This window comes from Ranitomeya variabilis, chromosome 7 (genome assembly GCF_051348905.1).
Source record: "Ranitomeya variabilis isolate aRanVar5 chromosome 7, aRanVar5.hap1, whole genome shotgun sequence".
Classification (NCBI taxonomy): Eukaryota; Metazoa; Chordata; class Amphibia; order Anura; family Dendrobatidae; genus Ranitomeya; species Ranitomeya variabilis.
Window position 1 is genome coordinate 132,450,020 of NC_135238.1, and position 72,089 is coordinate 132,522,108.

The 72,089-nt window shown below is 45.3% G+C and overlaps 1 long non-coding RNA gene across 1 annotated transcript; it reads right to left on the bottom strand.

The window, feature by feature from the left end:
* Positions 1-7,832: 7,832 nt before the first annotated feature.
* On the bottom strand, positions 7,833-16,134 carry LOC143786384 (uncharacterized). Its single transcript, XR_013218280.1, has 2 exons — positions 15,249-16,134; positions 7,833-10,027 (listed from the first exon to the last, which is right to left on the bottom strand). It is a non-coding gene; the product is annotated as an uncharacterized LOC143786384 (long non-coding RNA).
* Between the last annotated feature and the right edge of the window lie 55,955 nt (positions 16,135-72,089).

Below are 72,089 nucleotides of genomic sequence, written 5' to 3' on the forward strand. Positions count from 1 at the left end.
CTGACTGAGCGCCGGCCCGAACAGCAGAGCGGTGACGTCACCGCTGTGCTGTGCTTTCACTTTACGGCCGGCAGTCAGTCATTGCGGGAAGCAGACGGCTAGGGACCTGACGGACACCGGAATGTGAGTATGTACTGTTTGATTTTTTTTACATTTACGATGGTAACCAGGGTAAACATCGGGTTACTAAGCGCGGCCCTGCGCTTAGTAACCCGATGTTTACCCTGGTTACCAGTGAAGACATCGCTGAATCCGTGTCACACACACCGATTCAGCGATGTCAGCGGGACCTCAGCGATCAAAAAAAGGTCCAGGCCATTCCGTCACGACCAGCGATCTCACAGCAGGGGCCTGGTCGCTGCTACGTGTCAAACATAGCGAGATCGCTACTGAGGTCGCTGTTGCGTAACAAAACTTGTGACTCAGCAGCGATCTCGCTAGCGACCTCGCTTAGTGTGACGGGGGCTTAAAGGGAAATATGCAAATGCTTGTAGAAAAGCCGCGGAGACACCATCACGTGTTTCTCAATGCAAGCAATGAATAGCCAGCTCTTTCACCGGGAAGGAACAACCATGGGAAGGACAGCATCCAATAAATGAGAACCACCTATGCCAAAACATGGTATCCATCCACAGACAGCTTTTTTTTTTCCCTCAGATGGGAAGTTCCACAGTCAGGTAACCAAAACCATAAGGAACTCATCTCCCAAATCAGCGTGCCACATACTAAGTGCAACCACTATTCCCATCATCATTGGAAAACACAAGAAAATGTTTTATTAACAACTAGTGTTGAGCGATACCGTCCGATACTTGAAAGTATCGGTATCGGAAAGTATCGGCCGATACCGGCAAAGTATCGGATCCAATCCGATACCGATACCCGATACCAATACAAGTCAATGGGACTCAAGTATCGGACGGTATTCCTGATGGTTCCCAGGGTCTGAAGGAGAGGAAACTCTCCTTCAGGCCCTGGGAACCATATTAATGTGTAAAAGAAAGAATTAAAATAAAAAATATTGCTATACTCACCTCTCCGACGCACCCTGGACCTCACCGAGGGAACCGGCAGCGTTGTTTGCTTAAAATTCGCGCTTTTCCTTCCTTACGTGAAGTCCCGGCTTGTGATTGGTCGCGTGCCGCCCATGTGGCCGCGACGCGACCAATCACAGCAAGCCGTGATGTAATTTTAGGTCCTTCAGGATTTTAAAATTACGTTCTGGCTTGTGAATCACAAGCCGTGACGTCACGGGAGGCTGGACACGCACGCATTTTAAAATTCTTAGGAACGGAGGCTGCCGGTTACATCGGTAAGGTTCAGGGGCCGCCGGAGGGGTGAGCATATCCATATTTTTATTTTAATTCTTTATTTTTTACATGAATATGGATCCCAGGGCCTGAAGGAGAGTTTCCTCTCCTTCAGACCCTGGGAACCATCCAGGATACCTTCCGATACTTGTGACCCATTGACTTGTATTGGTATCGGGTATCGGCGATATCCGATATTTTTCGGATATCGGCCGATGCTATCCGATACCGATACTTTCAAGTATCGGAAGGTATCGCTCAACACTACTCAAGATACATTAACAAAATGTTTCCACTTTTTAGTCTTCCAAATTCCCTCTGCATGCACCTCCCGTCTCCTCCTCTGATCACACACAAAGCAAAAATACAATTTTCCCAAAATAATTTTTATACAGTTTTTAACCTCAATATCCTTCCTTTTAAACACATACACATTCCTCACATCCCACAAAACCTCTTTTATACATGTCACCATCAACCACAATACTCTCTCCTTTTCCCCACACATACCCAATCCAAACATAAAAAGCTCAAAAGACAACAAATTCACCTCACACAACTCCTTACACAAACGACCCAGACCTGCAGTCACACTTCTAGCATACTGACAATTCCAAAACAAATGCACCACACTCTCACTCCCACCACATCCACTCCTCGGACACCTCTCACTCCTCACTAAACCCCGATTTTTCAGAAACTCCCTCACCGGCAACACCTCATGCAATGACTGCCATACAATCTCACTCTGCCTATTTGTCATACCATTCACACGTACCTTCTTCCATACTTTCTGCACATCATCCCCTCTTACCATTTTCAAATCTGGCAAGGACAGCCTATGGGCTCGTCCTACAATAATGTCACATTCCATCTCTCTACACTCAATCATCTTATATACAGTTTTCTTCTTTTTTATCAATCTCACATCCACATCACACAGTTCATACTTCACTAAAATTTGTAAACCCCCACATACCACACAGGAACCTCAAAAGCCACTGGGCTCCTAAGATCTCTTTCACGCCATTTCAAACGAAACAAGAAATTTCCAAACAAAAACCTGCACATACATGCATACTTCCCATCCATCCTAATCACACCTAATACAAACACCATAATATTCACGCCAAAAAAAACATTCAAATTTGGGAAATCCAGTCTCCCTTTATCCAAACTCTTCATAACAATCTCTCTCCTCCCACGCTCCATACATGAACCCCAAAAAAAGACAAACAAAACCCTATTTAATCTTCTAATACACATGTAGCTTGGTGGAAAAACCATCGCAACATACAAAAAAATAGGTAACACAATGTTAGGGCTAGCAGAACGCACCTAATGAATATATAGATTTTATTATGACAGATGCGTTCGCAGCCCGGCGTCCACCGTGCAGGAGAACCTGCTGCTAGCAAATAGCGGAACTAAATGCTGGTGTTAGCTAACTCTGTTACTTCACAGAGCAGCCGTGAACTCAAAGCACTGCGCCCTGTTAGACTCCACAGAGGCGCAGTCTAACTGCCTAAACAAGAGCAGTCATTGGTCATGCATGCACACAAAACTCCTCGCCGGAGGTGCCAGCATTCTAAGGGCTTATTTCGGCCAGATCCCTGAATACCCAAGCATACAAACTCCTCGCCGGAGGTGCCAGCATTCTAGGGGCTTATTTCAGCCGGGTCCCTGAACACACTCATACAAGACCACACTGGTGCAAAGTACATAAATAAAGAGCAATACTAGCGCATAGCCGTGCGGCCATGCGAGCCTTAAATAGCTGCAGCACGTACAGGACCTTTCTGGAAGGACCAATGAGAGGCTGCCACAGAGCGTGAGCACCTGTTGTGAATTAGACTTTTTTGGCTCCCTCTTGTGGTCACTGGTGATATGACTCTGGGATTGTCTTTCTCAGTTTGGCACCCACCTGGGTCGTTAGTCCAGGGGTGTTGCTATATAAGCTTCCTGGATTCTCAGTCCAGTGCCTGGCATCGTTGTAATCAGATCCTTTCTGTTTGCTCCTGTCTGCTGGTCCTGGTTCTTGCAAAATTAAGCTAAGTCGTGCTTCCTTGTTTTTTGGTTATTTGTATGGCTCTTATTTTCTGTCCAGCTTGTACTAAATGTGATTCCTGATATTGCTGGAAGCTCTAGGGGGCTGGTATTCTCCCCCCGGGCCGTTAGACGGTTCGGGGGTTCTTGAATATCCAGCGTGGAAATTTTGATAGGGTTTTTGCTGACCGTATAAGTCATCTTACTATATTCTGCTATTAGTCAGTGGGCCTCTCTTTGCTAAATATCTAGTTCATTCTTACGTTTGTCTTTTCTCCTTACCTCACCGTTATTATTTGTGGGGGGCTTGTATCCAACTTTTGGGGTCTTTTCTCTGGAGGCAAGAAAGGTCTATCTTTTCCCTTCTAGGGTTAGTTAGTTCTCCGGCTGGCGCGAGACGTCTAGAACCAACGTAGGCACGTTCCCCGGCTGCTGCTATTTGTGGTGCTAGGATTAGATATACGGTTAGCCCAGTTACCACTGCCCTATGAGCTGGTTTTTTATGTTTGCAGACTTGGTATGTACTTTTGAGACCCTCTGCCATTGGGGTCATAACAGTATGCCAGGCCAAAGTTGAATGTTTAATGCATTGCAGAAGTGGGATAATAAGAAAGGAAATTCTGAGGTTTTTTTTTTTCTCCTCTCTTTGTTCCTCCCCTTTACCTCTGAGTGGCTTGTGCTTGCTGCAGACATGAATGTCCAGACCTTGATTACAAGTGTGGATCAGCTTGCTGCTCGTGTGCAGGGCATACAAGATTTTGTTACCAGTAGTCCAATGTCTGAACCTAAAATACCTATTCCTGAACTGTTCTCTGGAGACCGATTCAAGTTTAGGAATTTCAGGAATAATTGTAAATTGTTTCTATCTCTGAGACCCCGTTCATCTGGAGACTCAGCTCAGCAAGTTAAAATTGTTATCTCTTTCTTACGGGGCGACCCTCAGGATTGGGCCTTCTCGCTAGCGCCAGGAGATCCGGCATTGGCAAATATTGATGCGTTTTTTCTGGCGCTCGGATTGCTTTACGAGGAACCCAATCTTGAAATTCAGGCAGAAAAAGCCTTGCTGGCTATTTCTCAGGGCCAGGATGAAGCTGAAGTGTATTGCCAAAAATTTCGGAAATGGTCCGTGCTTACTCAGTGGAATGAGTGTGCTCTGGCCGCAAATTTCAGAAATGGCCTTTCTGAAGCCATTAAGAATGTGATGGTGGGTTTCTCCATTCCTACAAGTCTGAATGATTCCATGGCGCTGGCTATTCAAATTGACCGGCGTTTGTGGGAGCGCAAAACTGCTAATCCTCTGGTGGTGTTGTCTGAACAAACACCTGATTTAATACAATGTGATAGAATTCAGACTAGAAATGAACGGAAAAATCATAGACGTCAGAATGGGTTGTGTTTTTACTGTGGTGATTCTACACATGTTATATCAGCATGCTCTAAACGCCTAACAAGGGTTGTTAGCCCTGTCGCCATTGGTAATTTGCAACCTAAATTTATTTTGTCTGTGACTTTAATTTGCTCATTGTCTTCCTACCCTGTTATGGCGTTTGTGGATTCAGGTGCTGCCCTGAGTCTTATGGATCTGTCATTTGCCAAGCGCTGTGGTTTTGTTCTTGAGCCTTTGGTAAATCCTATCCCTCTTAGAGGTATTGATGCTATGCCATTGGCGGAAAATAAACCGCAGTTTTGGACACAGGTAACCATGTGCATGACTCCTGAACATCGGGAGGTGATTCGTTTTCTTGTTCTGCATAAAATGCATGATTTGGTCGTTTTGGGTCTGCCATGGTTACAGACCCATAATCCAGTCTTGGATTGGAAGGCAATGTCTGTGTCAAGTTGGGGCTGTCAGGGAATTCATGGTGATTCTCCGCCGGTGTCTATTGCTTCCTCTACTCCTTCGGAAGTTCCTGAGTATTTGTCTGATTATCAGGATGTATTCAGCGAGTCCAGGTCCAGTGCTCTGCCTCCTCATAGGGACTGTGACTGTGCCATAGATTTGATTCCAGGTAGTAAATTTCCTAAGGGAAGACTATTTAATCTGTCTGTACCTGAGCATACCGCAATGCGTTCGTATATCAAGGAGTCTCTGGAGAAGGGGTATATCCGTCCATCCTCTTCCCCTCTTGGTGCAGGATTCTTTTTTGTGGCCAAGAAGGACGGATCTTTGAGACCTTGTATTGACTATCGGCTTCTGAATAAAATCACTGTTAAATTTCAGTATCCTTTGCCTCTGTTGTCGGACTTGTTTGCCCGGATTAAAGGTGCCAAGTGGTTCACCAAGATAGATCTTCGTGGTGCGTACAACCTTGTGTGCATTAAGCAGGGAGATGAATGGAAAACTGCATTTAATACGCCCGAAGGTCATTTTGAGTACTTGGTGATGCCTTTTGGGCTCTCTAATGCTCCTTCAGTGTTTCAGTCCTTTATGCATGATATTTTCCGGAAGTATCTGGATAAATTTATGATTGTTTATCTGGATGATATTCTGTTTTTTTCTGATGATTGGGACTCGCATGTAGAGCAGGTCAGGATGGTATTTCAGGTTTTGCGTGAGCATGCTTTGTTTGTTAAGGGCTTAAAGTGTCTCTTTGGAGTACAGAAGGTTCCCTTTTTGAGGTATATTTTTTCCCCTTCTGCGGTGGAGATGGACCCAGTCAAGGTCCGAGCTATTCATGATTGGACTCAGCCCACGTCAGTTAAAAGTCTTCAGAAGTTCTTGGGTTTTGCTAACTTCTACCGTCGTTTTATCGCTAATTTTTCTAGCGTTGTTAAACCTTTGACGGATATGACCAAGAAAGGTTCTGATGTTGCTAACTGGGCTCCTGCAGCCATGGAAGCTTTCCAAGAGTTGAAGCGCCGGTTTACTTCGGCGCCTGTTTTGTGCCAGCCTGATGTCTCACTGCCCTTTCAGGTTGAAGTGGATGCTTCTGAGATTGGGGCAGGGGCTGTTTTGTCGCAAAGAGGCCCTGGTTGCTCTGTAATGAGACCATGTGCCTTTTTCTCTAGGAAGTTTTCGCCTGCTGAGCGGAATTATGATGTTGGCAATCGGGAGTTGTTGGCCATGAAGTGGGCATTTGAGGAGTGGCGTCATTGGCTCGAGGGTGCTAAGCATCGTGTGGTGGTCTTGACTGATCACAACAATCTGATGTATCTCGAGTCTGCTAAACGCCTGAATCCTAGACAGGCCCGCTGGTCATTGTTTTTCTCCCGTTTTGACTTTGTGGTCTCGTATTTACCAGGTTCAAAGAATGTGAAGGCTGATGCTCTTTCAAGGAGCTTTGTGCCTGACTCTCCTGGAGTCGTAGAACCAGTTGGTATTCTTAAAGAGGGAGTTATCTTGTCAGCCATTTCTCCGGATTTGCGACGTGTGTTGCAGAGATTTCAGGCTGGTAGACCTGACTCTTGTCCACCTGACAGACTGTTTGTTCCTGATAAGTGGACCAGCAGAGTCATTTCCGAGGTTCATTCCTCGGTGTTGGCAGGGCATCCGGGAATTTTTGGCACCAGAGATCTGGTGGCTAGGTCCTTTTGGTGGCCTTCCTTGTCACGGGATGTGCGGTCATTTGTGCAGTCCTGTGGGACTTGTGCTCGAGCTAAGCCTTGCTGTTCTCGTGCCAGCGGGTTGCTCTTGCCCTTGCCTGTCCCGAAGAGGCCTTGGACACACATTTCCATGGATTTCATTTCAGATCTTCCGGTGTCTCAGGGCATGTCTGTCATCTGGGTGGTATGTGATCGCTTTTCCAAGATGGTCCATTTGGTATCTTTGCCTAAGCTGCGTTCCTCTTCCGATCTGGTTCCTTTGTTCTTTCAGAATGTGGTTCGTTTACACGGCATTCCTGAGAATATTGTGTCTGACAGAGGATCCCAGTTTGTTTCCAGGTTCTGGCGATCCTTTTGTGCTAAGATGGGCATTGATTTGTCGTTTTCGTCTGCCTTTCATCCTCAGACTAATGGACAAACGGAGCGAACTAATAAGACTCTGGAGGCTTATTTGAGGTGTTTTGTTTCTGCAGATCAGGATGATTGGGTGACTGTTAGAAAAAATGTATCTTAGTGAGGATTGAGAAGAAAAGCAAAAATAGAATTGTTTGGATAAAACAGAACTCATTTAATGTCCATTCAAAAAGAGTGATTACAAAAATGAAGAAAAAGTAAATTATAAGTTCATTGCACACAAATTCAAGTATTAGGTTAAAAAGAAAATGAAAACAAGCATTGATCTTACATATGGTCTTGTGTGATGATGTGTTCGTCCATGTAGAGAGGCTCAAGGTATGAGGACTCCACCACATGCTGAGAAGAGACGGTTTATATACAAATCCGTCCCATAGGCTTTCATGGGTTTCTATTTTCTCCTACATAATATCCATATAAGGTAACCCAGTTCCATGCCAATGGTCTATACCATAAAAGTAGATTCCAGAATATTCCTTATCTTAGTTACACTTGTTTACCGGCTAGAAATAACGCTAGACATCCAAATATAGGTTGGGCTTCACAAACACCCTCTAGCTTTTGACATGCAGAGGACAGATGGTCAATGACAAGACCTTCAGAAACTGTATCATACACTTTCCCTATACCCTTGGTTCTTTATTTGATTTCATGTAATTATCCATATGTAAGTGATTATATATATTATTATTGGATTTTACATTCCCCCCTGATTATGATTTGAGAATATCATAATTAACCCTAAAATCTTTCTCTCACCATTCGTATCACATTCATTCTTTATTCTGAAAACCTTGTATTAACATGTCTCGAATGTCACCTGAGTTTTGAAAACTAAAATTAGATTAGAGAATTATATTTTTCTTTTCAGCATTTCTCTTAAAATGTCATCTTCCTTTTTCATTTCTGTCTTTATCTTTTTATAAATGTTCTTAATTTTACACATAATAACTATTTGATATATTATACACAGCAAAACTATAATAAATATAATAACAATTGGATTAGATAATACATTTCCTACTGCCATCTTCGTTGAAGACTGTGACCAACTAGTTACTGATTTTCCTAAATTTTTCCACCAAGATGAGCCTGACATACTTGTCCATTCATGTTCAATATCATTTAAATTCCCTTGCTCATGTCTGAATACAATTTCAGCTTCTTTTAATTGTTTTGTTAACAAATGTAACAAACCCTTGTCTTTCTTTATCTCATTTGTCCACATATTCCAAGGAAAATTATTTATTTGGGACAAATTGAACTGTATTGGAAGGATTTTTAGGTTTCTTGAACCTATTAATGTAATATTAATACTTACTTCCTTCTTTGAGAGAGTTTTCACATTTCCCTCGATACAATATAAACCTATTGTCAGATTTTCAGCATGTACACAAGATGGAAAGTATGCAGAAACAACTTCTTTCTCTGACATAACTTGGAAACAAATCTTATTAGCGCTTACTGGTGTCACCAAGTCATGGATCGTGTGTACATTCTCAACTCTGGCATGACATGAGGTATGATTATTGAAACATGAATGATAAATGACTTTATCCTGTCCAGGTAAACACATTACCTTAGAAACAAAATTTAAACATGAAGAAATGTCTAATTGTTCAGTGTTTGTTCCGTCAAATGCAAAATCTGTGTACTGTAATTGATAATATAGCAATTGTGTGTGACTAACAGGAATTCCCAGAACAGTTATAGGAACTAGGGTTTCTTCTCTTCCCGACACTGGAATCAGTGATGTTCCTACACAAATATCCTGGTCACATCCTAACCACTTATTTACCCACAAATCTGTATGATTTAATGCAAAACTATATTCTGTAGGCAAATTTCTCATTAGTCCTAAAGGAGTAATTCCACTTTGTAAGGCTTGTGCAATCATTTTTAGATTGGTGGAATATTCAATCTGAATTTCTAGACATGTTTTGGCCACTTGAGATTCCTGTTCACTTTCTATTAATGCTAAAGTAGCATCTTGTAGATGTGAGACAGAAGACCCCAATACAGAAGCAGTAGTCAAAACCATTTTCTCAAGAACTTGATTCAAACTTTTCTGAATCTTTACTCCTTTACCTCCGATATACCCAATATTTTCCAAATCTGATTTAAGTGTATGTATGTCCATAGTGTTAATTAGACTTCCTACTGTACCTAATCCCCCCAAAATTCCTTCCAACACTCCCCTCTTACTTCTAACTTGTGTTGGAGTTCTTTTCCCAAACCATTGTTCTATTCCCATTTCCATATTAATGAGATGTGATTGACATTGAATCTCCTTGTAACTGTATAAACCCAGTCTTAGGTCCTGTAGTAGCATGTAATATTATGTCAGTGTCGTGTATGAAGTGTAGCTCAATACAGCATTTCACCCCATAACCCATGCAGATGTTTCCAGTAATATCTACTGAATTGTCCGGTATGTCTTCATCTTTAAGGTTTTGTAAACTTGATCCTCTTGGTTTCCTCGAATGTAGAGTTCTTCTGAAAGGTTCATTCACTTCACTAGTGTCTGTTTCACGATGTAAGATGTCTTCTGCGTAGATCACAGTTGAAATAGTACATAGCAGCAGAAATGCGATTCCCATCAGATAGTAACTTTTCCTGGGAACTGTCGTCTTTTCTCGAAGGATTGGTGTTGAATCCCTTCCATCAAGGTCATGGTGTTCCGTATTCCAGCTCTTATTGGAATTAATTTCTTCCTAAAAGAAATGCAGTATCATTATTTTGCAATATACAATTTGCATTGATCAACATGTACCCACACTCTTTGTTGCCTGCGGGTATTTTTAACCACGTTTGATGCTCGTTGCACAAGAATCATAACTTGTCCCATGGTTTCAATGATATCAAAGGGACCTTCCCAGTTACTTTCCCAAGGTCCATTCTTCCTGAAAGTTTTGATCATCACCTGAGCCCCTTTTTTGAATTTAGACTCATATGGTGGCTCCATTCTCTGCATTCTTGATGCAGCATGAGGAAGAATTGTTTTCAAATTTTCCTGCAACAATTGCAACCATTTGGACCTTGCAACAGCATCTTTTTGAGATGTAGACAAAAATGGTTCATGTGGAAAAATCAATGGCATTTTTCTTCCTGTCATTAGTTCAAAAGGAGTGAACTGAGTTGTGGAAGAAGTTGTTCCTCTCACACTCAACAATACAAAAGGTACGGCATCAACCCAAGTATTGCCTTTGTCCAATAGCATCTTGGCAATTCTGGATTTTATTGTCCTATTCATCCTTTCCACAATACCAGCAGACTGTGGATGGTAAGGTACATGGAACTGTTGTTGTACCCCTAGAATAGTACAAACGGCTTGCATGATTTTTCCTGTAAAGTGACTTCCTCGATCAGAGGAGATCATTCTTGGGATCCCCCAAGTACAAAAGACATGATTAACTAATGCTCTAGCTGTAGACAAAGCATCATCTTTTCTGACAGGTAAAATTTCAACCCATTTGGAAAAAACATCTACCACAACCAATGCATACCTGAGACCATTTTTACCTGATGGTAACGGACCAATGTAGTCGATTTGTAGTGTAGACCATGGACCATCTGCAGGTGCGGTTCGGAGTAGTGGCGGTTTCTGTCCTTTTGGTCTTGGATTAATTTGGGCAAAAATGAGACATGATTGGACAATACTTTGTACTGTCTCTTCCATCTTTTCCCAGTAAAATTTCTCTCTGAGAATGTCTAACAATTTCTGTTGGCCCAAATGACCCAAACTTTCATGATTATATTTTGTGAACTCAGCCTGTAGATGTTTTGGTACAACAGGACGCAACTCCCCGTTTAAGTCATGACACAAAACCCCGTTTTCACAAACAAAGGGAGGTTTTGGATCAACCCGGGAAGCAACAAGAGATGTGTCTTTCTCCTGTTCTTCCGCAAAAGAAGGGATATGCGTGTCCGTTCTTTGAACTGCTAAAAGCTCAATAGTCTCTGGTTGAAACACTTCTTCTCCTGACAGGGCTGCCTCTTTGGCTAACCTATCTGCTGTAGCATTTCCTACAGATAATTCATCATCAGTTTTTTTATGGGCTGGTACTTTGACAATAGCAAAACCATTAGGGGTTTTTGATGCTATTTTGAAAATTGTTTTCAGTGTGTCACTATGTACAAGAGTCTTATTTGAAGAATCTACATAGCCTCTTTTTTCCCAAACTGGCAAATAATCTGTCAGTGATCTAACAACATAGGAGCTATCACTGTAGATTACAATGGGACACTGATCATCAGCTTCGTTCAGCTGTAGCACCATTTTCACTGCTTCTAGCTCTGCCCTTTGAGCTGAAAAATGACTTGGTAATTTGTGTTTTACTACCTGTTCTCTTTTAGGATAAAAAATGGAATATCCTGCATAGTAATGTCCATCTGCATAAAATCTGGAACCATCAACAAAAATTGGTTCATCTGTTGCCTCTGCCTTCCGTCTGAAAAGCGATGGACATGGATCCTGAAAAGACTGCAAACAATCATGAGTTTGTCCTTCATATTGCATCAACTGAGGAAGAACATATTTGGCTTTGTAATCTACCTCAATTTGTTTGGGAGACAATGACAATAACCAATGAGCAAATCTCTGATGTGACACACCTGGGATATTATTCTCAAAGAGAAGTTTTAGTGTAGAATGAGGAGTTTGCAAAGTAATTTTGTTGAACCCAACAATGTGTTCAGTTGCTTTGACTGCAAAGTACACACCTACCAGGTGTCTTGCACATGTCTCAAACCCTCTTTCAACAGGTGAGAGAAGCTTAGAAAAATAGCCCAAAATTCTCCACTCTTCTTCTTGCAACTGCAGCAGCACAGCAGACACAGAAGTCTCTGATGTGTGCACTTGCAAAGCAAATGGAGCCGTAGGATCTACTGTGGACAAAGCAGGTGCAGTTTGTAAATTCATTTTCAATTGTTCAAATGAGGTTTGTTGTTCATCACCCCAAGGACCAAAATACTCACTATTTTCAAATTTTAAAAGATCATACAAAGGCCTGGCTTTGTCTGCAAAATTCTCAATGAACTCCCTTGAAAAATTTATAAGACCCAAGAAATGTCGTACTGCCTTGTGTGATGTTGGAACTGGCAAAGAAGCAATTGCATCGATCCGTTCCTGCAATGGTTGTCTTTTACCTGGGCTCAACAATACCCCTAAGAATCTGACCTCAGTCTGCAGCAATTTGACCTTTTTTGTGTTCAATTTCAACCCTGCATCATGCAGCAGCTCAAACAACTCTTTCAGAAGTGAAACATGTGACTCCTTATCTTCTGTGGATAGCAAAATATCATCCACATACTGTAAAATACAGTCAGGCCTTGAAAATTTAGACAATACCTTTGCCAATGCCTGATGAAAGATGCTCGGTGACAAATGAGCTCCCTGAGGTAACCTGCAAAACAGGTATTGCTCATCCAAGAAAGTAAAAGCAAACTTGTATTGACAACTCTTTTCAAGAGGTATACTGAAAAAACCATTACTGATGTCTAGTACAGAAAAGTATTTTGCCTTTGCATTCAACCTTGCCATCATGTCATGAGTATCTGCAACAATGGGTGCTACATTGGGAGTATGTTTATTAAACATCCGCAGATCCAATATCATCCGATAAGAACCATCAGATTTCAAAACACACCACAAAGGATTGTTACTTACAGAATTGGCCTTTCTGATGACACCTTGTTTTAACAATTCCTGTATGATCTTTGACATAGACTCAATTGATTCTGGAGGCAATTTATACTGACGCTGAGGTGGGGGATCACGCCCCTCGACATTTACAATTACATCTTTCATGGTCCCTACTTCATTCCTGAACTGAGCCCAAAGAGAAGGAAAAAGCTGTACAATTTCTGTCAATACTTCGTCACCACCAGTTTCAGGCCACAGATGATCTGTTGACACAACATCATTTAAGCAAATACTTCCAACATGGCTATAATCACTAGGATCAATGACTACAGGTTTACAACCATTAGAATCCTTCCAGATCACCTGATTTCCTAGATCAACAACCCATCCAAATTTCTGCATAAAATCCGTGCCAAGTATATTTTCAGAGTCACAACAATACCAAATGTCAATTCCTGCTTTGAAAGAACTAGGTATTTCCAATATCACATCAGTAACTAAGGTTGCTCTAGTTCCACCTTTTCCACTAAAACCAACAATTGTACAAACTGGTGAATCTGGTTGTAGCTTCAGATCAAGATTTGTGACGCTTAACTGAGCTCCTGTATCAATGAGAAATACAACATTCTGTCCTGCTAGATTTACCTTGACAAATGGTCTTCCACATTCATCTAATGTAACTTGAGTCACAAATTCCAGTGGATGAGGTGTTGGAATTGTCTGTGATTGTCAGAAAGATGAAGGAGAAGGGAGAAGTCCAGTGTCCTTCTTGAAAGCACTTGGCATTCTATTTCTGGACTCAGTCTCCTTAACTGTCATCTCTCGGATCTGTCTGATTAATGGTGCATATGGAGACTGCGTTTGTCTGTTGTCAGTGTGAGTGGGGGCATTAGACTGTAATGGAGGTGCAGAAGGTCTGGTGGATAATTTTGGCATGAGACCGTTTTCCCTTCCAAGATTACCTGTCCCTTGTGTACCTGTCTCTGATTCTGCTCTCAAGAATTTTCTGCATTGCCACTTTAAGTGTCCAGGTATACCACAGAAATAACAATGGATATTGTTTCTTTGTGTAGTATTTTTACCTCTTTGTTCTACGTAATCTCTGCTCTTGAATGTTACTGTGGGTCTAGGTTTCAGCTGACTATCCTCTTTTTCATGAATTACTGCTATTTTAGCCTTCACCTGATTTTGCTTCATGGATCTCCTTACTCTGTCGATAAAAACTGTTGCTTCTTGCAATGATGGCTGAGTACTAGCCATTTGTTCTGAGGCAGGATCCAAATATTTGAACTTTTTCACAAAAAATCTGATCATGGATGTTGGTTCCTGATTAGGCCCAATTTCCATCACCATTCTATAGGCCTGCTCAAATTTTACCAAAAATACAAATGGATCCTCATTAATATTAGTTTTTAATTGTTCCAAAATTTCAGCATTCGGAGTGGCCTCTCCCGTGATGTAAGAATTTAATTGCCTAAGTCTGTCTTCTCTTGTACTATGTGTCAATTCATGATTCTCATTTAATCTGGGTGTGGTCTGTAACCTTCTTCCCATATGTGAGGGTAACCATACTTTGAATATCTTGTTTTTCTGTTCATCATTAAGATTGTATTTGTCTGTGTTTGATTCAAAAATGTCTGCATTGTAAAAGGCATCCATCTTGTCATTGAATTTTGGAATGTCTTTTGCAATTTTCATTAACTGATCGTGTATTTTTAGATTAATGCGTGCAGCTCTGTCATGGAATTTTTTCCGTTGTAATTCTTCTGCATGTAAATCTACTGATTCATCTAATTCTTGTGTGTCAGGTATAAATGATGCAGAAGCAGCATTGTCTTCTTGGTCTTTTGATCGTGTAACAACAGAAGCTTTTTTAATATCTTGTCTCAATTTGGACAATAATTCTGTTCTGGTATCAATTTGATCTTCCAATTGTTCAATATGTTCAGACAATATCAAACAATTTGGACAGTCAAAGTAATCTCCATCAGCTTCTTGTGTGACACCTTGTATGTCAGTATGATCAATGTCTTGTGTAATAGTACATATTTGTGTCTGTGTTTCAGTTTTATCAAAAACTAAATTATTGTACACTCGGACCATGTGCATTACATTCTGCAGCTTCCTTTGCAACTTTTTTACAGAAAAAAACTTCTTATCAATTTTAAGATTCTCTGCTTCACATTGGTTATACAGACTAGACCATAATTGTGCATTTGTATGGCTATGAACAAACTGAAACTGTATATTACTCTTCTTAGAAAATTCATGGATAAACTCCATTCTCTTACCTATGGAATTTCTTTTCCTCCTGGATTGGTCCAATAGTCAATGGAAGATCCTCTGTCTTTATGGATCCTTCAGAGCTCCGTATATGGGACTTGCATCACGTATCCTCACTTCTGTGTGTAGGTTCAGTCTGACTTTTGTAACACGATATAGTAGAATTTCTGTGCCTTTTAACAACTCAAAACAGGTGTTTTAGCAACCTCCCCCCTGAAAAGGCTGAAATTCCTCACGGAAAAGACAAAAAATCAGATCTGGCTATGGCTCGCCAAAATGTTAGAAAAAATGTATCTTAGTGAGGATTGAGAAGAAAAGCAAAAATAGAATTGTTTGGATAAAACAGAATTCATTTAATGTCCATTCAAAAAGAGTGATTACAAAAATGAAGAAAAAGTAAATTATAAGTTCATTGCACACAAATTCAAGTATTAGGTTAAAAAGAAAATGAAAACAAGCATTGATCTTACATATGGTCTTGTGTGATGATGTGTTCGTCCATGTAGAGAGGCTCAAGGTATGAGGACTCCACCACATGCTGAGAAGAGACGGTTTATATACAAATCCGTCCCATAGGCTTTCATGGGTTTCTATTTTCTCCTACATAATATCCATATAAGGTAACCCAGTTCCATGCCAATGGTCTATACCATAAAAGTAGATTCCAGAATATTCCTTATCTTAGTTACACTTGTTTACCGGCTAGAAATAACGCTAGACATCCAAATATAGGTTGGGCTTCACAAACACCCTCTAGCTTTTGACATGCAGAGGACAGATGGTCAATGACAAGACCTTCAGAAACTGTATCATACACTTTCCCTATACCCTTGGTTCTTTATTTGATTTCATGTAATTATCCATATGTAAGTGATTATATATATTATTATTGGATTTTACAGTGACATTCTTGCCGTTGGCTGAGTTTGCCCTTAATAATCGGGCTAGTTCCGCTACTTTGGTTTCGCCTTTTTTTTGCAACTCTGGTTTCCATCCCTGTTTTTCCTCGGGACATGTGGAGCCTTCTGACTGTCCTGGGGTAGATTCCGTGGTGGATAGGTTGCAGCAGATCTGGAATCATGTGGTGGACAACTTGAAGTTGTCACAGGAGAAGGCTCAGCGTTTTGCCAACCGCCGCCGCGGTGTGGGTCCCCGACTTCGTGTTGGGGATTTGGTATGGCTGTCTTCTCGATTTGTTCCTATGAAGGTCTCCTCTCCTAAATTTAAGCCTCGCTTCATCGGTCCTTACAAGATATTGGAAATCCTTAATCCTGTGTCCTTTCGCTTGGATCTTCAAGTGTCGTTTGCCATTCACAACGTGTTCCATAGGTCTTTGTTGCGGCGGTACGTTGTACCTGTGGTTCCTTCTGTTGAGCCTCCTGCTCCGGTCTTGGTTGAGGGCGAGTTGGAGTACGTGGTGGAGAAGATCTTGGATTCTCGTCTCTCCAGGCGGAGGCTTCAGTATCTGGTCAAGTGGAAGGGCTATGGTCAGTAGGATAATTCCTGGGTGGTTGCCTCTGATGTGCATGCGGCCGACTTAGTTCGTGCCTTTCACGCTGCTCATCCTGATCGCCCTGGTGGTCTTGGTGAGGGTTCGGTGACCCCTCCTTAAAGGGGGGTACTGTTGTGAATTAGACTTTTTTGGCTCCCTCTTGTGGTCACTGGTGATATGACTCTGGGATTGTCTTTCTCAGTTTGGCACCCACCTGGGTCGTTAATCCAGGGGTGTTGCTATATAAGCTTCCTGGATTCTCAGTCCAGTGCCTGGCATCGTTGTAATCAGATCCTTTCTGTTTGCTCCTGTCTGCTGGTCCTGGTTCTTGCAAAATTAAGCTAAGTCGTGCTTCCTTGTTTTTTGGTTATTTGTATGGCTCTTATTTTCTGTCCAGCTTGTACTAAATGTGATTCCTGATATTGCTGGAAGCTCTAGGGGGCTGGTATTCTCCCCCCGGGCCGTTAGACGGTTCGGGGATTCTTGAATATCCAGCGTGGAAATTTTGATAGGGTTTTTGCTGACCGTATAAGTCATCTTACTATATTCTGCTATTAGTCAGTGGGCCTCTCTTTGCTAAATATCTAGTTCATTCTTACGTTTGTCTTTTCTCCTTACCTCACCGTTATTATTTGTGGGGGGCTTGTATACAACTTTTGGGGTCTTTTCTCTGGAGGCAAGAAAGGTCTATCTTTTCCCTTCTAGGGTTAGTTAGTTCTCCGGCTGGCGCGAGACGTCTAGAACCAACGTAGGCACGTTCCCCGGCTGCTGCTATTTGTGGTGCTAGGATTAGATATACAGTTAGCCCAGTTACCACTGCCCTATGAGCTGTTTTTTTATGTTTGCAGACTTGGTATGTACTTTTGAGACCCTCTGCCATTGGGGTCATAACAAGCACCTACAGGACCTTAGCTGCAGTGTCTGATCATTTGACCCTCAATCTCCACTGAGAGATCTTACTCTGGGCATGCTCAGAACGAGAAAAGCAGGACTTGGTCCCAGAAGCGTCTGCTCGCCGCTGTCCAGCACTGACTTCAATGGCAGAAGCAGGAAAAGCAGCAGCAACTCTCTGTACAGAGTCAGACTGAGCGAGACGCTGGGACCGACGTCTCCGCTGAGCAGACTCCACTGCGGCAGGAGAAGAATGGGAAACCGCAGCGGAGATGGCCCAAGATTCCCCCTGTGCAGAGACGGGAACTCGACCCCTAACACACAAAACTCTTAATAACTAAAATTTTACCAAAAAACGTAAGATCCCTCAAACTCCAAAAATGTAACTTACGCTCCACTCTCTCTCTCACATCCACCCAGCTTTCCTCTCCATCCAATTTCTCTGAAAATTTCACACCCAAAACCTTTATCGATCCACTCACCACATTCACTCCAGCATCATCGCTCAGACTCCTCCCCCCAAAATTCTTACACTCACTCTTCTCCCAATTCACTTTAAAAGCAGATGCTCCACAAAAAATAGAAACCAAAAACTTCACACGCCGTACCGAACACTCTGAATCACACAGCACACACACATCATCCATATAACCACTCATCTTCCACTCTCTCCCTCCACCCCCGGGTACTTGCACACCCCAAATCACCTTATCTTTTCTTAACAGACATAACAAGGGCTCAATAGCGCAAATAAAAATGATAGGGGACAAAGGACACCCCTGCCGTACACTCGAAAATACATTTACTCTCCTCCCCACATTTCCATTCAAGAACACACAACTATAAATATTCTTATACAAACTTCTCACTCTCTCAACAAACTCAGAAGGAAACCCCATCTTCACCAACACACATTAAAGAAAAAAACCATGCGCCAATCTATCATACGCCTTCTCAAAATCCAAACTCAACACATACACCCCTTTCTTATGATTCATGCAGTCCCACAAACAATCTCTCAACATACACAAACTTCCATGTATTCGTCTTCCAGGCACCGCACAACATTGCTCCTCACCCACCACAGTCCCAACCACGCCACGCATCCTGTTAGCCAAAAGTTTTGCATAAATCTTATAATCGCAATTTAGCAATGTGATCGGCCTCCAATTTTTTAGATTTTTCAAATCACCTTTTTTTGGCAATAACACAACCACCCCTGCACGCATACCATTTGCCACCTCTGCATTCACCCACATATACTTTCATACATCCACAAAATCCTTCCCCATCACATCCCACATCACACGATAAAATTCCACCTGTAGACCATCCTCCCCGGCGTTTTATTCAACGCCATGCTACACACCACCTTCCATACTTCTTCACCCGTCACATCACCCATCAAACTTTCCCTTTCTATCCTATTCAAACTATTTTCCAAAACACTCAACACTAGGGTTGAGCGAAACGGGTCGACCATTTTCAGAAGTCGCCGACTTTTGGCAAAGTCGGGTTTCATGAAACCCGACCCGACCCCTGTGTGGGGTCGGCCATGAGGTCGGCGATCTTCTGAATCTGGTATCGGAATTCCGATACCGAGTTCCGATATGTTTGCAATATCGGAAATCGGTATCGGAATCCACATTTAAGTGTAAAATAAAGAATTAAAATAAAAAATATTGATATACTCACCTCTCCGACGAGCCCTGGTAGTAATCGGCATCTTCCGTTCCTAAGAATGAGCGCGTTCAGGGCCTTAGAAGACGTCACGGCTTTGTAATTGGTCGCGGCGGCCCACGTGACCGCTCAGCGACCAATCACAAGCCGTGACGTAATTCTCTCAGGTCCTAAATTCCTCATTCTAGGAATTTAGGCCATGAGAATTACGTCACGGCTTGTGATTGGTCGCTGAGCGGTCACGTGGGCGGCCGCGACCAATCACAAAGCCGTGACGTCATCTAAGGCCCAGAACGTGCTCATTCTTAAGAAGAACGGAAGATGCCGATTACTACCAGGGCTCGTCAGAGGGTGAGTATATCAATATTTTTTATTTTAATTCTTTATTTTACACTTAAATATGGATCCCAGGGCCTGAAGGAGAGTTTCCTCTCCTTCAGACCCTGGGAACCATAGTATCCCATTGCACTGCATTGGGTTTCGCGTTTCGGCCGACCCCGACCTCGACTTTTTTATAGGATCGGACGATTTCACTCGACCCGACTTTTGAGAAAGTCGGGTTTCGTGAAACCCGACCCGATCCTATAAAAATAAAAGTTGCTCAACCCTACTCAACACCTCACCCTCTAAACCTTCATCCCTCCATTTCACAGTGTACAAATCATCATAAAACCTTGCCACTTCCTCACACAAGTCCGCGCCACTCACTTCATTTCCATCCATCCCATTCAAAACACTCATACTCTGTGTCTTCCCAAAAACTTTTTTAAAGAAAAAACGTGAGCACTTCTCATTCTTCTACAAATTCTCTAATTTGGCCCTATACACAATACTCCTCCCTCTTTCTAACAAAAAATCATTCACTTCTTTTTTCACTTTCACTAAACCTTCACTCACATCCATCCCTCCCGCCCTTAACTTATACAACACAATCAGTCTTGCATTTAAAAAACAAACCTTTCTCTCTTTGCAGCCGCACACTTGTACCCGAGTTTTTTTTTTAAAAAAAACTCTTGGTTTTCCATTTAACCCATTCCCACCATCCACACACATTTCTGAAATCACTCCTGCACCCACACCACTCTGCATAATGTCTTTCATACTCCTCTCTCACCCCCCCTCCTTCCAGCAAACTCACATTCAACTTCCACACACCTTTCCCCGCCACTTCATTAACATGCAAATCCAATTCACACTTCATACACACATGATCCGAAAAAAACACACTCTCCTGTGCATAACTAACAGGAATCAGATTTTTTTAAACAAAACAATAGTCCAATCTAGACTCCACCCTCCCACTGTCAGAAAAAAACGTATTTAACAACGGAGTTATCTTGCATGCCCGCTGCATATCCTTTAAACCAAAATCACTCACCATATCCATTAACACTTTCCCTGACACATCGACATTCACCCTTCCCACATCACAGTTCATATCACCCACTATCACAACAGGCACTCTTCCTGGAATAAAAAACTTTATTTTTTCAAGTAAAACTCTACGCTCCTGTTTATCCACAGGCGCATATACTGTACATTAATAACGCAAAAACAAACATTTCTAAACTCAAAATTAGCCAACACACACCTTCCAACCTCAATCACCATATAATCACACAAACTCACATCATTTCCTTTCACCAAAAAACCCACACCATCATTTTTATTACAGGCACTCCCTGACCACACAGATGCGCCATGAGGCCATTCACTCCCCTTCACACCATCCACAATCCCACACTCCTGCAGACCAAAAATTCCTGCATTTTGGGTTGCAAAAAAATCCAAAATGGCCACCCGCCGCAACCCGTTTTTAAAAACCCTCACATTTTGTGATATGATTACAAAACCCATCACATACACAGAAACAAAAACTACTAAAAAAAACAACCTACAAACATGACATTACTCAACTTACATGAAAAACAAAAAAACAAAAAACATTTTTAAAGGCAAATGCTATGTACAAAAACACCAAGCTACTGAAATAATAGCACATAACTACACAGCACTGCCACTGTCCTCCTCCACTATCTGCGCTGAGCAGCTTTTAGAGCCGCTGCCCTCCATACACTCCTCCACACGCGTCTTCTTCTGCCCAACCTTCCTCTGGGTTCCTCTACCTTCACAAACCTCAGAGTCACAGATTTCCCCACCACCCTCCCTGGGACACTTTCGACCTCCAGGCTCCTCTTCTGAGGAAAAAATGCCAATGTTTCTTGGGTCAGACTCAGAAATCAAAGACGCAGCCATCTCCTCCACCCCAGAAGTGTCAAAATCCATCAAAACACCCAACTCCTCTGCTTTGGTAACTGGGGCCTCCTTTTTTTTCTTTTTCTTTTTATCCATAGCACGCTATTCATGCTTTTCGGCTCTCCAGAATAACTTGTCCTCCAGCTCCTCCTTCCTCCTTTCAGCCTCCTTGTCCTCCTGCCATCTATCCCGCCGTCTCTCAACCATAGAGGGTGGAATTACCTCAGCGCTTTGCTGTGCAGATGCCTCGCTTTCTTCCCACTTCCTCTCCTCCTCCCATTTCTTGACCTCCTCCTCTCTCTTTTTTTCCTCCTCCTGCCTCCGCTCCTCCTTACGTTTCTTTTCTTCCTCCTCCCACCTCTCCTCCTCTCTAGTTGGCCTCCTTGGCTCACCATATGGACAGTCCTTATACAGGTGCCCTGTATTACCACACTGGTCACATTCACGTGGCATCGGACACTGAGCCGCCGCATGGCCTTCTTGCTTACAGTTACGACAAACCATGCTCTTCTCACACGTGTTCTGTAAGTGCCCAAATTGGAAACACTTCCTGCAGTATAGAGGCTGCCCTGCATACGACAGAAAGCCCCTATGACCCGCCACTGAAAAGTTCGCTGGGGGAAGGGTGAAACCTCCCAAACAACTTGGGTCTTTCCTCAGTTTCACACGAATCACATATTTACAATTAAAAATGCCCAAACAATTTCTCTGTTTCTTTCCACTTTTCACATATTTGCAGTACCTAGCCAGGAACTGCTCCAGCAGCCTTACTTCTGTGTAAGGATTATACACGGTAAGGCCGGCGTCACACTCAGTGTATGTAAATACGGTCCGTTTTTTAAGGCCGTAATACGCAGAAAAGTCCCCAAAATAGTGATCCGTATGTCATCTGTAGGAAGGGTGTGTCAGCGTATTTTGCGCATGGCATCCTCCGTATGTAATCTGTATGGCATCCGTACTGCGATATTTTCTCGCAGGCTTGCAAAACCGACATCTAATGGATTTATGTGCTCAAATGCCATTGAGACACACATATATATATACTGTACTTATATTTAATTCAGCGCGATATATGTGAAAAGCCGGTAATTCAATTGCCGGCTTTTCATTTCTCCTTCACAAACCTGACAGGATATAAGACATGGTTTACATACAGTAAACCATCTCATATCCCTTGTTTTTGCATATTCCACACTACTAATGTTAGTAGTGTGTATGTGCAAAATTTGGGCGCTGTAGCTTGTAAAATAAAGGGTTAAATCACGGAAAAAATTGGCGTGGGCTCCTGCGCAATTTTCTCCGCCAGAGTGGTAAAGCCAGTGACTGAGGGCAGATATTAATAGCCTACAGAGGGTCCATGGTTATTGGCCCCCCCTGGCTACAAACATCTGCCCCCAGCCACCCCAGAAAAGGCACATCTGGAAGATGCGCCTATTCTGGCACTTGGCCTCTCTCTTCCCACTCCCGTGTAGCGCTGGGATATGGGGTAATGAAGGGTTAATGTCACCTTGCTATTGTAAGGTGACATTAAGCCAGATTAATAATGGAGAGGCGTCAATTATGACACCTATCCATTATTAATCCAATAGTACGAAATGGTTAATAAAACACACACACATGATTACAAAGTATTTTAATGAAATAAAGACACAGGGTGTTGTAATATTTTATTAGACTCTTAATCCACCTGAAGACCCTCGTTCTGTAACAAAGTTAAAAAAACAAACAACAATATTCCATACCTTCCGTTGTTATGTCCCACGATGTAAATCCATCTGAAGGGGTTAAATCATTTTACAGCCAGGAGCTGTGCTAAAGCACTAGCTCGTGCCTGTAAAACCCCGGGTACTGAATGGAAAGCAGGGTGACCTGTAGTTACCTTGAGTCGTGGTGAGGCACCCTCTGCTGGATGTCCTCATATGAACTCGAGCGTGGGAACTTTTCCAAGGCTCCAGTTCATGAGGACATCCAGCAGAGGGCGCATCACCGCGACTCAAAGTAACTACAGATCACCCAGCTTTCCTTTCAGTACCCAGGGTTTACAGGCAGGAGCGAGTGCATTAGCACAGCTCCTGGCTGTAAAATGATTTAACCCCTTCAGATGGATTTACATCGTGGGACATAACAACGGAAGGTATGGAATATTGTTGTTTGTTTTTTTTTTACTTTGTTTCAGGACGATGGTCTTCAGGTGGATTACCAGTCTAATAAAATATTACAACCACATGTGTCTTTATTTCATTAAAATACTTTGTGTTACATGTGTGTGTGTTTTATTAACCATTTCGTACTATTGGATTAATAATGGATAGGTGTCATAATTGACGCCTCTCCATTATTAATCTGGCTTAATATCACCTTACAATAGCAAGGTGACATTAACCCTTCATTACCCCATATCCCACTGCTACACAGGAGTGGGAAGAGAGTGGCCAAGTGCCAGAATAGGCGCATCTTCCAGATGTGCCTTTTCTGGGGTGGCTGGGGGCAGATGTTTGTAGCCAGGGGGGGCCAATAACCATGGACCCTCTCTAGGCTATTAATATCTGCCCTCAGTCACTGGCTTGACCACTCTGGCGGAGAAAATTGCGCGGGAGCCCACGCCAATTTTTTCCGCAATTTAACCCTTTATTTTAGCAGCTACAGCGCCCAAATTTTGCACATACACACTACTAACATTAGTGGTGTGGAATATGCAAAAAAAAAGGGATATGAGATGGTTTACTGTATGTAAACCATGTCTCATATCATGTCCGGTTTGGGAAGGAGAAATGAAAAGCCGGCAATTGAATTACCGGCTTTTCACTGACACCGCTGCGTATTTCTCGCAAGTCACACTGCTGGTCTGTGTGTAATCCGTATTTTTTTCGCCCCCATAGACTTTCATTGGCGATTTTTTTGCGCAATACGGTGACAAACGCAGCATGCTGCGATTTTGTACGGCCGTACAAGACCGTATAATACGGATCAGTAAAATACGGCTGATAGGAGCTGGGACATAGGGAATCATTGGGCTGTGTGTTATGCGTATTTTACGCAGGAAGTTTATGCGCTCATACGTCCGTAAAACTCGCCAGTGTGACGCCGGCCTAACAGTCACTACTTTCTCCATGAGCCCAAACAGAGGCTCCACCCGCACTCCCTCCAGGCAGGTCACCATCATGGCTTCTGAACCACTCAAAGACAGTTAGACAGCAAGGCTCACTCACAAAGGTAACGTCATATATACCTTGGTTGTGAAATTCATTCACACTGAAAATATCAGTCCGATGAGCTCCAGCCTTTCCCTCCAGCAGGTCACGAACCACATATACCACGTTATTTTTGGCACCATCCTCCACAAACACACGAATCGTATTCTTAATAAACATCTTCAGTCTTCACTGCCGATACGAATACCGCAGAAGAAAATTAGCAGCACGCTGCCAAGACATACTCGCCCCCTCTGACCGAGACACAAGCCAAAAGGCCAAGAAGCAGTTCCACCCACAGACAGCTGATTCGGGGTATTTGCCCCTCATCAGTGTGGAGTAGGAAACTGGCTATTAGGAGCAGTGCCTAGTAGGGTTGTGCGATACGGATCGGTCATTTTCAGAAATCGCCGACTTTTAGGCAAAGTCGGGTTTCATGAAACCCGAACCGATCCTAGTGTGGGATCGGCCATGCGGTACACGATCAGAGCGCCAAAGTCGCGTTTCGTATGATGCTGTTACCGCTGTTTTTCATCCAATGAAGGAGGACGCAGAGTGTGGGCAGCGTGATGACATAGGTCTCTGTCCCCACCATCTTAGACAAGGGCATGGCAGTGATTGTCTTGCTGTCTGCGGCGTCACAGGGGCTATAAAGGAGCGTGCACGCCGACCGCCATCTTACTTCTGCCGATCTGAGCATAGGGAGAGTTTGCTGCAGTTAGTCAGAAGCAGGGACAGAGTTAGGGAGGAAATATAAACCCCCAAACCGCTTGTGCTGGAGCGATTTTCACTGTCCCACACCACCTTTTTGTGCAGGGACAGTGGAGGTCGTATTTTAGTGCAGCAGCTGCATAGCTGTGTGCACGGTGCTGTGCAAACCAACTGCTTTTTTCAAAGCAAAAATCCTGTTGCTCCTTTCTGCACAGTTACCTGTCTTGTTTAGTTGTCCACACTTCTTTGTTCTGAAGTCCTTTTTATTGCTGCCATACTTGTCCTGAGATCATTGTAGGGACTAGGGAGCGTGTTATTGCAGTAATTTTTTTTTTTTTTTAATAATAATTACAGCCACTTTCTGCCTCATTCATAATGTTGAGTTATACCACTGTGCCAGAGTTGTGGTTCAGTTTCTCCCCCCAAAAGTGAGATAGTAATTCTCACACAGTTTATATTCTGCTGTACTGCTAGTGTGTCATATATCAGGCAGCCACTTTCTGCCAGGTTCATAGTGTTGTGTTATACCACTGGGCCAGAGCTGTGGTTCAGTGTCTCCCCCCAAAAGTGAGATAGTATTTCTCACACAGTTTATATTCTGCAGTACTGCTAGTGTGTCATATATCAGGCAGCCACTTTCTGCCACGTTCATAGTGTTGTGTTATACCACTGGGCCAGAGTTGTGGTTCAGTGTCTCCCCCCAAAAGTGAAATAGTATTTCTCACACAGTTTATATTCTGCTGTACTGCTAGTGTGTTGTATATCAGGCAGCCACTTTCTGCCACGTTCACAGTGTTGTGTTATACCACTGGGCCAGAGTTGTGGTTCAGTGTCTCCCCCCAAAAGTGAGATAGTAATTCTCACACAGTTTATATTCTGCTGTACTGCTAGTGTGTTGTATATCAGGCAGCCACTTTCTGCCACGTTCATAGTGTTGTGTTATACCACAGGGCCAGAGTTAGGGTTCAGTGTCTCCCCTCAAAAAATGGAGATTCAAATTCTCACACAGTGTATATTCATCTGTACTGCTAGTGCGTCGTATATCAGGCAGCCACTTTCTGCCACGTTCATAGTGTTGTGTTATACCACAGGGCCAGAGTTAGGGTTCAGTGTCTCCCCCAAAAAAATGGAGATTCAAATTCTCACACAGTGTATGTTTAGCTGTACTGTTAGTGCGTCGTATATCAGGCAGCCACTTTCTGCCACGTTCATAGTGTTGTGTTATACCACAGGGCCAGAGTTAGGGTTCAGTGTCTCCCCCCAAAAAATGGAGATTCAAATTCTCACACAGTGTATTTTCAGCTGTACTGCTAGTGCGTCGTATATCAGGCAGCCACTTTCTGCCACGTTCATAGTGTTGTGTTATACCACAGGGCCAGAGTTGGGGTTCAGTGTCTCCCCCCAAAAGCAAGTCATCTTTCAGGCAAGCTACGTGTCAGCAGCGGAAGGTGGGGCAAAAGAATGTGAAATCCATGATTGGTTAATTTAAATGAAGGTTAGCTAATCAACATTTTTGGTAGCCAGACGTGTCCTTATTTCGGTCATTATTGAACCAGCAGCACTGAACACTCTTTCTGAAAGCACACTGACAGCAGGGCAATCGAGGTCCTGTAATCCATATTCTGGCAATTCAGGCGAGGTGTCTAGTTTAGATGCCCAGTAATCAAAGGGGAATGACCTGTGAGGGAGAACATCTATAAGGGCGGAAAAGTAGTTTGTAACCATACTGGACAAATGCTGTCTCCTGTCACTTTGAATCGATGCAGCTGTCCCTGTCGTGTCAGCGGTCATTGCAAAATCATTCCACAACCTTGTCATAAAACCCCTCTGTCCAACTCCACTTCGGATTTCTGCACTTTCAGCACCTCTGCCATGTTGCCCCCTGCAACTCGTGTGAGAACCATCACCGCCGCTGTGTGCTGGGAATGCCTGAACCAAACGGTCTACAAGAGTTGCTTGTTTGGTAGCCAATATTTGACCTAGGTTCTCATGTGGCATGATATTTTGCAGTTTTCCTTTATATCTTGTATCCATGAGGCAGGCCAACCAGTTGTCGTCATCTGTCATCATTTTAACAATGCGGGGGTCCCTTTTTAGGATACGCAAGGCATACTCAGCCATGTGGGCCAATGTTCCAGGTGTCAATTAACTGTTTCTGCTGGGTTGAGGACCACTTTCTTGCAAATCAACATCACAAGTGTCCCGCAATAAAGCTGTACCAGACCCAGCAATGCCACCAGTTTCTATTGCCACCTGAGAATCCTCCTCCTCCCATACATATTCATCCCCATCATCCTCCTTCTCATCCTCTTCGTCCGACAATTCATCCTGGACAGTTCCCTGAGCAGACAATGGCTGACTGTCATCAAGGCTTCCCTCCTCTTCGGCTGCAGACGCCTGCTCCTTAATGTGCGTCAAACTTTGCATCAGCAGACGCATAAGTGGGATGTTAATGCTTATGATGGCGTCGACCACTGCACACCAGACAACTCCATGTCTGCCATCCAAGTGCCTGCCCGTGTATCCTCCCACAAATTAATTACAGCACGCCTCTGTTCGCACAGCCTCTGAATCATGTGCAGTGTGGAGTTCCCACCTTGTTGCAACGTCGATTATTAGGCGGTGCTAGGGAAGATTCAGCGATCGCTGATGGTTCAGCATACGGCTGGAGTGTATGGGCATCCGGCAGATGTGCGAGGAAAGTCTTCGCACCTTCAGGAGCAGGGCTGGTAACTTTGGATAATTTTTGAGGAAGCCCTGCACCACCAGGTTAAAGGTGTGAGCCAGGCAAGGTATGTGTTTCAGTTCTGAAAGGGCTATGGCAGCCATAAAATTCCTTCCGTTATCACTGAATACCTTGCCTGCCTCAAGATGTACACTGCCCAGCCATGACTGAGTTTGTTGCTGCAAGTACTCCACCAGTACTTCCGTGGTATGTCTGTTGTCTCCCAAACACTTCATTTGAAACACAGCCTGCTGACGCTTACGACTAGCTGTTCGATAATGGGACACCCCGTGTGCAACACTGGCAGCTGCGGATGGAGTGGTAGGGCGACTGCGCTCTGTGCACGAGCTTTCGCTTCTGGAGGAGGAGGAGGAGGAGTGGCGAACGCCTTATGCCAACTGTTTCCTTAGACTGTGGGATAGGCTGAACTGTCCCACTATGGCTGCCCCCTGTGGACCCTGCATCCTACACATTAACCCAGTGCGCCGTGATGGACACTTAACGTCCCCGGCCATGCCTACCGGTCCATGCATCTGTTGTGAGGTGCACCTTTCCACTAACTGATTGCCTCAAGGCATGGACAATGTGGTCTTTGACATGCTGGTGGAGGGCTTGGATGGCTTTTCTCGCAAAGAAGTGGCGACTGGGTAGGTCATAGCGTGATACTGCGTGGGCCATCAGGTCTTTGAAAGCTTCGCTTTCAACCAAACGGTAGGGCATCATCTGTAATGAGATTAGTATAGCAATGTGTGCGTTCAAATCCTGTGTACGCGGATGAGAGGATGAGTACTTTCTTTTCCTAACGAGAGTCTCTTGTAGGGTGAGCTGGACTGGAGAGCTGCATATGTTGGAACTAGCGGTGGTGGTGGTGGACATGGCGGATTGAGAGAGAGTTTGTTATGGTATTCTTGTTGTTGGCCTACATACAGTCTTTCCTACCAATAATCTTGTGATTCCCTGACTGCTTTGGCCTTACGACGATACCTCCACATTTGACGCTGGTGGTGTCCTAACCCGTGGGCTTACAGTGAGGGAAGCAATGTAGCATTGCTGACTACCTTCATTCCGAGCAGGTGCACCAACGTTACGGGATGTTTGGTAGTTAGTCCAGGCTTGCAAGTGCATGCTGGTTAAATGTCTAAGCATGCACATTGTATTTAAATTTTGAAGATTCTTCTCTCTGCTAAAGGTCTTTGAGCATTTCTTACAGATAACTTTTGACTGATCATTCTGATCTTGGTAAAAAAATTGCTACACTACACTCTTCCTACTATCGAAAACCTTTTCAGGCATTGTGCGCTGTGCTACTTTCACTGAATGGCCACGCTCTCCTAAAACTGTTTTTGTTTTTCGCAAACATTTTTGGCCTGATACTGGCCTGCCAGATGACAGCTGTTGCAATGTAGATGGCTGCTGCGGATCATCCTCCTCCGCTTCTGAGCTAGTGGCAGCGGCACCCTCTTCCCCCAATGGCTGCCAATCTGGGTCAACAACTGGGTCATCTATCACCTCCTCCTCAATGTCATGTGCACCTTCCTCAGTGTCACCGTGTAAGGTGCTATAGCGTTCGGGACAGGGCACCATAGTCTCATCAGGGTCACATTCTGGCTCAGTAAACTGCGAGGGCAATGTAGTGATCAGAGTCAAAGGAACAGCATCACAATCTAGCTGTGGCTGTGCATTAGTGCACTCCGTGTCCGATTCTTCTTGTAATTGGCAGTGTACAATTTCCCTTTCTAACCCAGGCACGGTATGTGTAAAGAGCTCCATGGAGTAACCTGTAGTGTCGCCTGATGCATCCCTCACTTTTGGTTTGGGAGAAGGACACAAGGAAACGTCTTTTTCCTGATCGGGAGCATCCACTGACGACTGGCTGCTCTAACATTTAGAACTTTGGGAAGAGGAGGCGAAAGAGCTAGAGGGTGAGTCAGCAAGGAAAGACAACACTTTTTCCTGCTTCTCCGGCTTTAAAAGCTGTTTTCCTACTCCCAGGTAAGGGAGCCTTCGAGGCCTTGTGTAGCCAGACGATGACGCAGGCTGAACACCTCCAGCCTTAGGTGCTACTGTGCTTTTGCCACTACCACGAGATGCAGCACCACCAGCACCATCAGTACCAGCTGGCAACCCCCGCCCACGGCCTCTTCCACCAGACTTCCTCATTTTTTGGAGGGAGACACTGAACCACAACTCATATTACACCGTCGTAATATGAGGGGCTCTGTGCCAGTACCGCCGCCCACGAGAGAGTGTTCCCCCCAGCTTGAACAGTGCTCTACCACTTGCAATACTACCTCTCCCAGCTCCACCACTGTGTAGTCTGTGCGGATAAAACCTTAAATGGCACTGCCAATACGAATTATTTGAAATGATAGATGATAGTTAAAATATACAGGGGCCCTGGCCTCCATTTAATACTTTGCGCCTACTACCACTGTCTTTATTATTTGGGCGTAATAACGGTGTCTGCCACTGCTTCTTTTTTTTCCTTCACTGAACAAGGCTGAACTTCAACTGTTGTCCCATTTCAAATATTACACTGCATTTGGCCTACTTGTTGGGTTGGGGCCTACTAACGGTGTCTGCCACTCCTTGGTGTTCTCCTGGTTTATTTTTCTTGCGCTTCAATCTTCAGGCTTTCATTTAAATATTTTTTATATTAAACTGCATTTGGCCTACTTGTTGGGTTGGGCCTAGTAACATTGTCTGCTGCTGCCTCTTGTTTTCCTCTACTACACAAAGCTGAGCTTCAATCTTCAGGCTTTCGGCCTATATTTAGAATATGAAACTGCATTTGGCCTACTTGTTTGGTTGGGCCTACTAACGGTGTCTGCCGCTGATTGTTGTTCTCCTCCACTGAACAAACCAATGCCGCCTGTTTACTCCTGTTACCAATTTTTAACAGCTTTTAGCCTACTTTTTTTTATTTTGGGCCTATATCTGTGTTTCCTCCTCATTCCTGCCCATTGCCCAGCCACTGCTAGATGAGTCTGCTGGTACATTGACACAGACCACTACATTCCCCTTGCACTCTACACAGCCTGAATCTGACCCTGCTGAAACTCAGGTTCCCCTTCCCACCTACTATACCACCTTACATGGGAACAAAGAGGAAGGTGCAGATGAAAGTGCAGGTTCCTTCAACAGGTGGGGGGGCATACTCATTGGCGACGTCACTGGCACAGGGCCCCACATAGTACGCAAAAGTATCTCTGCCATTGGGAGGCGCCACCACCGTCAATCACAACGCCGTACTTTGAGGGGCCCTGTGCCAGTGGCAATGCGAATGAGTGTCCCCCCCCCTGCTTGCTCAGGATCACAGCACTTGCAAAGTTGAAATACTTACCTCTCCCTGCTCCACCACCGTGACGTAGTCCGCGTTTCCTGGGCCCACGAAAAACTTGAGCCAGCCCTACTCCCCCCACAACTGTTGCCAAATGACCCCCAAATTTTCAATGGCTAACTATTATTATAAGGTAAATTAAGATTGACAAGCTTAAGTAACAAGAATTGATGTTTTTGGCATTAAAATGGGCTCTGTTGGTGTTTTCCTGTCCTCCACTCACTGCCGACTTTGATTCTCCATTGACTTGCATTGGGTTTCGTGTTTCGGTCAGATCCCCGACTTTTCGCAATAATCGGCCGATTTCACCCAACCCGACTTTTGACATAGTCGGGTTTTGCGAAACCCGACTCGATCCTGAAAAAGTAAAAGTCACTCAACCCTAGTGCCTAGTGAAAAGACTATAAACATAAGGATGAATGACCTCGGGGAGATCAAAGCATCCAACACCGCGGAGACACCATCACGTGTTTCTCAACGCAGTGATCCAGAACACTGCCCCATCCCTAAAGGGAAATATGCAAATGCATGTAGAAAAGCCACTATTTGTGGATGGATATCATGTTTTGGCATAGGTGGTTTTCCTTTTTTGGATGCTGCCCTTCCCGTGGTTGTTCCTTCCCGGTGAAAGACCTGGCTATTCATTGCTTGCGTTCAGAAACACGTGATGGTGTCTCCGTGGCTTTTCTACATGCATTTGCATATTTCCCTTTAGGGATGGGGGCAGTGTTCTGGATCACTGTGTTGAGAAACACGTGATGTGTCTCCGCGGTGTTGCATGTTTTGATCTCCCCGAGGTCATTCATCCTTATGTTTATAGTCTTTCCACTAGGCACTGCTCCTAATAGCCAGTTTCCTACTCCACAATGATGAGGGGCAAATACCCTGAAACAGCTGCCTGTGGATGGATACCATGTTTTGGCATAGGTGGTTTTCCTTTATTGGATGCTGCCCTTCCTGTGGTTGTTCCTTCCCGGTGAAAGACCTGGCTATTCATTGCTTGCGTTGAGAAACACATGATGGTGTCTCCGCGGCTTTTCTACATGCATTTACATATTTCCCTTTAGGGATGGGGCAGTGTTCTGGATCACTGCGTTGAGAAACACGTGCTGGTGTCTCCGCGGTGTTGGATGTTTTGATCTCTCCGAGGTCATTCATCCTTATGTTTATTGACTGAGATAACACACTGCTTCAGTATGTGGCCTGTATTTTGTAAAACTCTTTAAACAACAAAATTCTGCATGCAGCAAGTGTAGCAGACCCAAAAATGCATTGTATGCCTGCAAAGTGAGGATTTGGACACCACAGATACACTGTGTGTCTGACGGAGATAACAGACTGAGTAAAATGTGGCCTTGATTTTTTTGGGGGACCACCTAAATTGTGTCAATAAGTAAGCTATGACACTAAAATAAAAAATTTGGAGTACTAACATTTTTTAATATTTATTGCAATGATATGCGATGCGTGTGCCGTACAAATCACAGTGCTAAATATAAGAACTGTAGCTAAATAGTTTTTTGCCAGCTAAAGATTTTTTGGTCACCAAACTGTTGTCCAAAAATGTTGTAAGACACTCCAAAAAAACTATAGTACCCAAAAAAAAGCCATAATTTTATGCGCACCCACATCTGATGCCTGGGACAAAAACAACTACCGTATATACTCGAGTATAAGCCGAGATTTTCAGCCCAAATTTTTGGGCTGAAAGTGCCCCCTCGGCTTATACTCGAGTCACGGTCGGCGGGTGAGGGGGAGAGGGCGCTGAGGCATACTTACCTAGTCCCGGCGATCCTGACGCTCCCCCTGCCCGTCCCAAGGTCTCCGGGTGCAGCAGCTCTTCCCCTGAGCGGTCACATGGGACCGCTCATTAGAGAAATGAATAGGCTGCTCCACCTCCATAGGGGCGGAGCCGCGTATTCATTTCTCTAATCAGCGGTGCCGGTGACCGCTGACAGAGGAAGAGGCTGCGGCACCGAAGACCAGCTGTCCGGGGGAAGGAGCGGGACGCCGGGAGCAGGTAAGTATTACATATTCACCTGTCCTCGTTCCACACGCCGGGCGCTGCGCCATCTTCCCAGCGTCTCTCCGCACTGACTGTGCAGGTCAGAGGGCGCGATGACGCATATAGTGTGCGCCGCCCTCTGCCTGATCAGTCAGTGCAGGGAGACGCCGGGAAGATGGCGCCGAGGAGCTGCAAGAGAGGTGAGTATGTGTTTTATTATTTTTATTGCAGCAGCAGCAGCACAGCTATGGGGCAATAATGGACGGTGCAGAGCACTATATGGCACAGCTATGGGGCAACGGTGCAGAGCACTATATGGCACAGCTATGGGGCAATAATGGACGGTGCAGAGCACTATATGGCACAGCTATGGGGCAATGGTGCAGAGCACTGTATGGCACAGCTATGGGGCAACGGTGCAGAGCACTATATGGCACAGCTATGGGGCAATAATGGACGGTGCAGAGCACTATATGGCACAGCTATGGGGCAACGGTGCAGAGCACTATATGGCACAGCTATGGGGCAACGGTGCAGAGCACTATATGGCACAGCTATGGGGCAACGGTGCAGAGCACTATATATATGGCACAGCTATGGGGCAATAATGGACGGTGCAGAGCACTATATGGCACAGCTATGGGGCAACGGTGCAGAGCACTGTATGGCACAGCTATGGGGCAACGGTGCAGAGCACTATATGGCACAGCTATGGGGCAACGGTGCAGAGCATTATATGGCACAGCTATGGGGCAACGGTGCAGAGCACTGTATGGCACAGCTATGGGGCAACGGTGCAGAGCACTATATGGCACAGCTATGGGGCAATAATGGACGGTGCAGAGCACTATATGGCACAGCTATGGGGCAGTAATGGTGCAGAGCACTATATGGCACAGCTATGGGGCAATAATGGATGGTGCAGAGCACTATATGGCACAGCTATGGGGCAATAATGGTGCAGAGCACTATATGGCACAGCTATGGGGCAATAATGGTGCAGAGCACTATATGGCACAGCTATGGGGCAATAATGAATGGTGCAGAGCACTATATGGCACAGCTATGGGGCAATAATGGTGCAGAGCACTATATGGCACAGCTATGGGACAATAATGGTGCAGAGCACTATATGGCACATCTATGGGGCAATTATGAACGGTGCAGAGCACTATATGGCACAGCTATGGGGCCATAATGAACGGTATGGAGCATCTATTTTTATTTTTGAAATTCACCGGTAGCTGCTGCATTTTCCACCCTAGGCTTATACTCGAGTCAATAAGTTTTCCCAGTTTTTTGTGGCAAAATTAGGGGGGTCGGCTTATACTCGGGTCGGCTTATACTCGAGTATATACGGTATTTTAAATTGTTAGATTTTAATGCTCTTGTATTAAATTTACCTGGCTGTAGTCTGCAGTGTGACCAAGCAAATACATGTTGAAAAACATGGGGCTCTGGATTGCTTTGTACTAAAATTAGCAGGTATAAGGTGCCCCCCAAAAAATCCTGGCCACCGATACCTGCAGCTAGGTATATACAACCCATGGCAAAAATTATGGAATTACAGGCCTTGGAGGATCTTCATTCAGTTGTTTAACTTTGTAAAAAAAAAAAGCAGGTCACAGATATAGCACAAAACTAAAGTCATTTCAAATGGCAACTTTCTGGCTTTACGAAACGCTAAAAGAAATCAAGAACAAAAAATGTGGTAGTCAGTAATGGTTACTTTTTTTAACCAAGCATAGGGAAACAATTATGGAATCACTCAATTCTGAGGAACGAATCTGACTCTATCTCAGCGGTGGCTCTCCCTACATTAACTGAGTCCAGAGCAGAATGCTCTGAGCATGGCGACGTCAGGTCTCTTATAGACCTGATGCTGCTGTGTGGCCAGCCAATCACTGTAATACCATAACAAAGATGGCTGCAGTATTACAGTGCATGGTAGACAATCTTTGCATGTTCATTGGCACTGTAAAGAGTGCCAAATTTGCAGGGCGGAGACACAAGCTCCTGCCTTTCCAGAAATGTTCGGTGCTCGCCAAGTACACTGAGCACAGTGATACTTGGGCAAGTACCGAGTAGTGGCGAGCACATTTGCTCATCAGTGATCACTAGCGCTGGATGATGAGATGTGGAGAAAGGCCTCATTAAAAACTAGGCCCAATGTAAAGGAGCATGTCTCCTAGACTTGTAATGCCCATACACTAAGTGCATGGGCTGACAAACATTTCCCCATGGGGAATACATTTAAAAATAAAATTATATATGGGGATCATATAATCCCTTGCCCAATAATTTAATGGCTGTAGCAGCATACAACACGTTCACCATGGTGTTCTAGTGGTGGACAATGATGAGATGTTGAAGAATTCATTATGGAAAAACTAGGCCAATGTTAAGGAGCGTGTCTCCTAGACTTGTAATGCCCATACACTAAGTGCATGGGCTGCCAAACATTTCCCCATGGGGGGTACATATTAAAAAAATATTTATGGGGATCATAGACACCCTTGCCCAAAAATTGAATGGCTGTAGCAGCATACAACATGTTCACCATGGTGTTCTATTGGCAGAGAATGAAGATATGTGGAGGAAGGCATTATTAAAAACTAGGCCCAATGTTAAGGAGCATGTCTCCTAGACTTGTAATGCCCATACACTAAGCGCATGGGCTGACAAACATTTCCCCCTGGGGGAGTAAAATTTTTTAGCGTTTAAAATTATTAACGGGCATCATAGAAACACACTTGCACAAAAAAATGAGTGACTTTTGCAGCACGGAATTTTTTTCACCCTGGTGTTCGTATAGTTGTGGATGATGAGGGTGAGGATAAGGAGGAGGATAACACCAAACAGATCAAATCAGGAAGCATATACCCATGTGTGGTTGTGAAGATGTGCATGAGAATAGATCTGTAGAAAAAAGACAATGTATTTGAGGTTATGTTTCGCTGTTTTCACTTGGTGGTGTACAGAAGTCTTTCCCAATCCAGCCCTTGTTCATTTTTATAAGAGTCAGCCTGTAAGCATTTTCAGTTGACAGGCAGATGCGCTGTTATAATTCCACCAGCTGCACTAAAAACCCGCTCTGACAGAATGCTAGCAGCAGGGCAGGCCAGGACCTCCAAGGTGTAGAGAGCCAGTTCATGCCATGTGTCCAGCTTGGATACCCAATAATTAAAAGGCACAGAGGATTCACGGAAAATGTTTGTACGATTAGCAACGTTCTCCCTCAGTATCTTCCCAAACATTGCACTTCTTGTGACAGCACCCTTTGACTCTGTGCTCTCATGATGGGAGAGTCTGAGAAAGCGGTCCCAGAACTTTGCCATGGTTCCCCTGCCTGAGCTGGATTGTACTTCTGTCTCTCTCATTTGGACTCCTTGGTTGTACACCAAACTCTGACGTCTACTGCCAGAGTTCTCAGATGGGAATTTTTTAAGTAATTCCGCTACAAGGGCCACCTGGTACTGCAACATTTTAGTACACCTATCTGCCTCTGGAAGAAGAGATTGAAAGTTCTCCTTGTAGGTCTAGAAGTGTCACCAAACAAGTATTGAGTGTCAATGAAAATTGTAATAATGTGAGGGTCACGGGAAATGCAGTGCAACATAAAGTCAGCTATGCATTCCAGACTGAAAATGGGCAAGACTACTGTGTCCTCACCAACAGGATGACTGACCATGCTCTCCTCCTCCTCCTCCCTGTTCTCAGGCCATCCACGCTGAACAGACGGTATGACAGCTATGCTTGTACTGTCTATAGCGCATGAAAGAAGCTCCTGTTCTACCTCCTTCTCCTCCTCTTCCTCATTGTCTACCAATCCACGTTGGGACAACATGAGGCTGGGTGTTATCATCCTGTATGGCTCTTTGCTTTATGTCCTCGTGCTCCGCCTGCAATGCATCATCTTTATTTGTGAGCAGAGAGGTTTTCAGAAGGCAGAGAAGTGGGATGGTGATGCTTATTATGGCGTCATCGCCACTCACCACCATGGTGCAGTCCTCAAAGTTTTGGAGGATGGTACATATGTCTGACATCCATGTCCACTCCTGATGTCTTATGTGTGGAGTTTGAACTATCTGAATAACGACAGCCTTGTTGATGCTGGTAGTCAACAACTGCTCTCTTCTGCTCACAAATCCTTTCCAACATATGCAGTGTAGAGTTCCAATGCGTGAGGACATCACACACCAGTCGATGACCTGGAAGCTGCAAATGCTCCTGAAGCATAGCAAGGGCGGCTGAAGCTGTAACTGACTTCCTAAAATGGGCAGACAGACGGTGTACTTTAACTAGCAGATCCGGCAGCTCCAGTTTCATTTTCAGAAAATGTTGAACCACGAGCTTAAGCACATGGGCCAGGCAAGGTACGTGTCTGAGCTCACTTTGCCTCAGAGCCGCCACCAGGTTCCGGCTATTGTCACAGATGGACGCTGAAAAGGAGTAGGAGTTGCAGGAGCTGTAGACTATGGGAGCAACCCTGATTGATGTAGGACCTGCAATCCTCGGCATCGGGAGGATGTGTTCAATCCCAAGGTCCGACTGGGTCTCAGCTTCCACTATGTTAACCCAGGGTGCCATCAGTGAGAAGTACCGTCCCTGCCTAAAAGCTCTTGTCCGTGGTTTGGTGGACTTTCCCAATAACAGCACTGTTGAGGGCACGGGTAATGTTGTGGGACACATGCTGGTGTAATGCCGGTATGGCACACCAGGAGAAATAGTGGCGACTGGGGACCAAGTACCTTGGGATGGCCACAGCCATGAGGTTGTGGAAAGCTTCCATCTCAAGGAGCCTAGAAGGCAACATTTTGAGCGCAAGCAGATGAGAAATGTTCATCTTTTGTACTGTGGCCTCTGAGGCATTGACTGAGTATTTCTGCTTGCGTTCCAATGAATGAGGTATAGACAACTGAAGGCTACGCTGGGACAAGGACGTGGATGGGCTTGATGATGATGCTAGTTGACTGTACTGAACAACAGGTGCAGGGCACGAGGCATCTTCACATGTACAGTGAACTGGGGATTGGATTCTATGCAAAATAGTGGAAGAAGCAGTGGTGTCACCTGCAGACAGGGTTTCTGAAGCCTGGGGTTCGGCCCACAAAGTCGGGTGCTTTGCTGCCATGTGCCTGATCATGATGGTGGTGGTCAGGCTTGTAGTTTTGCTACCCCTGCTGGTGCAGGCATGGCAGGTGCTGCAAATGGCCAGTTTGGGGTTATAGGCAGAATCTTTAAAAAATAACCAAACTCAGGAAGATCTAATAGTTGGAATGGCAACTTCCGTCATGTTGGTGTTACGGGGAAAGAATGCACGCCTTCTGTCTGCGGCCACCACACTGCTTCTTCCTGCCTGTTGCGGTGATATGCCTCCTTCCCCATGTGTGCTGCTGCCCTCACTCTGCATGTCCTCCTGCCAGGTTGGGTCAGTCACATAGTCATCCACCACATCGTCTTCCACATCCGCACCATGCTCCTCCTCCTGTCTTTCTGGCAATTGTGTCTCATCATCATCCACCTCTTCTGACACTTTCCCACCATCTCCTTCGTGTGACCGGGGCTGTTCAAATCTTTGGGCATTGCTACATGCGATCTCATCTGGCCCCACTTCAAGTTGACCTGCCAAGACTCTGGAATCTTTAAAGGGAAAACTGAACAGCTCTTCGGAGTGTCCAAGTGTGGGATCAGTTGTCTCAGGGCAATTGGTGGGAGGAAGGAGGATCAGTGTGAGTAATATGCGGTCCACACTCACGGCTACTCAGACTTGACCGTGTGGAAGATGGCGGTGGTGGTGGCTAAGTGACTGGAAGCATTATCCCCTATCCAACCAACAACCGTTTCACACTGCTCTGGATTCAGTAGTGGTGTGCTGTGGTCCCTTAAAAATTGGAACAGGAAGGTGGAGGGAGAAGATGTGGTTCTTTGATATGGCCCACTTTCAGCTTGGCCACGGCATCGTCCTCTGCATGCACCATCAACATCACGTCTACTTCCCCGGCAACGTCTACTTCCCCGTTCTTTGCCTTGCCCATTTTAAATGGACTACTGAATATTTTAAAAGTTCAATAGAAATGGATTAATTTGGAGAAAGCTTATATGTGATCAGTATGGCTGAAAAGCAAGTATTTGGAGACCACAGATAAATCAGGCATCTGTCTGAGATAACAGACCGTTTAAATGTGTGTGTTTTATTTTTTAAATTTTTAACCACTAAATAAGGAGTAGACCAAGGCTAGCCGATAAAACAATGCAACATATGCCTGCTAAGCGAGGATTTTGACACCATAGATACACCCAGTGTCTGACGGAGATAACAGACCATTTAAATGTGTGTTTTTTTTATTTAAACAGATAATAAGGAGTAGACCAAGGCTAGCAGACAAAACAATGCAACGTATGCCTGCTAAGAGAGGATTTTGACACCACAGATACAACAGGCATCTGACAGAGGTAACAGACTGATCAAAATGTGATTTTTTTGGGCCCACCAAAATAGTGTCAATAAGTAGGCTGTGACACGAAAAAAAAATTGGACTACTAAAATTATAAAATATTTTGTGCAATGATATGTGATTTGTGTGGCATACAAATAACAGTGATAAATATAAGAACTGTAGCTAAATATTTTTGGGCCAGCTACAGATTTTTGGGGCAGTAAAATGGTGTCCTAAAATGGTGAAGGACACTCCAAAAAATAATATATTACCAAAAAAAGGTCAGATTTTTCTGTGCACTCACATCTGATGCCTGAGACAAAAAAATAAAATTGTTAGATTTTCACGCTCTTGTATTGCAATGACCTGGCTATAGTCTGCAGCGTGACCAAGCAAATAAATGTAGAAAAAAGGGGCTATGGATTGCTTTCTAATAAAATGAGCAGGAAAAAGCTTTAAAAAAATTGCCACGGAGACCTGCAGCTGCATATATGTAAAATACGCAGCAGCAGACAGGAGTGGAGATTTTTGAGGTATGCAGTGAGATCTATATACTCACATACAGTGACTGCAGGCCTTGCACTGATATGTACAGTACAGACCAAACGTTTGGACGCACCTTCTCATTTAAAGATTTTTCTGTATTTTCATGACTATGAAAATTGTACATTCACACTGAAGCCCTCAAAACTATGAATTAACACATGTGGAATTATATACTTAACAAAAAAGTGTGAAACAACTGAAATTATGTCTTATATTCTAGGTTCTTCAAAGTAGCCACCTTTTGCTTTGATGACTGCTTTGTACACTCTCGGCATTCTCTTGATGAGCTCCAAGACGTAGTCACCCGAAATGGTTTTCACTTCATAGGTGTGCCCTGTCAGGTTTAATAAGTGGGATTTCTTGCCTTATAAATGGTGTTGGGACTATCAACATACAAATATAAAACGGTGACATCGAAGTAGATAACCGGTGGGTTGTTCCATATTCGCCTTTGCTATCAATAATATACAAAGCGCACATAAATGTGGAATACTGTAACTCCATTAAATCGATCAAATACATTTGTAAGCACGTGAATAAAGGCAGCAACGTGGCACTTTTTAGCTTGCAACCGGAAAGAAGTGATAGGAATGCGGTCATTCATATAGATGAAATCACACAGTATCAAACTGGAAGATACATAAGCAGCAATGAAGCTGTATGGCAAATTCTTTCATTTCCCAGACATGAACGAAGTCCAGCTGTTGTTAACTTACCAGTACATCTAGAAAATGGACAACACGTTTATTTCACAACTACAAATGTGCAACAAATAGCTCTGAATCCATCGGCTACAACTTTAACTGCTTTCTTCACGTTATATCGAAATTAAGCGTTTGCAAAAACACTGCTGTATTCGGAAGTGCCTACGTATTACACATGGGATGTGAGTAGAAAATCATTAGAATGACTCAAATGAGGAGAGCCAGTGAACGGACAACCTGGCATATTAAAGAAAACTACGATGGGCAGACTGTACACCGTGCATCCCAATCAAGATTAATGTTTTTTTCTTTGCATGATGTTGGTAAATGTGCCCGGTCCAATGTCTGTCCAGCAATTGAGAATGGTCAACGGCATTACACATGCCACTTTATGCAGTGCATGTCAAGCTCTGAATTTACTGGAGAACAACCAACACTGGGATGTATGCATTAATGACACGTGCAACATGTCATATCCAAATCAAATTCGTGCATTGTTTGCAATCATATTGACTACCTGCTCTCCTTCATCTCCAACATAGTTATGGAAGAAATATAAATCGCACATGACTGAAGATATTTTACATCAAATGCTCAAGGAAAATTCAAATATGAACATGGATTTCACAGCAGAAGCATTGCTAATGATTGAAGAATTGATCTTAGAAATCGTGAACAAAGTTCTCAATCAATTGGAAATGCCATCACCGAATCGATCCGCTGTTGCTTCATTCGATTTAGAATTGTGTCGTGAGTAGAGTTGAGCAACTTTTACCTTTTTTGGATCGAGTCAGGTTTCGCGAAACCTGACTTTGTAAAAAATCGGGTCGGGTGAAATCGGCTGATTATTGCGAAAAGTCAGGGGCCGACAGAAACACGAAACCCAATGCAAGTCAATGGGGAATCAAAGTCGGCAGTGAGTGGAGGACAGGAAAACACCTACACTGCCCATTTTAATGCCAAAATCATCAATTCTTATTACTTAAGCTTGTCAATCTTAATTTACTTTATAATAATAGTTAGGCATTGAAAACTGGGGGTCATTTGGCTAAAGTTGTGGGGGGGGTAGGGCTGGCTCAAGATTTTCGTGGGCCCAGGAAACGTGGAATACATCATGGCGGTGGAGCAGGGAGAGGTCAGTATTTCAACTTTGCAAGTGCTGTGATCCTGAGCAAGCAGGGGGGCCCACACGTTGGCACTGGCACAGGGCCCCTCATAGTATGGCGGTGTGTTTGACGGTGGGTGATGCCTCCCACTGGCAGAGACACTTTTGCATACTATGAGGGGCCCTGTGCCAGTGACGTCACCAATGAGTATGCCCCACCACCTGATGAAGGAATCTGCACTTTCATCTGCACCTTCCTCTTTGGCTGTGTAGAGTGCAAGGGGAATGTAGTGGTCTGGGTCAATGTACTAGCAGACTCATCTAGCAGTGGCTGGGCAATGGGCAGGATGAGGAGGAAACACAGATATAGGCCCAAATAATAAAGTAGGCTAAATGCATTTCAAGATTGGTAACAGGACTAAACAGGCGGCATTGCTTTGTTCAGTGAAGGAAAACTGTAATGAGTGGCAGACACAGTTAGTAGGCCCAAATAATAAAGTAGGCTAAATGCAGTTCAAATGTGGTAACAAGACTAAACAGGCGGCATTGCTTTGTTCAGTGGAGGAAAACTGTAATGAGTGGCAGACACAGTTAGTAGGCCCAAATAATAAAGTAGGCTAAATGCAGTTCAAATGTGGTAACAGGACTAAGGCGGCATTGCTTTGTTCAGTGGAGGAAAACTGTAATGAGTGGCAGACACATTTAGTAGGCCCAAATAATAAAGTGGGCTAAATGTCTGCCAAAGATTAGTTCATAAATAAACAGGCAACATTGCTTTGCTCAGTGTCAGAAAATTGTAATGAGTAGCAGACTAAGTTGGTAGGCCCAAATAATAAAGTGGGCTAAATGTCTGCCAAAAAATTGTTCATAAATAAACAGGTGGCATAGCTAGGTACAGGGGTGGGCTCCTCTGCTGAGTAGCAGACAGTGGTAGTAGGCGCAAAGTATTAACTGGTCTAAATGGAGGCCAGGGCCCCTGTATATTTTAACTATCATCTATCATTTCAACAAATTTGTATTGGCAGTGCCATTGAAGGATTTACCAGCACAGACTACACAGTGGTGGAACAGGGAGAGGTAAGTATTGCAAGTGGTAGGGCACTGTTAGAGCTGGGGGTGAACACTCTCTCGTGGGCGGTGGTACTGGCACAGGGCCCCTCATATTACGACAGTGTGTCTGACGTTGGTTGTGCACCACCACCGCCAGAGACACTTCATTGTACTATGAGGGACCCTGTGCCAGTGCCGTCGCCCAAGAGTGGGCCCACTCACCTGTCCAGGCAAACGGAACTCGCACGTGTGCTTGCGCCAGGCGGTGACCACGGCCCTGTGGGGGGAGTCAGCCCATTTAGGGAGGTATAAAAATGGCCTATGGTGGACATTCAGCAGCTGCAAATGGAGGAATTGGAGAAGTCAGTAAGAGGAGGCCAAAAGCAAGACATTTTTCAGGCAAGCTACGTGTCAGCAGAAGGTGGGGCAAAATAATTTGAAATCCATGATTGGTTCATTTTAATTAAGGTTAGATCATCAACATTTTGGGTAGCCAGACATGTCCTTTTTTCGGTCAGTATTGAACCAGCAGCACTGAAGACTCTTTCTGATAGCACACTAGCAGCAGGGCAAGAGAGCTCCTGTAATGCATATTCTGCCAATTCAGGCCTGGTGTCTATTTTAGATGCCCAGTAATCAAAGGGGAATGACTTGTGAGGAAGAACATCGATAAGGGAGGAAAAGTAGTTCGTAACCATACTGGAAAAATGCTGTCTCCTGTCACTTTGAATCGATGCAGCAGTGCCTGTCGGGTCAGCGGTCATTGCGAAATCATTCCACAGCCTGGTCATAAAACCCCTCTGTCCAGCGCCACTTCAAATTTGTGCACCTCTAACACCTCTGCCATGTTGCCCCCTACGGCTCGTGTGAGAACCATCACTGCCGCTGTGTTTTGGGAATGCCTGAACCAAACGATCTACAAGAGTTGCTTGTTTGGTAGCCAATATTTGCTCAAGGTTCTCATGCGGCATGATATTTTGTAATTTTCCTTTATATCGTGGATCCAGGAGGCAGGCCAACCAGTAATCGTCATCATCATTTTGATAATGCGGGGGTCCCTTTTTAGGATACGCAAGGCATACTCAGCCATGTGGGCCAATGTTCCAGGTGTCAATTCACTGCTTGTGCTGGGTTGAGGAGCACTTTCTTGCAAATCAACATCACTTGTGTCCCGCAAAAACCCTGTACCTGACCTTGCAACGCCATCAGTTTCTATTGCCCCCTGAGAAGCATCCTCCTCCCATAAATATTCATCCCCATCATCCACCTCCTCCTCCTCTTCGTCCGCCACCTCGTCCAGGAGAGTTCCATGAGCAGACAATGGCTGACTATCATCAAGGCTTCCCTCCTCCTCGGCTGCAGACGCCTGCTTATTAATGTACGTCAAACTTTGCATCAGCAGACGCATTAGTGGGATGCTCATGCTTATGATGGCGTCGTCTGCACTTACCAGCCGTGTGCATTCCTCAAAACACTGAAGGACTTGACAGAGGTCTTGTAGCTTCGACCACTGCACACCAGACAACTCCATGTCTGCCATCCAAGTGCCTGCCCGTGTATGTGTATCCTCCCACAAATTAATTACAGCACGCCTCTGTTCGCACAGCCTCTGAGCCATGTGCAGTGTGGAGTTCCACCTTGTTGCAACGTCGATTATTAAGTGGTGCTGGGGAAGATTCAGCGATCGCTGATGATTCAGCATACGGCTGGAGTGTATGGGCGACCGGCAGATGTGCGAGCAAAGTCTTTGCACCTTCAGGAGCAGGGCTGGTAACTCCGGATATATTTTGAGGAAGCACTGCACCACCAGGTTCAAGGTGTGAACCAGGCAAGGTATGTGTTTCAGTTCTGAAAGGGCTATGGCAGCCATAATATTCCTTCCGTTATCACTGACTACCTTGCCTGCCTCAAGATGTACACTGCCCAGCCATGACTGAGTTTGTTGCTGCAAGTACTCGGCCAGTACTTCTGCGGTGTGTCTGTTGTTGCCCAAACATTTCATTTGTAACACAGCCTGCTGAAGCTTACCACTAGCTGTTCGAAAATGGGACACCTCGTGTGCAACACTGGCAGCTACGGATGGAGTGGTCGTGCGACTGCGCTCTGTGGACGAGCTTTCGCTTCTGGAGGAGGAGGAGGGGTGGTGAACGCCTACAGCCAACTGTTTCCTAGACCGTGGGCTAGGCAGAACTGTCCCACTATGGCTGTCCCCTGTGGACCCTGCATCCACCACATTAACCCACTGCGCCGTGATGGACACATAACGTCCCTGGCCATGCCTACTGGTCCATGCATCTGTTGTGAGGTGCACCTTTCCACTGACTGATTGCCTCAGTGCATGGACAATGCGGTCTTTGACATGCTGGTGGAGGGCTGGGATGGCTTTTCTTGCAAAGAAGTGCTGAATGGGTATGTCATAGCATTGTACTGCGTAGGCCATCAGGTCTTTGAAAGCTTCGCTTTCAACCGACCGGTAGGGCATCATCTCTAACGAGATTAGTATAGCAATGTGGGCATTCAAACCCTGTGTACGCGGATGAGAGGATGAGTACTTTCTTTTACTAACGAGAGTCTCTTTTTTTTTTTTTTCTTTTCTTTTTTTGTAAGGTAATACAATTAAACAGACAGATAATAACAGTTGTGAAATAATGAGTGACAGGTAAAATATAAAACTCATTTAACATTTAACAGGGAAAAGGAGTTCCCTCTCTGACGAAGTCATCATCTTGAATATGAGTAATAATGAGTTATAAACCTAAAATCTGTCAATGAACAGTATATATATAAACTCCTTATAGTCTAAGATTATAGAAGAGAGAAAAGTAAAGAAAAAAGAAAGAAAATGCGGGGGCCATAAAAGGCAAGAGGGGAGGAAAAATAAATATAGGCGGGAAGATGGGGAGGTAAGCAGGGGGGGAGGGATGAGGGAGAGAGCATCATGAGTTATGTTTCCTGGTTTAATTAATCCGCAACTGCGTCGAGTCTGGTGGGCGATCTGAATGTTGTCCAAGGGTGCCATATTCCTGTAAACTGAGGTTGCAAGTGGTTCACTAGGGCCACCAACTCAGCCATGCGGTATAATTGGTCTATTTTCTTCAGCATTTGTTGATATGTTGGCATGTTCGTGGATTTCCAGTAAGTAGGAATTAACAATTTGGCTGCAGCCAGGATATTTTGAGCTAGAATAGTGAGCCATGCGTATTTGGGCCACACGGGGAAGTTCAAGAGCGCTATTTCTGGCGTTAATTGTATTTTTTTCCCAGTAACATCTTTTATCAATTGTTCAGTCATTGTCCAGAAACCACGAATTCCCGGGCATGACCACCAAAGGTGAAAGTAATCGCCTTCCCCTGATTCACATCTCCAACAGTTAGTATGGGAGCTCACTCGCCAGGCCCGAAGTTGCGTTTGAGTGATATACCATCTGGACACTATCTTATAAGAGTTTTCCTGGGTTTTTACACAGCTTGTAGGACCGTGTGAGCGTTTATAGATGTGGGATACTTGTGCTTGCGTAAAAGGGTATCCTAGATCTTTTTCCCATCTAAAAATGTAGGCTTTTTTCATCTGTCAAAAGTGCTTGATAGATTGTGGAGAGTACCTTAGTGGGTCTGGATGGTTGGGCGCACAGGGCTTCGAATGAAGTAGGCTTGCGTGCCATATCCGAATAGTATTGTATTTTTTTCAATATATCTTTAAGTGATGACAGTATTGTAAAAAAATTGAGATTTGCCAAACCAGGCCTTTCACGTAGCTCTGTTAGTGTAAGAAGGGTTCCCTCAGCTATCAATTGATCTACTGGTATATTTTTAGCTCGGTTTCCAATTGAGTGTGTTATGATATCAGAAAGGGTTAGCAGCGGTGACGAAGGGGGTGTAAGAGTGTTATGTGTTTTTGACCATATTTTTATGAGTGTACTGGTGAGTGGATTAGGGTGAGAGGGAAGTGGACGCCCCCTCATGTAGGTCAATAAGAATGGCCTGAGAGGAAAGGGTGAGGTTTCTTTCTCTATATCTATTGCCAGACTTCCCTGGGATTGCCTGATTAGGCTTACTGATCGTGATAGCACTGCGGCATAGTAATATTTCTTTATATCGGGGGCCCCCATTCCCCCCACGCCCTTAGGTAGTGTCAATGTGCGGAAGGCTATGCGGGGTTTTGTACTTTTCCAGATATATTTAGAGAATAGAGAGTTTATTTTGGTTAGGTACGTGGTTGGGATGTGTATGGGTAGCGTTTGAAATACATATGTGAATTTAGGCAGTATCAGGCTTTTTATTAGATTTTTCCTTCCCGTCCACGAGAGATATGCGTATCTCCAGGATTGGATGGTTGCAGTTGCTTGTTTAATATATCCAAAAGAAAAGGGAGGTACCACACAAAAAAAGATATAAAATTCAAATTACTTTATTTAAGGTAGTTAAAACCAACACAAAACATATTGAGACAAGGGTGTAGAAACAAGGCAGAGTGGCCCCACAACAGTCCACATACATGTTAAATAACCAGGCATATGTATACAAAAATAATCAAACTGTGTTGAATATATAGTGAGACTTTATGCACCAGCAGGCTCAGGATTTGTAATAGCATATACTGCTGAAGATAATTCTATGTGAGTAGATATCATGGCTCATAGAAATATATGTCCCATAACAGATATAATGCACGTGTATATATACTAAATATATCATAAGGTAAGTAAAAGACTAATAAAGTGTCAGTGCACATACACGGTTAGCCATTAAACCTGTAAATGATTATACAGGGACTGAATAGGAGCAATGAAAAGTGCAAAGCACTAGATATCATATAACTACCTGCTGGTACGAGGACTGTGGTGGGGAGAATGAACCCTGACGCGCGTTTCGCAACGTAGCTTCTTCCAGGGGGTCGTGGTGATACAAAGGGCACGGTGCAAACCTTATATATGCGGCGGTTGTCTCGGCGCTTAGCGTCCATCAGATCCAAAACAGGAAGCGGTGAGTCCGGCGTCCCACGTCATCAAGTCCCGCCCACCTCCGACGCGTCAGAGGAGTGAGGAACAAGACGACGCTAGGGGACACGTTACCACGGCAACCCAAGATGGCTGACGGGCGCAAGCGCACTACGCTGCAATAAGGAAGCAGTGTGAAGAGAATACTAGGTACGCAGCACAGATAAGATGTCGTGCACAACCAAAAAAGGAAGTGCATAGTATCGCGCTCAGCCGAGGAGGAAATGCATGATAAATAAGGGGTATATGTATACAGTCCATAAACGTGCAAATGTGAGTAAAAGTGCAGATGTGACATTGAAAACGGTAAGATTGGGGTGCCACTAGATATAGCAAATAACTATAATAGTGCAGAGACACATAAAACATAATAAATAAATAAAATTTCATCATGTCATATCGCGTACAGCCAAAAAAAGGTGGACACAGTGCAAAAATACAAAAATACATAGTGGAAAAATGTCCACAGTTCATAAATAAAAGTGCAAATATAGCATTAAAGTTCATAAAAATATAAATATGTATAAGTGCCATTAAATATATAGATAAATGCATATAGGAAAAAAAGGGAAATGACTGAACATATAACCAAACAGCAAGTATCATACAAAAGCCACATGGATATATATACTACCAAATATATAAATAAATGCACAGCAATGGATTGATACAAAAAATTCATTACAATGAAATTAATAATAGTCCTTTCATATATAAATAGATGGAGTCCAGCTGAATAATTTTATACGAAAGAAGTAGGTAGACGGCGGCTGGTCAAATCGTACTCTCATGCAAAGGGTGTAAACCACTAAGAAAGAGACAACACAAACAGTTAATACAGAAAAACAGCTAAAAGACATAAAAATACATGTCCAATTAGATAAGGAGTGTATAAACACATATATAGACATGCAAATTATTAAAAAAAAAATTTAAAAGTAAAAACAACAAGGAACACACCAACATTACCCAGATAATAATCTTTAAAGAAAAGGAGCAAAACTCATAACTTCGTTTAAGCCCTTAGGTTGAAGTGAGCCAATTTTTGAGATCCATTTAGTCTCAAGTTGGGCCAGTCTGGTCTTAATATTGCCACCTCTCGAATCCACCAGAATTCTATCGATACCGATTACCCTCAATCCACTAGGGTCACAATTGTGGGCTAGTCTAAAATGCCGTGGTATTGGTTTCAACAGTGTCAGATCAGTAACCCCACATGCACTGGCTATGTCCCGGACATGTTCTCGGGTCCGTATTCTGAGTTGTCTGGACGTCATACCCACATAAATCAGGTGGCACGGACATGTGGCATAGTAAATCACACAGTCCGTGCCACACGTGATGTTGTGGGTGATGTGAAAGCTCTTACCATATATGTCCTTGAATTCCTGGGCCCTGTCCATATTATGACAAGCCAGACACTTTTTACAGGGGAAGAAACCCCATTTGGGTCCTTTGGTGCCGAAAACATTACGGTTAGTGATCCCCTTATATTGGCTATGAACCAATATATCTTTGAGGTTGCGAGATCTCCTATATGTAATTGTAGGGGTTGCAGATACATTTTGTGCCAGAAGGGGATCATTTATAATAATAGGCCAGAACTTAGACAGAGCTTGTCTCATTGGCTTCCATTTTTCATTATAATCCATTAATCCATTATAATTCATTAAGCAGCGGGTAGTAGTTGTTTTCCAATAGCTCTTTATCTGTTCTACTTATTTTAATGCCTAAATAGTTAATGTAACTTTTAGGCCATGTAAATGGGTATAGATTTTTCGCTTTTTTAAGAGTGTTTTGGGGAATATTTAGATCTAATGCCTCAGACTTGGACATGTTTACCTTGAAGTTTGACATATCACCAAAGACATCTAGTATCTTTAAAAGGGCGGGGAAACTTCTAAGAGGTTTGGTCATCATGACCACTAGGTCATAGGCGAAAGCCGCTGTTTTATGATGTGTTTCCCCAATTGTGATGCCTTCTATTTCTTGGCACTGTTGTATAGCGGCTAATAAAGGTTCCATTGTCAGCATGAACAACAGGGGTGACAATGGACAACCCTGTCGTGTCCCATTTTTGATGAAGAACCTATCAGTTACTGAACCATTCATTTTTATGCGAGCTGTTGGGTCCCTATACATCTTCATTATAGTAGTGATTAATTGGCTCGGGAAACCAAAGCTTCTCATTGTCTCTACAAGGTAGGTCCAGTCCACTCTGTCGAAGGCCTTCTCTGCATCTGTCCCCAGGAGGACCAAAGGGAGTTTATTCATTTTCGCATAGTGTATAAGATGTAGTATTTTATTCGTGTTGTCCTTCCCCTCTCTTCCCCCCACAAAGCCCGTTTGGCTCAAAGAAATTACCGCCGGTAGAAACTCGGCTATTCTGCGAGCCAATAAACTTGCATATAGCTTCAGGTCAACATTTAATAATGAGATCGGTCTGTAGCTACTACATAACATCTGATCCTTACCGTCTTTATAAATTAATGAAATTCTTGCTTCTAGTGTTTGAGTGGGAAAACAATCACCACTCTTTATATCATTACACGTTTTTAGTAGACGTGGTAGGAGAATAGATGAGAATGATTTATAATAAGCTACTGGGAGTCCATCAGGTCCAGGAGCTTTCCCAGTTTGGCTCCCCGACAGAGTGGACTGGAGCTCCTCCAATCTAAAAGGCCTGGTCAACAGATGCTGTTGTGCTTCAGTCAGGTGGGGTAGTTTCAGGCGTGACAGGAAGGTTCTTATGTCATTCCTTCTCTTCAGATTTTCTAAATTTGACTGTTGGGCGTAAGTTGTATAGTTGCTCATAATAGGCTAGGAACTCCGCTTCTATTTGTGAGTAGTTGTGGGTGAGTTGTCCGTTGGGTTTTTTAATTGCATGTATGTATGTGCGGGCTTGGCGGTGTCTTATTCTAGCTACCGTAAATTTAGAAGCCTTGTCTCCGTGCACGAACATCCTAGTTCGCTATGAAGCGTACCATTTTGCTGATTTTTTGTTTAGTATGTCCTTCAATTTCTGCCTTTTTATCGTCAGCGTAGACATCACCTGTGCGTTTGTTTTCTTTTTTTGTTGCTTTTGCAAGGTAGATATTTCATTATAAAGCTCTGTTATTTCCTGTTGTCTCTTTTTGTTTAAGTATGAAGTGATTGAAATTAGCTCACCCCTGATAACTGATTTATGTGCTTCCCATACCACCGGGGTCGGTCATTCACCTGTGTCATTGTGGTCAAAGTATTGCATGATAGCTTTTGAAATGCGTGCACATATTTCTGGATAAGTTAGTATTGATTCATTTAATTGCTATATTCTGTTATTGTTAAAGGGTTTCGCTAGTAATATCTGTAACGTGACTATCGAGTGGTCCGAGTGAATGTTGGGAAGTATGTTAGCTATTCGGGCATTGGGTAGGAGCTGTCTGGGAATAAATATATAGTCCAGTCGGTGGTAGGTTCCATGGGGATAGGAATAATAGGAATAGTCACGGTGTAAGTATCTCCAAACGTCTAGCATCTGCATAGAGCCAAGTTGAATTTTAATTCTAGTGAGATCTTTAAGGGATATTGCACTTCTCTTTGTTGAGGTGTCTAACATAGGTTCAAGTGCAATATTTAAGTCCCCCCCTATGATAAGAGTTCCTTCTCTAAAATCTTCAATTATCTTAAGTGTTCTCAGGATCCATTTCAAATGTTTCTTGTTGGGAGCGTATAGGCTGCAAATGGTTATCAGGTTTCCAGCAAGAAGGCCTTTACCTAGTACAAAATGACCACTGGGGTCTTTCAATGTTTTATGAGCTTGGAAGGGTATTCCCCTAGCTATTGCCATTGAAACACCTCTAGAGCCTACTTGTGTTGTAGTGGCATGGATCCATGTATCGTAATAACTGTTTTCAAAGTTGGGTAGTTTGTCAGGTTTAAAATGAGTTTCTTGGATCAATAAAATGTCAGCCTTCTGCTTTTTAAGATAATCTAATGTGTGTCACCTAGGTATTGAAGAATTAAGCCCATTTACATTGAGAGAGGCAAATGTAATTACCTTATCCTGTGTAGCCATTGGTCAAGGTATGGTGGTGGGTTTGAGGCCGCAAGTGATGCAGGAATTCTAGGAGACTCATGATGCAGGGAGGAGTACGGAGGGAGGGGGGGAAGGAGAGTAGAAGTAAGATAAGAGGGAATAGAAAAGGAAAATTAAGTTTAGTTTTGTGTGAAGTGTAGCGCCCCCACCCGCCGCAGGGCCGAGGGGTACCCGGTACCGGGCCTCTGAGTCTCTGCTCTGGGGTTGTCACGGCGGCTAGGCCCCGGTCCGTGACCCTGCCGAGGGGCGCACAGTAAACGATGTGTCGGATGTTGGTAGTGGTGGTGCGGTGCGGTGCGGTAAATAACGAGGACACCAGGTTGCAGTCTCTTTACCTCTTTACTGAAGGGTTTTGAGACCTCAGTCCAGAGCGCTGTCCACCGGGCTGTCAGAGACCGGCCGGTCCAAAGGCATATCAGGAGTTCTCTTTACAGGTGGGAATCAGTGTCTACCTTCTAGCGCTGGGTGTTGTAGTCCTTCCCTGCTGAGCTCCCGGGACAGTCCTCACAACTCAATCTGTCTCTCTCTCTGATGTTCGTTCTCTCCGTCCCCCAGGTGATATGGTAGGACGCACCCGTATGACGGGGTAGGCCTGGAGTTCTTCCGGGACCCTAGAGTCGCCCCTCTCCCACAGCTGCCTCCGTTGTCTGCTTAGGTGTTAAGTGAGACAGCCAACCTTTAACTGGCTGTCCTGCCGTGGTTTGCAGTAGTACTTAAAGTCTCTTACTTGCTCGGCGTTCCGGCCACCGACTGTTTGCACCTCAGAAGGATGTTGCCTCGGTCTAACAGCACGACTCCTTCTGGTCCTAATTCCTCTTTTACTGTATTCCCGTTGTGCACTGGTTAGTTCTGCTCTGAGGATTCTGTCAGGATCCCATCCCTGACAGGTCCTCTCACTAGCTCTTCCCAGCTACTTCTCCCTGTCTTCCTGTCCAACCCCCAGTTTTACCAGAGTGTGAGGAGTGGCCTACTAGATAGGACCACCCCCCCTGGTGGCCGGAGTGTGAAGTGTAGTGAGGTGTTACCTGATCAGAGAAACTCCTTTAGTGCAATCAGACGTACCATAGCTCCCCATAGTGGCGGAGCCACAGTACTGCAATGACCAGGACTCTGGGGCGCTGCACTCCCCCCCGGTTAAATCCAGTACTCCGGGACTGGAAAAACAAGAACAATAATACATGTTAACAGAAAACACACAAAATTTTTGAAATAGCATAAACAATTAAACATAACAGTGCTTCCCTTTACGGGAGGTGAGGACTCTTGAACGTTGCGAAAGTTAGGTCATGCACAGTTTATGACTCTCAGTTCAGTGGTTGAAACAGCGGGGACCCCGGGTAAACAAAGGGGCCCCCTTGTGAAAGTTTTTGAGCAATTTACTGTCCATTACTCTATTGTCCATTTTAAAACCTGTAACAAAAGATATACACACAAACATTTTCAACTGAATAGCAACCCCCGCTAATACCTCCAAGTCTTGTAGCGGAGAGGAGTTTGATTTTGAGTGCTGCGTGTGGACCGTCGCAGCGCAGGGGTTGCTATTGGCCTAACAGGGCCCGCTATGCTGGCTACCGCTGGTGTAGTGTACTGTCTTCTAGCTACACTTCTAGTGAGTCTGGGTAGCACTGGCAGGCTGGAGCTCTCAGGGATGCCGCTATCAACAGTGGGTACAGCAGATTCACTGATAGCAGAGGGAGGATTTGCCGGTTCAACGGTTGGCATGGCATCTTCAGGTAAGGCTTGTTGAGGTTGCGGGGCCGGATGATCTGGTACCACCATTGTTTCTGGTGGGTCCGGCTGTGGAAACATTAGAACAGGTACCACGATGGCCTGATTTATCTGAGTCCAGGACTGGGGAAAGTCACCAAGGACGGTATGAATCATCTTCTCCTTTTCCACCGGCGGAGAGATTCTTGGGGCCGTGTCCCTCTCTCTCAACTTATCGGGGCAGACCTTAAGGTGATCCCTGGATACCGCTGTCGAGGTCTCCCCTCTGTCCTTGCTGATGAGACAGACCTTCGTGTTGTCGAAGTCGGATGGCAGGATGGTATACGGTTCCGCTTCCCATTGGTCATCGAGCTTGTGTAATCTCCTCTTTCGTTTAAGTACTTGCTCACCAGGTGACAAGGGAATCGCAGGAGCGTGTTGGTTGTAGTCCCTTTCTTGTTTCTGCCTAGCCTGGGCGAGACTTCTTTCTACACTCTCCTGTACTTCGCGGTACCTTTGCTGCCTTTCTGCATCCGGCGAGGTATCTTCGGGCACTAGGACCCCCATGTCCAGATCAACGGGTAACCGACTAGATCTTCCTCGCATCAGGTACGCTGGAGTACAGTTGGTGGAACTTACTGGGATGTGATTGTACATATCCACCAAGTCAGGCAACTTTATCGGCCACAGGTTCCGTTCCTCCACAGGCAAGGTCTTCAATAAATCGATTACCACTTGATTCATCTTCTCGCACATCCAGTTGGTTTGAGGATGGTACGGTGTGGTTCTGATCTTCCTGCACCCGTACAGTTGGCAGAATTCTTGAAACACTTCTGCTTCAAATGCAGGTCCCTGATCGGTCAGTACCTTCTCTGGGTAGCCATGGGGCCTACAAAAGTGCTGCTGGAAGGCCCTGGCGGCAGTCCTGGCCGTTAGATCCTTGACAGGTACAACCACCAAAAACCTGGAGTAGTGGTCCACGATGGTAAGGGCGTAGATATAGCCCGACCGGCTAGGTGTCAGCTTCACATGATCCAGCGCGACCAGTTCGAGCGGCCGTTTGGTGATGATAGGCCGCAGGGGAGCCCGTTGACTGTCACGGTCCTTCCTGCGCAGACTACATGGACCACACTCCCGACACCACTTCTCAATGGTTCTCTTCATGCCAATCCAATAGAACCTCCCTCGGAGTAGCCTCTCTAGCTTCCTCCATCCGAAGTGTCTGGCTCCATCGTGGTAGGCTCCCAGAACCATGGGCGCATCTCGCCTTGGCACCACTATCTGCCACACCAATTCATGAGTACGTGGGTCGATGCTCCTCCTGCACAGCTTGCCATCATGGATAAACAGTTTGCTTCTCCCCTTCCACAGCTGTTGGGTTTCCTGTGGATCATCTGGGCCGGGATGCAACCCTGCCTGCGTCAAGAGCTCTTTCACCCGACGGACCGCGGGGTCACCATCCTGGGTTTCTGCCCACCCGTGATGAGGCAGGGGATTCAGCGTGGCATCTGGTTGGTTCTTGTGCCTGTTCTTCACATGATGAGAGTTCTGAGTGGCTTTGGGGCGATGGAATGCAGGCAGCTCCACCTCTTCAAGTGCCTCCGGGTCTTCTCCCGTTTCTGGCAAATTGGGCATTCGGGACAAGGCATCAGCATTGGCATTCTGGTGTCCTGCCCGGTACTTGATGGTGAAATCGTAGTTGGACAGCCGGGCCATCCATCGCTGTTCCAAGGCCCCGAGTTTGGCAGTATCCAGATGCGTTAGGGGATTGTTATCCGTAAAGACGGTGAATTTCGCGGAGGCCAGGTAGTGTTTGAACCTCTCTGTCACTGCCCAGACAAGGGCCAGGAATTCCAGCTTAAAGGAACTGTAGTTGTCAGGGTTCCTTTCTGTGGGACGGAGTTTCCTGCTGGCGTAAGCGATCACCCTTTCTTTGCCGTTCTGAACCTGGGACAGCACGGCTCCTAATCCCACATTACTGGCATCTGTGTACAGCACAAACGGTTGATCATATTCGGGGTAAGCCAGCACCTCTTCTCCCATCAGTGCCGACTTCAAACAGGTGAAGGATTCCTCCAGCTCCTCGTTCCAATCAAAGGGGGTTTTCCTCCCCTTGGTCTTCTTTGGTTGGCCCACCAGCAGGTTTTGCAAGGGTGCGGCCTTCTTGGTGAAGTCCTTAATGAATCTCCGGTAGTAACCTACCAACCCGAGGAACTGACGGACTTCGTGGAGGTCACTAGGCTTTGGCCAGTCCTTGATCACTGTGACCTTGTCGGGGTCTGGGGCCACTCCTTCAGCGCTCACCACATGGCCCAGGTACTGCACTTTAGGTTTGAGCAGATGACACTTGGACGGTTTCACCTTTAAGCCGAAGTTGGACAGGGCTTCAAACACCTCGGCCAGGTGCTTCAGATGGTCTTCGTAGGTCTTAGAGAAGACAATGACATCATCCAAATACAGCAGCACAGTTTCAAAGTTCATGTGTCCTAGGCAGCACTCCATCATCCTCTGGAACGTTCCGGGAGCATTGCACAGTCCGAAGGGCATGTATTTGAACTCGCAGAGACCCATTGGTGTCGTGAAGGCCGTCTTCTCTTTGTCCGCCTCCGCTACAGGAACCTGCCAGTACCCACTGGTGAGATCTAAGGTAGAGAAGTAGTTAGCAGATTTTAAGGCGGCCAGAGACTCCTCTATCCTGGGCAGTGGGTATGCGTCCTTATGTGTAATGCGATTCAACTGCCTGTAATCAACACACATCCTCATTGTACCATCTTTCTTTTTAACAAGGACTAACGGAGCTGCCCAGGGGCTACAGCTGTCTCTCACCACCCCAGCCTCCTTCATTTCCCGCAACATGTCCTTGGCACACTGGTAATGAGCTGGGGGTACAGGGCGATATCTCTCTTTTATGGGTCGGTGATCTCCCGTGGGGATGTGATGTTGGATCCCTTTCACCTGCCCAAAATCTAAGGGGTGTTTGCTGAATACCTGCTCGTACTCGTGTACCACCCTGTAGGCCCCCTGTTTTTGATGGGATGGGGTAGAGTCAGTGCCCACATGCAATTCCCGACACCAGTCTTTCGAGTGCTCTGCAGAACCTTTGTTCTCCGCCACGTTTGACGGGACCAAGGGTTCAGGTGTCTGTATCACACTATTATTGACAGTGAACAGTTTGGCGAGCGTGGTATACTTGGTGAGGTGAACCTCTTCCTCCCCACAATTGAGGACACGTACGGGCACTCTCCCCTGGCGGACGTCAACCACCCCCTGGGCTGTCAGAACAGTAGGCCTATTGTCTGAATATACGGGTTCTACCAAGGCCTGGTAGTCCTTACCCCTGAGGCCTATGGCTGCCCGACACCATATTAACATCTCACTCCTGGGGGGTATCGCGATGGGGTTTGAATCACTCACAGTGACACGACCAATCTCACCACCAGTCAGCTCTACCTGCTGTCTCTGCATCAGAGCTCTGATTTCCCTCTGCAGGGCACGTTGCTCGCTGTGGCCAGCGGTTTCTGCCACCTGTTGCAACAAAACAATAACTTCTGCAAGACAATTTTCTATAACATTAGTACCAAGAGTCATCATGGGATTACATTCTCGACGATCAATATCAACAATCACAATCCCTTGGGCTTTCAATTCCACCCGCCCCACCTTGATGGTGACCTCCTTATACCCCACTTGTGGCAACGGCTGACCATTACTGGCTATTATGGTGAAATCATCGTCAGGGCCACGAGTAATATCAGCGTCCTCCCAATACCGTTTATAAAGCACGTAAGGTATAGTCGTCACCTGAGAACCGGTGTCCAGCAAAGCGTTCAAGGGGATTCCATCAATCACTACAGGGAGAACTGGTCGTCCTCCAATATACTTGGTTCTCCAATGCTGCGGGCCTGATCGTCCTACTCCTGGGGGTTGGCCCTTTGCCCCAGGGGTTGCTCGTTTAAAGGACAGTACCTTGCAAGGTGGCCCACCTGGTGACATCGGCGGCAGATGGGTCGTCCGTCCTGATGGAAGCGATCGCTGTCCCGGCCTCTGGTTGGTGGGGTCCTCTTCTGTCGCGTCCAGGGGACATCTTCTGGTCCAGAGGCTAGCTGGATCTTTTCTTTGGGGGCCTCCTGTAGGGCCTGCACCGTCCGGGCTAGGGCAGCAACGCTCTTGGTTATCTCTTGCATCTGGAGGCGAAGTCCTGCAGGGGAGTCGTCCTCGAAGCTCTGGGCGTCGGCCTCCGCGGCAACTGGGGTATCCGATGCCACCTCCTGGTGGTATGTGAGAGCGGGGCGCCTGGGTGGTATTGCGCGGTTGGGCTGTCGCTCCTGCAATGCCTGGATAGCTTTATCCTTGAATTGCGCAAAAGTCAAGTCTGGATTTTGCATGGCCAGGAAGTGCAATTGGCCCCGCTGGTGACTGCACAGGAGCCCCTCAATGAACCGCTCCTTCAGGAGTTTATCCTCATCCTGCACGCTGCCGGGGTCACTCTGCTTAATGGCCCGCATCGCCTCCTGGAGATTAAGGGCATAGTCCCGTAAGCTGTCCTGCGGCCTTTGTTTGCATCCATAGAAAGTCAGTTTAATTTCTGTAGCAGTGCGAGTATCGAAGGTGGCTTTAAGCTTTGCAAAAACCTGCTGTGCAGTTCCTTTATCCTCGGCGGGCCAAGACTTCAATTCTCTCAGAGCCGCCCCAAAGAGTTGGCCGGTTATCATATGAACCTTCTGAGGCTCTGTCAGGGGATAGAACTCAAGCAGGCTGCAGGGCCCTTCTTCAAAGTCGGTGAATGTATGCGACTCCCCAGAGTATCGTGGGAGCCAGGCCGCTCCGGGCAGGTACGGCATGGAGAAGGGCATTATGGCTTTTGTGTTAGCGGCAGTGTCCGACTGGCTGAGGGGGACAGCGGGTTCTGCGGCAACCGGTGGTGGTATTAGGGCCGCGGCTTCACTCGCTGCGGGGACCGGAGCTGCCCCTGCGTCCGCGGCTGCGGCCGCCACCTCCTCTCCTCCCGACTCGGACATGACTGTCCCTTCCTCCCACTAACCTGCTGGAGGTCGGAGTTCCTCTTCCGGGATTGGCGCCTTACTGCGCTTTCCGTTCCGCGCTTCTTTTGGCTGGTTCCGCCCACGAAGCTAAGGCTCCTCCCTCCGTGCGCGGCAATGGCGAATTTTGGCGGTAAATGGCAATACACAGTCCAAGCACAATAAATCACAGTTCCAAGACACACATGACCTGACTCTTCAGGCTTAAGTAGATCCTGTTCGTGACGCCAAATTGTAGCGCCCCCACCCGCCGCAGGGCCGAGGGGTACCCGGTACCGGGCCTCTGAGTCTCTGCTCTGGGGTTGTCACGGCGGCTAGGCCCCGGTCCGTGACCCTGCCGAGGGGCGCACAGTAAACGATGTGTCGGATGTTGGTAGTGGTGGTGCGGTGCGGTAAATAACGAGGACACCAGGTTGCAGTCTCTTTACCTCTTTACTGAAGGGTTTTGAGACCTCAGTCCAGAGCGCTGTCCACCGGGCTGTCAGAGACCGGCCGGTCCAAAGGCATATCAGGAGTTCTCTTTACAGGTGGGAATCAGTGTCTACCTTCTAGCGCTGGGTGTTGTAGTCCTTCCCTGCTGAGCTCCCGGGACAGTCCTCACAACTCAATCTGTCTCTCTCTCTGATGTTCGTTCTCTCCGTCCCCCAGGTGATATGGTAGGACGCACCCGTATGACGGGGTAGGCCTGGAGTTCTTCCGGGACCCTAGAGTCGCCCCTCTCCCACAGCTGCCTCCGTTGTCTGCTTAGGTGTTAAGTGAGACAGCCAACCTTTAACTGGCTGTCCTGCCGTGGTTTGCAGTAGTACTTAAAGTCTCTTACTTGCTCGGCGTTCCGGCCACCGACTGTTTGCACCTCAGAAGGATGTTGCCTCGGTCTAACAGCACGACTCCTTCTGGTCCTAATTCCTTTTTTACTGTATTCCCGTTGTGCACTGGTTAGTTCTGCTCTGAGGATTCTGTCAGGATCCCATCCCTGACAGGTCCTCTCACTAGCTCTTCCCAGCTACTTCTCCCTGTCTTCCTGTCCAACCCCCAGTTTTACCAGAGTGTGAGGAGTGGCCTACTAGATAGGACCACCCCCCCTGGTGGCCGGAGTGTGAAGTGTAGTGAGGTGTTACCTGATCAGAGAAACTCCTTTAGTGCAATCAGACGTACCACAGCTCCCCATAGTGGCGGAGCCACAGTACTGCAACGACCAGGACTCTGGGGCGCTGCATGAAGCATGTTAGGTACAAAACAAAAACCAATAAGAATTGTAACTTTACACAGCATTTATGCAAGCCTGAGGGAGAATGTTCAAATGTTATCAGCGCCTCGTACCAACCGAAAAACTGCAATGAAAGAGTAAGAGGGGAAAAATGAACCTAATATATAACATCATGCAGTCTTGGGATGTTTTCCAGGATGGTGTAAGTCATGGGTAGTTGAATCCTTTCGTAGGATCATCTTAAGGTGGTGGGGCCAGAGAGGATGAGGAACTTCTCATCCCACCTCCTCTCCAACACACTTTGAGGTCGGGGATTTACTGGATCTTTTCTTTTGTCTCTGTGACTTTGGGGATCCAGCCAGTTGCCACGGAGTTGGGTTTGTCAGGGACAGTTGCTGTGAAGTCGCGTGGAAGGACTCCAAGTTGGGGTAAGACTCCAGAGGGATATCCAGAGATTTGCACACCTCCTTGATGTCAGAGGATGATCTAGCTTGGAGTTTTCTATCGCCCGCAGTAATAAAGATCCCGAATGGAAACAGCAAACAAAATCGATGACCTTTTTGAGTTAGTGCCTCTGTGAGTGGCTTTAAAAGTCTGCGTTTTTTAAGAGTTGTGGCAGATAGATCTTGAAAAAGTCTTACTTGGGAATCTTCATATTTGACTTCTTGCGCTTCCCGTGCTCTGCAGAGGATTAAATCCTTTGTTCTGTAGTCAAGAAAGCGCCATAATACATCCCGTGGTGGATCCCCTTGTTTGGGTTTGGGGCGAAGAGATCTGTGTACTCTGATGATCTCTATGTCATGTGGGTCATCTTCTAGTAATAATTTGTTAAAGATCTCAGTCGAAGCTTTAGTTAGCGCTTCAAATGCCACCGATTCCGGGAGACCTTTGATACGAATGTTATTTAGTCTCTCACGATTTTAGTGGTCTTCTAGAGTGGAATGAATTGTGTGAATTTGATTTTCATGTTCATTGAGACAGCTGAGTAGGTTGTTAGACTGTTGTGTCAATGTTGTTTGGAAGTTTTCGACTGTTTCAATTCTGTGGCCCTGTTGTGTCAGGTCTTGTTTTATCTCCGCCAACTCTCTACCTATGGGCTCAATAGCTTGTGCTAGGATCCTTTTGATGAAAAAACGGGTCACCACCAGCTTCTCTTTTGTAGTGCTACCTCTATCTGAGTCACTTTCGAGATCTGAGTCCGTATCTTCTTCCATTTGAGAATCAGTAATCCTTGCAGATTTGTTATGTTCCGGATAAATCGTTTCCTTTTTCAAAAAATTATCCACGTCGGCTTGGGTGACGGATTTAGTGGTTTTAGATGATCCTTTTGGGATCTTAGTTCCAGTTTTCCCCATGACTTTATTGATGCTTACTGATAAAGAAAATAGTCACTTTTCTCCCCCTGCTGGCAAGTTGTCAGGTTCAGCAAGGCATAGCAAATTCTCTCCCTTTCCTCTTTTGGGAGGTCTGCATGAGAAGTTTGCCTACTATTATACTGTATTCAAGAGCTTAATGCTTTCCCCAGATGCTGCTAAGAGGGGGGCCAATGCAGGTCCTGTTGTCAGGGGGAGGTGTTATGAACTGGTGGTTTAGGAGCAACATGGGACGTGCTCTGGAGGAGGTGGTACCTGTACTGACCGCAGTTGCTGAGCTTAACACAACACTAGAAGTAGCCATGGGATGTTCCTGTCACTCTCTAGACACCTCGTCACAGCCGGAGGACTAACTACCCCTAAAGATAGAAACTGGAAAGCTATCTTGCCTCAGAGAAAATTCCCAAAGGACAGACATCCCCCCCACAAATATTGACTGTGAGTGGAGAGGGAAATGACATACACAGAATGAAACCAGGATGTAGCAAAAGGAGGCCACTCTAGCTAGATAGATAGAACAGGACAGAATACTGTGCGGTCAGTATTAAAAAACTAGAAAAATCCACCACAGAGTTTACTAAAATCTCCACACCTGACTAAAGGTGTGGAGGGTGTTATGACCCCAATGGCAGAGGGTCTCAGGAATCAATACCAAGTCTGAAAACACAAAAAACCAGCTCATAGGGCAGTGGTAACTGGGCTGACCATATATCTAATCCCAGCACCACAAATAGAAGTAGCCGGGGAACATGCCTACGTTGGTTCTAGACGTCTCGCGCCAGCCGGAGAACTAACTAACCCTAGAAGGGAAAAGAAAGACCTTTCTTGCCTCCAGAGAAAAGACCCCAAAAGTTGGATACAAGCCCCCAACAAATAATAACGGTGAGGTAAGAGGAAAAGACAAACATAAGAATGAGCTAGGTATTTAGCAAAGAGAGGCCCACTAGCTAATAGCAGAATATAGTAAGATGACTTATATGGTCAGCAAAAACCCTATTAAAATATCCACGCTGGATATTCAAGAACCCCCGAACCGTCTAACGGCCGGGGGGAGAACACCAGCCCCCTAGAGCTTCCAGCAAGGTCAGAAATCACATTTAGTACAAGCTGGACAAAATTAGTAGCAAAGCAAGTAACTCAAAAAACAAAGAAGCAAGACTTAGCTTAATTTTGCAAGAGCCAGGACCAGCAGACAGGAGCAACAGAAGGATCTGATTACAACGATGCCAGGCACTGGACTAAGGATCCAGGAAGTTAATATAGCGACACCCCTGGACTAACGACCCAGGTGAGTGCCAAACGGAAAAAAGACAATCCCAGAGTCATACCACTAGTGACCACAAGAGGGAGCCAAAAAGTCTAATTCACAACAGGAGGGTAAATCTGCTTCCCAGAGCTTCCAGCTTAACGGAATAAATCCATACTGACAAGCTGGACTAGAAAAAACATAGAAAGTGCTGAACGATTAAATCCACAAAAAGCGGACTGCAAAAGAACAAAGCAAGGACTTATCTTTGCTGAACTGGACAGAATATCAGGGAAATCCAAGAGAGATGTGAATCCAACCAGGAACCATTGACAACTGGCACTGGCTGAAGGATAGAGCCAGGATAAATAGCCGAGCCAGAAAGACGACCAGTGGAAGCAGCTGCTGACTACTAAATCCAAGGAGCAGCAGTTCCACTTAAAACCACCGGAGAGAGACCAAGAGCAGAACTCACAAAAGTGCCACTTACAACCACCGGAGGGAGCCCAAGAGTGGAATTCACAACAGTACCCCCCCTTGAGGAGGGGTCACCGAACCCTCACCAGAGCCCCCAGGCCGATCAGGGTTAGCCAAGTGAAAGGCACGAACCAAATCGGCGGCATGGACATCGGAGGCAACAACCCAAGAATTATCCTCCTGGCCATAACCCTTCCACTTGACAAGATACTGAAGCCTCCGCCTCGAAAAACGAGAATCCAAAATTTTCTCCACCACATATTCCAACTCCCCCTCAACCAACACCAGGGCAGGAGGATCAACCGAGGGAACAACGGGCACCACATATCTCCGCAACAAAGATCTATGGAAAACATTATGGATGGCAAAAGAGGCTGGAAGGGCCAAACGAAAAGACACCGGATTGATAATCTCAGAAATCTTATAAGGACCAATAAACCGAGGCTTGAACTTAGGGGAAGAAACCTTCATAGGAACATGACGAGAAGATAACCAGACTAAATCCCCCTCCCGAAGCCGGGGACCAACACACCGACGGCGGTTAGCAAAACGTTGAGCCTTTTCCTGAGACAACGTCAAATTGTCTACCACATGAGTCCAAATCTGCTGTAACCTGTCCACCACAGAATCCACACCAGGACAATCAGAAGGCTCAACCTGCCCCAAAGAAAAACGAGGATGAAAACCAAAATTACAAAAGAAAGGCGAAACCAAAGTAGCCGAACTAGCCCGATTATTAAGGGCAAACTCGGCCAACGGCAAGAAAGCCACAAAATCATCATGATCAGCAGACACAAAGCATCTCAAACAGGTTTCCAAGGTCTGATTAGTTCGCTCAGTTTGGCCATTAGTCTGAGGATGGAACGCTGAAGAAAAAGATAAATCAATGCCCATCCTAGCACAAAAGGCCCGCCAAAACCTAGAAACACACTGGGAACCTCTGTCAGACACAATATTCTCCGGAATGCCATGCAAACGAACCACATGCTGAAAAAACAATGGAACCAAATCAGAGGAGGAAGGCAATTTAGGCAAAGGTACCAAATGGACCATTTTAGAGAACCGGTCACAAACCACCCAGATAACAGACATCTTCTGGGAAACAGGAAGATCCGAAATAAAATCCATGGAAATATGCGTCCAGGGCCTCTCAGGGACCGGCAAAGGCAAAAGCAACCCACCAGCGCAGGAACAGCAAGGCTTGGCCCGGGCACAAGTCCCACAGGACTGCACAAAAGAACGCACATCGTGCAACAAGGAAGGCCACCAAAAGGACCTAGCAACCAAATCTCTGGTACCAAAAATCCCAGGATGACCAGCCAACACTGAACAATGAACCTCAGAAATTACCTTACTAGTCTATCTATCAGGAACAAACAGCTTCCCCACTGGACAGCGGTCAGGTTTATCAGCCTGAAAATCCTGAAGCACCCGCCGCAAATCAGGGGAGATGGCAGAAAGAATCACCCCTTCCTTAAGAATGCCAACCGTCTCAAGGACTCCAGGAGAATCAGGCAAAAAACTCCTAGAGAGGGCATCAGCCTTAACATTCTTAGATCCCGGAAGATGCGAGACCACAAAATCAAAACGGGAGAAAAACAGGGACCAACGAGCCTGTCTAGGGTTCAGCCGCTTGGCCGACTTGAGGTAAATCAGATTCTTATGATCGGTCAAGACCACAACGCGGTGCTTGGCTCCCTCAAGCCAATGTCGCCACTCCTCAAATGCCCACTTCATAGCCAACAACTCCCGATTGCCAACGTCATAATTGCGCTCCGCAGGCGAAAACTTTCTGGAAAAAAAGGCACACGGTTTCATCAAAGAACCATCAGAATTCCTCTGAGACAAAGCGGCCCATGCCCCAATCTCAGAAGCATCAACCTCAACCTGAAAAGGAAGAGAAACATCCGGCTGATGCAACACAGGGGCAGAAGTAAATCTGCGCTTAAGCTCCTGAAAGGCCTCAACCGCCGCAGAGGACCAATTCGTCACATCAGCGCCTTTCTTCGTCAAATCGGTCAGGGGCTTAACCACACTGGAAAAGTTTGCAATGAAACGGCGATAAAAATTAGCAAAGCCCAAAAATTTCTGAAGACTCTTCACCGATGTGGGTTGAATCCAGTCATGAATGGCTTGGACCTTAACAGGATCCATTTCTATAGACGAGGGAGAAAAAATAAAACCCAAAAAAGAGACCTTCTGAACTCCAAATAGGCACTTAGACCCCTTCACAAATAAAGCATTATCACGAAGGATCTGGAATACCATCCTGACCTGCTTCACATGAGACTCCCAATCATCGGAAAAAATCAAAATATCATCCAAATACACAATCATGAATTTATCAAGATAATTGCGGAAAATATCATGCATGAAGGACTGAAATACAGAAGAAGCATTAGAAAGCCCGAAAGGCATCACAAGGTATTCAAAATGGCCTTCGGGCGTATTAAATGCAGTTTTCCATTCGTCACCCTGTTTAATATGAACAAGATTATATGCCCCTCGAAGGTCAATCTTAGTAAACCAACTAGCCCCCTTAATCCGAGCAAAAAAATCAGAAAGCAAAGGTAAAGGGTATTGGAATTTGACCGTGATCTTATTAAGAAGGCGATAATCAATACAGGGTCTCAAGGAGCCATCCTTCTTGGCAACAAAAAAGAATCACGCTCCCAATGGTGACGAAGACGGCCGAATATGCCCCTTCTCCAAAGACTCCTTGACATAACTCCGCATGGCGGCATGCTCTGGCACAGACAGATTGAAAAGTCGGCCCTTAGGGAACTTACAGCCAGGAATCAAGTTAATAGCACAATCACAGTCCCTATGTGGAGGAAGGGAACTGGACTTGGGCTCATCAAATACATCCTGGAAATCCGACAAAAACTCAGGGACTTCAGAAGAGGGGGAAGAGGAAATTGACATCAAAGGAACGTCACAATGTACCCCTTGACAACCCCAACTAGTCACAGACATAGATTTCCAATCCCGCACCGGATTATGTTCCTGTAACCATGGAAAACCCAGTACAACAACATCATGCAAGTTATGCAACACCAGAAAACGGCAATCTTCCTGATGTGCTGGAGCCATGCACATGGTCAGCTGAGTCCAATACTGAGGATTATTCTTGGCCAACGGTGTAGCATCAATGCCCCTCAAAGGAATAGGGCTCTGCAAAGGTTGCAAGGAAAAACCACAGCGCCTGGCGAATTCCAAGTCCATTAAGTTCAGGGCAGAGCCTGAATCCACAAATGCCATGACAGAAAAGGACGATAATGAGCAAATCAGAGTCACAGATAAGAGAAATTTAGGCTGTACAGTACTGATGGTAACAGACCTAGCGACCCTCTTAGTACGCTTAGGGCAATCAGAAATAACATGAGCAGAATCACCACAGTAAAAATACAGCTTATTCTGATGTCTGAATCCCTGCCGTTCTGCTCTAGTCAAAATCCTATCACATTGCATAGGCTCAGGACTCCGCTCAGAGGACACTGCCATATGGTGCACAACTTTGCGCTCGCGCAGGCGCCGATCAATCTGAATGGCTAAAGACATAGATTCGCTCAAACCAGCAGGCGTGGGGAACCCCACCATAACATCTTTAAGGGCTTCAGAAAGACCCTTTCTGAAAATTGCTGCCAGAGCATCCTCATTCCATTTAGTGAGCACAGACCATTTTCTAAATTTCTGGCAGTATAATTCTGCCGCTTCCTGACCCTGACATAGGGCCAACAAGGTTTTTTCTGCATGATCCACAGAATTAGGTTCATCATACAATAATCCGAGCGCTTGAAAAAATGCGTCTACATTAAGCAATGCCGGATTCCCTGATTCAAGGGAGAATGCCCAGTCCTGAGGGTCACCACGCAGCAGAGAGATGACAATCTTAACCTGCTGAATGGGATCACCAGAGGAACGGGGTTTCAAAGCAAAAAACAATTTGCAGTTATTTTTAAAGTTCAAAAACTTAGATCTGTCCCCAAAAAACAAATCAGGAGTAGGAATTTTAGGCTCTAAAGCCGGAGTCTGGACAACATGATTTTGGATACTCTGTACTCTTGCAGCAAGTTGATCCACACGAGAAAACAAACCCTGAACATCCATGCCAGCGCCAAAATCCTGAACCACCCAGAGATTAAGAGGAAAAAAAAGACAAAACAGATTACAGAAAAAAAATGGCTCAGAACTTTTTTTTCCTTCTTTTGAGATGCATTTAATTCATTTTTGGCCAGTTGTACTGTTATGAACTGGTGGTTTAGGAGCAACATGGGACGTGCTCTGGAGGAGGTGGTACCTGTACTGACCGCAGTTCCTGAGCTTAACACAACACTAGAAGTAGCCGTGGGATGTTCCTGTCACTCCCTACACACCTCGTCACAGCCAGAGGACTAACTACCCCTAAAGATAGAAACTGGAAAGCTATCTTGCCTCAGAGAAAATTCCCAAAGGACAGACAGCCCCCCACAAATATTGACTGTGAGTGGAGAGGGAAATGACATACACAGAATGAAACCAGGATGTAGCAAAAGGAGGCCACTCTAGCTAGATAGATAGAACAGGACAGAATACTGTGCGGTCAGTATTAAAAAACTAGAAAAATCCACCACAGAGTTTACAAAAATCTCCACACCTGACTAAAGGTGTGGAGGGTAAATCTGCTTCCCAGAGCTTCCAGCTTAACTGAATAAATCCATACTGACAAGCTGGACTAGAAAAAACATAGAAAGTGCTGAACGATTAAGTCCACAAAAAGCGGACTGCAAAAGAACAAAGCAAGGACTTATCTTTGCTGAACTGGACAGAATATCAGGGAAATCCAAGAGAGATGTGAATCCAACCAGGAACCATTGACAACTGGCACTGGCTGAAGGATAGAGCCAGGATAAATAGCCGAGCCAGAAAGACAATCAGTGGAAGCAGCTGTTGACTACTAAATCCAAGGAGCAGCAGTTCCACTTAAAACCACCGGAGGGAGCCCAAGAGCAGAACTCACAAAAGTGCCACTTACAACCACCGGAGGGAGCCCAAGAGCGGAATTCACAACAGGGGGGGTTGATATGTGATCTGCACAAGAGAGCTGACCTCCAGACTGATCCACCTCAGTAGATGACGAGGTGCATAGAACCATCTCCTCTGTTTTCTGTGTCGAGGAATGGTCAGATGTTATCTGTATAGTCTGGTGGGACAGAGACTGTTCGCTGCTTGCAGGCGTGTGTGCCTAGTGCACGCTGTTTAATCTTGGGCTGTGATATATGTCAGCTGTCCAAGATGGCGCCGGCCCTGGGATAGAGGAATCTCCCACCTGGGTCTACAGTTCCGGCCCGGGGCCCATGGTGAAATAAAGCAGGGTGAGTATATGAGCCCCTCGACTCACCGCTGTATGCAGAGGTATGGTCCCGGTGTGATGTGTGCGACGGTCGGACACGTCTCCCAGGTACCCCGTTCAGCCCCACAGACCTGAGCGGGATGTCAGCGACGAGCCACCTAGTGCTCCAGAGGTGTTCGGGGTGAGCAAAGTGATAGCCGCGCCAGGGTCCAAGGCATCGCTGGTACCTTTGCGGTCCAATCCCTCCACCCAACTCTCGTGCTGGGAGCAGTCTCTCAGGTGTCTAAGATGGCACCCATTCTCTCCTGCTCCGTCCTCACAGGCCCTCCGATCTCTCGGTCTGGTGCCACTCACTGGCTCTTATTTCAGTCGCTCCTTTACCCTTGCAGCGGGCAGATGGTGTTGGGTTATATCTCTGGGGTCTTTATTCCTGCATGGGAGTCCTCAATCCTTATTTTGTCCCGTATTTTTCAGGAGCTCTCCTCAAGCACGTCTTTCTTCTCGTGCAGTTAGGCCACGCCCCAACGAGAGTCTCTTGTAGGGTGAGCAGGACTAGAGAGCTGCATATGGTGGAACTAGCGGTGGTGGTGGTGGACATGGCGGATTGAGAGAGGGTTGGTGATGGTCTTCTTGATGTTGGCCTACATAAAGTGTTTCCTACCAATAACCTTGTGATTCCCTGACTGCTTTGGCCTTGCGACGATACCTCCATATTTGCTGCTGGTGGTGTCCTAACCGGTGGGCTTACAGTGAGAGACGCAATGTAGCATTGCTGACTACCTTCATTCTGAGCAGGTGCACCAACGGTACGGGACGTTTGGTAGTTAGTCCAGGCTTGCAAGTGCATGCTGGTTAAATGTCTAAGCATGTACATTGTATTTAAATTTTGAAGATTCTTCCCTCTGCTAAAGGTCTTTGAGCATTTCTTACAGATAAATTTTGACTGATCATTCGTATCTTGGTTAAAAAATTGCCACACTACACTCTTCCTACTATGGAATACCTTTTCAGGCATTGCACGCTGTGCTACTTTCACCAGATGGCCACGCTGTCCTAAAACTGTTTTTGTTTTTGACAAACGTTTTTGGCCTGATACGGGCCTGCCAGATGACAGCTGTTGCGATGTAGATGGCTGCTGCAGATCATCCTCCTTCGCTTCTGAGCTACTGGCAGCGACACCCTCTTCCCCCAATGGCTGCAAATCTGGGTCAACAACTGGGTCATCTATCACCTCCTCTTCAATGTCATGTGCACCTTCCTCTGTAAGGTGCTATAGCGTTCGGGACGGGGCACCATAGTCTCATCAGGGTCAGATTCTGGCTCAGTACACTGTGAGGGCAATGTAGTGATCTGAGTCAATGGAACAGCATAATAATCTAGCTATGCATCAGTGCACTCCATGTCCGATTCATCTTGTAATGGGCAGTTAACAATTTCCCTTTCTAACCCAGGCACGGTATGTGTAAAGAGCTCCATGGAGTAACCTGTAGTGTAGGGGTCGCCTAGGGACATAAGGGACAGCCGCCGGTGAGCGGGGGCGCCATATCGAAAATTTAGGGTGCCAACCTCCGCTGCAAGGAAGGTTATCAGACTTGAGGGCCTATTAGGGTCAGCAGAGGCATATAATCGATTTTTTCATTTTTTTATATTTTTTTCATGTTTTTTGGTTTTTTTAGTGTTATTTTTTACATTTTTTTGAGTTTTTCTATTATGTTACTTTTTGGTAAAAAATGAGATCTATTTAAGTGTCTATATATATGCGGTGTCCCTAATCCCAGGAATTTGGTCCCTAACAGGGATGTTTTTATCTAGTTTTTTATCTAGATTTTTGTTGACTATCTGTATTGTACTATATCATTAATAAAGATTGATGTTTTTAAGGGGTAGGTTTGTTGTTTCGGTTGTTGGGTAACCTGTAGTGTCGCCTGACGCATCCTTCACTTTTGGTTTGGGTGAAGGACACAAGGAAACGTCTTGTTCCTGACCGGGAGCATCCACTGATGACCCGCTGCTTTTTTATTTGGAACTTTCTGAAGAGGAGGCGAAAAAGCTAGAGGCTGAGTCAGCAAGGAAAGCCAAAACTTTTTCCTGCTGCTCCGGCTTTAAAATCTGTTTTCCTACTTCCAGATAAGGGAGCCTTTGAGGCCTCGTGTAGCCAGACCATGACGCTGGCTCAACACCTCCAGCCTTAGGTGCTATTGTGCTTTTGCCACTACCACCAGATGCACCACCACCACCACCACCATCAGTATCAGCTGGCAACCACCGCCCACGTGCTCTTCCACCAGACTTCCTCATTTTTTGGAAAATCTAGCCAAAATAGCAACCTTTATATGGTACTGTAAAACAAGGTAGAAGGTGTATATAAACTTGTTGAGAATTTAAATCTCCCTTTTTTGGGGGAGACTGAACCAAAACTCAGGCCCTGTGCATAAAACAACACAATGTAAGTGGCAGAAAGTGGCTGGCTGATATACGACAAACTAACAGGACTGAAGTATATCCACTTTGTGAGAATTTGAATCTCAATTTTTTTGGGGGGAGACTGAACCAAAACTCAGGCCCAGTGTATAAAACAACACAATGTAAGTGGCAGAAAGTGGCTGGAAGATATATGAAAAAATACAAAGACTGTAGTACAATTTCAATCTCCCTACAATGATCTCAGGACAAGTATGGCAGCAATAAAAAGGACTGCTGCACACAAAAGTGTGGACAAATAAACAAGATAACTGTGCAGGAAGGAGCAACAGGATTTTTTGCTTTTAAAAAAGCAGTTAGTTTGCACAGCACCATGCAAACAGCAATGCAGCTATCAGGGAGCTTTATAACGCAGCCTAATAAACTACAGAGCTGATGCACAAAAATATAGCCTCCACTGTCCCTGCAAAAAAAAGGTGGTGTTGGACAGTGGAAATCGCTACAGCACAAGCGTGTTTGGGGGTTAATCTTCCCTCCCTAACTATATCCCTTCTTCTGATGAAGCTGCAGCAACCTCTCCCTATGCTAAGATCGGCAGAAGTAAGATTGGGGTCGGCGTGCACACCCCTTTATAACCCCTGTGACACCGCAGAAAGCAAGCCAATCACTGTCTTGCCCTTCTCTAATATAGTGGGGACCGAGACCTATGTCATCACGCTGCCCACACTCTGCGTCCTCCTTCATTGGTTGATAAATGGCGCTGAAAGCGTCATATGAAATGTGACTTTTGCGCGCAGATCGGCGACCTCATGGCCGATCCCACACTAGGATCGGGTA